We start from the raw sequence: 71,720 nt of genomic DNA on the forward strand, positions 1-71,720 counted from the left end.
CACTCTCTGGTGCTTAACGTAAATGTTTATGTTTAATTATACCCTTTCACAGTGCTTGCTTTTCTCTCCTACACACACACACACACACACACACACAAATACACAATACATTTACTTGAAATGAGTGTGTGCACCTGTGTGCGTGCATGCGTTGGAGAGGGCTTGAGGAGGAGTGAGAGACATGAAACAGACGTAAGGAAAGATGGCAGAGGTCAAAAGATAGAGGAGGGAAATAGAAGAAGTAGAAGAGAGTTGGGTAGAGGGAGGACAGACGGGATGTAAAGAGGAGACGGGGAAAAAAGAGAAATGACAGATGAAGGAGAGAGCAGAGTTGGAGAAAACGAGTAGAGAGGTGGAAGGAGTGGAGATGAATGTACAGATCACCGTGAAAGAAGAAAGCGGTTGAACAATACGTGCTTTTATGTTTTTGTTTTCCATTTGCAACCAACTTTTTATTTCACTACTTATTTGTTGACTGGGAACTTGTATTTGGGTGCCTGGTTGGGCCTCTGTCCATAATACATGTGTCTTTGGACGGCATTGGAGATTATATATTGCAATATGCATATATGTGTGTAAATACTGTATGTACCTATAATTGGATGCCCATATGGATATATTGTGTAGTGTAGTACATACTGTACTGTATAGTTCAATATGTTGCATGAATTCAGTTGTTTACAGTTGGATTTGTGTATTTATACATTTCAATGCCATAGCATGGGGCCTTTAGCAAATACAATAAGTCCTGTGTCTCTTACAGAAGAGGGTATGTTTTTGTAAGTTTCTTTAGTCATTTAATCAATTAATTTGTTAATCATCAACCTTGGCGTTTGCCCTGCATGTTTTGTCACAGCCTTAGAGCTGGGTGAGTGACAGAAGGATCGCACAATTGCAAAATGTAAACACAACTGTAGACAATCCCTGCATTCACCCTTTCTCATGCCAACCGCAACAGAGTTAGCTAATACAGAAAAGACAGTACATTAGCTGGACACTGCCCACAAATCAAAATATTCCCCCATCAATTAGCCACAACTCTACCCTGTTTCCACCAAAGGAAAAGTCAGGGTCTCTAAAATGTCTTCTAAAAAGCCTGACTCACTGCCTTGTCTCAACAGCACCTGTCTCACTGGGTCCCTTGATTAATAAGATGTGTGGAGTGTGCATGATGGGATTGATGATATGGAGGTGGATTAAAATCCACAGGGACCGTGCCTCTTCCCACGCTGACATCACTGAAACCCAGAATAAATTATCTTGCCTAGAGGAAAGTCACCGGAACAAGGCAATCAAAATCGCTGTCTTTTTCTCTACAGGTGGTCATAACCAACATTGATACAAGTTCTGGAGGATGCTTGGTTATCTTTGTACACTTCAATGGGGTCTCAAAACTTCATACTGTCCATCTAATTCAAATAGATACAGCTCGCTTTGATAGGAGCACAGGATCAACTGGCATTCATCAATACATACTCATCTTCAAAGGCAGAATAAAACTGAAAGCATTCATTTATTTATATAAATTAAAATAGTGTACAATACCACTTTGTTTGATCTTACCAGTGCATACATTGTCAGATAGTTCCAAAAATCACAATATCAAACAATAACAATACTTTTTTTTACAATTTTGTAGATTTAAAAAACATCAACAACTTGGATGGGTCAGATGGCTGAGCGGTCAGGGACTCGGGCTATTAATCAGAAGGTTGCCATTTCGATTACCGACCGTGCCAAATGATGTTGTGTCCTTGGGCAAGGCACTTCACCCTACATGCCTCGGGGAGAATGTCTCTGTACTTACTGTAAGTCGCTCTGGATAAGAGTGTCTGCTAAATGACTAAATGTAATGTAAATATGCATTACAGTAAAGGTTCTTGCAAGATCACATGTAAGTGTACCATAAATATTCTGAACAGAAAGCCAGTAAACTCCAACATGAGACCAGAAGAGCTGTCTTAAACATGGTTGGTTATCATTATATAGAATTTCACCTGTATAAAACTGCATGTTTGCATTACATGTTGGTTTTTGTACTAAAATGTGCATATTTCACTTGTATTTAGAGACAATGAATTGGTTACCATTAGCTTGCAAGCAAATGTATATTCTTTAGTAGCTATAGGTGAAATATTGTTCTGTATTCTACTGCATCTTCCACTGGTCCCATGAAATGTTTGCATTGTGGCGATGCTGTCCAAAGCATGTACAACTGTCCAAGTTTCATCACAGTGTTGTGTAGTCGATGGAATTTATCCCAGCATCCTTTGCCATTGCATAGAAATGTCCTTGCTTCTCAAAGAGGCTGGCAGGGGAATCAAACTCTACAATCTTACCCGCATCCAGCACCATCACTCTGAAAGAGAGGAGAAGAGGAGATGAGGAGGGGAAGAGAAGAGAGGAGGATTTGGAGAATGGTAGGAGTGTTGTAAAAAAAACATCACACTGCTGTAATTATGACGATGGAGAAATGGTTATGGATTATATGATTGAGGATGAACCTCTTAATCACCTTTTTACTTTTATATGCTATGTTACTGAAAACCAGATGCAAAGCTGTTGACTGATTAGTATTACCACTAAAACATAGAAGACATAGAGGCCAAATGTGGAAAACCAGATAGATAGAGTTTGAGTGCAACAGAGAGAAGTGTGTGTGTGTCAGCCTCTCCCATGAAGGACTACAAAGCCCAGATATTGAGAACTACAAGCGCCAGACATTAGGGGACAGAATTATGTCCTTAAACTCAGTATAACCTGTGCAGCTGGGCCACAAGGCCTCACATGGGCACTGGATGGGAGAAAGTTAGGGAAAGTCCAGGCTATTTAAATTCTGTGACAATGGACCAACCGAATGTGAAATGCATATATGAATCTAGGGCTGCGACTAACGATTATTTTAATAATCGATTGATCTGTCGATTCTGTTTTTCGATTAATCGATGAATCAGATTTTTTTTTAAGCATTAATTTCCAACCCTTTATTCAAAAGCAAAACTGACAGTGCAAATTTACAGCGCAGAAAATCTTCAGAATTATTAGCGTGGATTTAATGCTATTTTCCAAAATAAGCAATTTATTTGAGTTTTGTTTAAAACTGTATTGAAAATAGAAAGGTTGAGGAAGTAGGCCAGACTTTATTGAATAATCTGGTGTATATTTAAGATTTTTTGACACCATTTTGAAAAAAAAGTTACGATTTGGGAAGGTTAATGCTATTTTCAAAGAGTGATTTTCTATAATTTTATTTGAAACTAAAGGTAAAGGCGGTGGACGTATACCAGAGATTGTTGAGATACTCTGGTGTCTGTTTGAGGTTTTATGTTCCAAAAAATATTATAAAAGTCTAAATTTTTTCAAAATTGTATGGGTAGTTTTCACCCGGTCCCTAACGCGATGCTGCAAAGTTGCGTCTTCCGATTGTGAGACAAATGTCGAATATGAAACTAACAAATGTCAAAATGACAGCAGCGGTGTCTGCCTATCACAGAGTTCAGGAATTTCCCAAGGCTCGATTTTATTCAAAGAATGAGTTAATAGCAAGAGGGAAGTCTACGCCAGACTTAGATTGACTACTGCAGCCTAAGGGACAACATGTTTTGAGCGTTTCAAACGAAAAGATTGTCTATGTGGCTGTGCTAACATTCAGCGACTGTAGGCTGCTTGTACTGTTTACTGAGAGACATTTACATTTATTCATTTAGCAGACACTTTTATCCAAAGCGATAAAAGTTTGCTCTGTAGTTTTAAATACATTTTACAAATTAGTTAAAAAAAAATATGTATATTTTTTACAGCCACTAATGCCAAATTATTTAGGAGGGCTGAAGAACATTTTAGGGGGGCTTCCCCCCAATAGGCTTAACAACGTCCCTGGTAGGAGCAGAGGGTAAAATCCTAAAAGGTAAAAAGAAGATAAAATGAATCAAGTTTACATAAATTAAATGTTATGCTACATACACTGTTACCCAATACACACACACAACCATATAATTTATTTTCCAATTGCATCATTTAGACAGTTTTGTAATCCAAACCCCACCACTATCTCAGCAGCCTACCTGTTACACAGTATGTGTAGTATGGCATTATTCTGCTCTTCCAAACACCCCTATCTTTCCTTTCATCTTTATTCAAGTGCACACAAGGCCAGCTAGACTCCAACTGTCATTTCAATTCTTCAGAGAAATGGTAAAGCAGCTGCCATAAGATCCTCTGGGAGTTTCTGAGGTGGTCTCTGGCAAATGGGTTAAGCATGCACTTGGGAACCAGCACTGTGTGTTTGTGTATATGTGTGTGTTTGTGTGGGTGTGTGAATGCGAGAGAGAGAGAGAGAGAGAGAGAGAGAGAGAGAGAAATGGAGACACAGACAATGACTGAAAGAGAAGTAAAAGAGAGAAACAGATGGGGACAGAGAAAGGCAGGTCACGATTGTTTCCAACAACAGCAGCAAGAAATATCAGATTCTGTTCAAATCTAAATATATGCCATAAATCCAAACTACAAAGAGAGAGGCATTTGCCAATCCTGCTAGATTACCCTATATGAAGACTCAGTTTGCAGGCAAACATCTGCATATCAACATATCAATATCCACTCCAATGGGACAGTTTCAATTCAAGGAAACTACTCTAGTATCCAGGAATATAAAAATATGTTTAATTTGTTGAAAAACAAAGTACCAAGTAATGCAATAGATTAATCTAAAAAAGCAGAAAAATCTACCTACTGCTGGCCACAAAACAGACCCCACACCACAGACGACTTTGAGCCAGAACTGGGTATTCCTCACAAGTGCATCCCAGAGGTAGAAATGAGGACGTTATCTCCTTGTCTTGAAAAAGAGCGATGAAGAGATCTCTCAAACATATCTTTCATGAACATGACGGAGAGGTTCACCAGGATAGAAATAGAACTGTTATAGAGACAACTATTTAACACAATCCAGACATGTCAGAATGAGCACACAATGACCAGAACATTGTGCCCTTTACCAAGTCCAGAGAATCCTAGGAAGGACGGTCTCCAGAGAGAGATCTGTTCACACTAAAGGAAGTGCTAGCGGGCCCAGATGACTGTGCTGTGAGAGGAAGTTAAAAAGCTGGTGCAAGAAAGCGAGCGTCACAAGACTGAAGAGGCCCCTCCCACTGAACAGACAGGCCCTGTCCTGCAATACAACCTCCGCAACATGTAATTGACCATCCAAGTCCTCCCAAACCAATTGAACCCTTCACAACAAGTCTCACCAATCAGCGAGATGAGCAACATCCAACCAGCCCCTTATGTCATCAGTAGCCTTAAAAATTATCAACATAAATATCAGGGCTCCCACCCTCTTCAATGTCTTCATAAATGCACTGGTGAGGGAACTGAAATGGTCTACAGGACATGGTATCCCTCTACTCGACACAGAAGTAAAATGCCTTTTATTTGCAGATGATCTTGTGCTTTTATCCCCAACCAAGGAGTGACGACAGAAACAGCTAGATCTGGTGCACAGATTTAGTTAGACTTAGGCACTGATAATACATGTCAAAAATACAAAAAAAACAGATTTACACTGCAATTTAGACTTCTAAAAATGATTGAATCTGTTATAAAACCCATTGCGCCATATTGAGGAAAATGGGTCAATTGCACAAAATGTCTGTGAAGTCTGGGGCCCACACACACATTCCTGATGTGCCAAATGGGAGAAACAACCACTGGAAACCATGCAAGCTGAACTCTGTAAAACATATTAAGAGTTCCACACAAAAACAAAACCTGCAGAGCTATATTGGGAGTGAGTGCTCAATGCCCTAATATGATGAAACCAGGTGAGAGTCCTCTCAGGCAACAAGTTCTCAGGCTCTGCTCAGAGTCTTGAGACAGCAGCCACTCGATGAATCCAAAACAAAACAACAAACACAAAACGAAGGCACTCATTGGAAACGCATGGCACAAACTCAACAATGAATACTGCTATCTGGCTTTGAATCAAAAGTATAGGCAAATTACAATCAAATCAGATGAAAAGCTACAAAAAACTATATATTTTTTGTATATAGCTGTAGTATTTGCTGACTCAGTGAACAGGACCTGGGTATTGAAACTTTAAGTCACAGAGAAGTAGAAATCAAACTTCTCACAGCAAAAAAATGGTACAACAACTTTAGACAAAGCTGTTTCCTCCAAATCACAAAATTGGATGAATAATTCAAGAATGGTGTTGAAAACATGTCTTACCTAATTAGGTAAGGCCAACAAGGCCAACATGTCATGTTTTTTTGTTTGACTTCATACACACATTGTTGTTACATGATATCATGGTGCACTGTATAATATGTTCCTGTAAAATATAGAATTTCTGGAAATTAGTGTAAAGGAAGTCTGCATTCCAGATGTACTTATCTGTATCTATCCATATAGGTGTGGTGAATGATTTCAATTGTAAATGTCAATCGCAGTTGTATACTTGTGTAATGATGTTACATGTATTTACAGAATCACAGCACCTCCCTCCCTCCCCCCTCCTCCTCCTCCCTCCCTCATACCCCCCTCCTCCTCCTCCCTCATGTTTGAGTATTTTTGGTGTGTGTCTGTGTGTGTGTTTGAGTATATGTATGTGGCTGTGATTTATGCGGATAATACTTTTATAATTTTTCTGTAATCCCACTGTTGGTTTGGCAATAGGAAAATTTGTTCTTTGATGCAAAAAAGCGAATTGAACGTAAAGATGGAGAAACAGACAAGGAAAAGAAAGAGAGGGGGAGACAGAGAGAGTGACAGACAAAGGGAGCGACAGAGAGAACTGGAGAGAGAGAGCGAGAGAGAGAGAGAGAGAGAGAGAGAGAGAGAGAGAGAGAGAGAGAGAGAGAAGGATGATGATGACGATGATAAAGAAATAAGTTGTTGAGAAAAGAAACAGAAGGATCGGGAGGGCGGTGAGGCTTCTGGAGTACCTGCTGCTGTCCAGGATGCTGTGGAGGCGGTGGGCTATGGTCAGCACGGTGCAGTGGGAGAACTCCCTGCGGATGGTGGTCTGGATCAGGTCGTCTGTCTCCAGGTCCACAGCCGCTGTCGCCTCGTCCAGGATCAGGATACGACTCTTCCTCAGCAATGCCCGGGCCAAGCACAGCAGCTGTCTCTGACCAACACTGAAGGGGGGGGGGGGTAGGGTGTTGATATGAAGCAAAATTAGACGCGTATTATTGCACGTACGCACGCTCTTGGCATATCGATATATGTGGCACGCTCTGGTGAAAAGGGGCTGTTGTAAGCATTGCGTATTTTCCCCTATAATTTTTATTTTTATTTTTTTATATTCTAGCATAAGGTTGAAGTGTTATAAAAACAGGAAGCATTTTTATGTTGATGGCACACACAAAGGCACATTGCACACACTCCCACACACCCTGTACACACACACATTTCACAAAACACCCCACTGGAGATCTAGCAGCAGTAAATACGTACGTGTGAAATTTAATGTGACTATATTGATGGAACAGCATGGATATAAGGGAATCTATACACAGTGGATTCACACTAATGACAGTGTGATAATCTTTTTTATAATAATTTGCCCCTGGTGGCAGTGTGCAAGTGGATGTTCTATAGATAGGTGATAGGTGATAGAGAGATGGCAGGGGGATGGATGGATGGGGTATGGACAGATGAAAGGATGGATGGATGGGGTATGGACAGATGAAAGGATGGATGGATTGATAGTGGAGGGGAGCTGGACAGATGGATAGAGGGATGGATGGTGAAGGAGAGATGGACAGATGGATGGAGGGATAGGGGGCAGGATAGATGGAGGGATGAAAGTGGAGGGGTTGTGAAGGGATGAATGGACGCTTTTGCACATGAATGATCTCGGGACTAGCTAGAAATAAACACTAAAACAGCCCCTGTCGGCACAAATGGCTAATGAGAAAAGGTCAGACGAGAATTGATTAATTCAAATTAATTGGGTGCTTTGACAAACTCCTTGATGAAAAATAAAATGTTTTCTTCATCTTCTTAACCTTATGTAAACCGAACATTAACAGATTATCTGGACACAACGTCACACAGTGCAACAACACACAGTGCATCACAACATCTAGAATGTGCCTTGTTGTATTAACAACAGGAGCCTTTGCGATTTACAGGTTATAATTGGTCAATCCTGTGAACTTTATTGTACAATCCCACAGTTTCACTACCACAGTTCCCAACCTGGTTCAACTTGATGCTCTGTATCTGTGGCAACGCAACATGTCACTCATGGCTCCATTCTTCCTCTGGTTGGTCCATTACTATATAGAGGACATGCTAGTTCTGACCAGTACGTAATTACTTGTGTTTATGTATGAAGACAACAGGCTTGTACTAATCAGCTAATTCATGTTCCATTACCGGCATCATTCATTACTATTCTAAGCAGTTGTTTGCATTCAACTATCAAAGTAATTCACACCAACCTTTAGTCTATAGACAGCAGCTGGGGTATTCAAATGTATATATTTTTTTTTTCTTCATCAATTTACAATTGAAAACCCCAGCTGCTGTTCGTAGACTAAAGGTTGCTTGTGTTGTTTGTGTACATGTATTTCATACATGTACACAACATTTCAAAACAATTGGAGCAATGGCTGATTTTAAGGCATTTTTGAAATTATTCACAAATTGTCACTGTAGAGAAAAATCCATGCTGCTGCTATTATGGGTTCTTAGACTTTTTTTGTTCCCCATGAGCAATAAGGAAGGCAGACCAACTTTCAGACATCTTGGCCTGATGGCGTCAAAATGTCACCCTTTTGAAAGTGACAACTTTGAAGCGTGTTTTGTATGATGATTAATGTATGAGTCTCTGTGTGCGTGTGTAGAAGTGTATCCACAAAAAGAGCACACAGTAGTCAACATGAGCGATCTGTGAAAGGCTTCAGGCACCTGCATAATGGCAGCAAGTACACAAGAGGACTTTTTGTGGAGAACCCGAATGGAATCTAGCAGCAGTAAATGTACAGGAATGTAATTAGGAAAGGCTGTTCCTCCTCTCAATGCACAGCTCCTTCCACCACATCGAATATGCCACGTACATAACGACCTCAAAGGTGTCTGTCACCGACTGCACACCAACTGTCTTTACCATTTCCTTGTTTGATCCTGTTTTGGTTGCGTTTGAACTGTGTCATGTGACACCTGTTGGTGTCCTCAACACCATGTTGACACAATGAATGAACAGGACAGGTCGGCGGATGTGGATCCGTGTACGCGTGTGTGACATACTGTGCCCACATAGATGTTCAATGCTGTTCAAAGAAGACATGCTATGTCAAGTTACAAGTGACAAGTTAAATTACTTCATGCTTGGCAAACAACAACAGGCTGAATGGAATGCGTTTGCGAGGCAGCCTCTCAATTCTCCCTGCTACGCATGTACTGTACCATCACGGCCCGCATCAGGTTCAAGACCCTGGTACTGACCTTCCGAGCAGTGAACGGGACTGCACCCGACTACATCAAGTCTCTCCTGCAGCCTTACACGCCCACCCGCCACCTACGGTCTTCTTCAGACAACCGCCTGGTGGTCCCACCGCTCAAGACCGCCCGGTCCCAACACAAGCTCTTCTCCTGCCTGGCCCCCCAGTGGTGGAACCAACTACCCACCTCCATCAGAGACACAGACTGTCTCTCCACCTTCAAGAGAAGGTTTAAGACGCACTTGTTCCGGGAGTACAACGGTACTTAGGAATGGTTTGCTGAACCCGATACTGGTTTCCTTAAGGATCACAATGACTCTTGCTTAGAGACTTGTTGCTCTTGTTGGCTAGTAGTAACTGATTTAAACTGTTGTATTCGCTGCAAAATATTATATTTTAGTTAATCTTATTTTTATTGTCACTGTTGTTTGCTTTTTCTACAGGTACACTTGCACTTAAAGATTCATGTTGTTTAATTGTAACTTACTTAACTACATGCTCTTATGGTTCTTCCCTTTGGTACTTATTTTTTGGTTGTTCACAATGTGTGCTTCTTGTTTTGGCTACCCGCAATGCTTTGGGGCTAACTTGTTGTTATTATCAGTGACCTATGCACTTTGTAAAGCTCTCTCTTGGAAGTCACTTTGGATAAAAGTGTCTGCTAAATGAATACATGTAAATGTACTGTTGAGTTTTTATGAATAGAAAGGGCAGGGCAGCTTTGGTAAGCTTTGCAACAGAATTTAAGCAGCTCTAATCCATCTTTTGACATATCAAAGGGAAAATTGTGGATGGTACTTCAGAGTAATGTCTTCTTAAAGTCTGTTGGGTTTGTAAAATCATCAGTCAAAAGCATTTGCATTATTAACATAGATATTGAGGTAATGTGGACATTTGCATAAATAAACTTTATGCAGTCATTTTGTATTTCATACCTTATTCCTAATCACCTTATAGACCAATTATCACCCTACATCACACAACTGTCAAGCAGGCTCAACTGCGCATGTCGGTTGCAAAAGACTAACTTCTCCTGGGTCTATTACACTTAGAGTGTCGATCAGGTCATCATATATCTCTGGCCACTGGATTGCAGGGCTTGACATTAACTTTTTGAGGCTCTTGGCCTTTGGACAAATACATTAACATTTCACTTGTCTATGCACAAAAGTCACTTGACCCCGATACCCTTAAATAGCCTGACAAAGTGATCGGGCAAAACGAGCCAGGCAAATGGAGGTCGCTTTCTCAGGCAATTGACAAATGAAACAGGCTCGGTTAAAGAAATCCGAGATGCTGGCTATATATGTTCATCAGGCTCGTATCTACATTAGGGAGTCCTCCCTGACGTTTCTGGTGTAAAATGGAGTGAAATACAGCATTGTGAACACTGCCAGTGAGCGAGTCTGACTGAGGCTAACGTCAAAACAGTGTAACGGGGATGCAGTCTCACTCAGATTGCCAGTTTAAACAAATCAGAAAAATAATCGGACCAGCTGGCTTAAAGCAGACTTCCCATATCTCTTGAAAGCTGCCATGCTCGACTTTTTAGATGTAGAATTGACTGTAAAACTGTAAAATTATGAACTTTGTGACATGATGTGAAGACATGGTTGCCGCTCAACAATGAAGTCTGTACCCGTTGACATTCTCACTCAAATTTCAAGACTTTCGTGATCCAAACAAAATTATTATTCGACAGATCAATGGGTAATCGCTTTCTCTCTTTAATGCCGTCCTCCTCTACCTTTTTGGTCTTTTTAAATCTAATTATTTGTATTATCCGTGTGGTCCTTTTGCCATTTAAAATGCTATACTTTCCTGGTTTTCTGCAACCACATCTCGCGCGCATCCCGAATGTTTACAAACAAATAATTGGTCTATATAAAGACGTATCCTACACATGAAAAACCCTGACAAAAAGTTTTCACTGTACAGCTAAATCTATCATGGTGGACCTTATGGGTCCTTTAGGTTTTTTTGTTCCACATGAGAAATAAGGCATGTATACCAATTTTCAGGCATAATGGAGGAATGGAGTGAACACCGCGTAGACTTTGGGCGTGGCTTAAAGCGCCACCTATGGGCGTACATGGGCCATTCGTGGTCAGGGAGTAGTGAGTGATCTTCCACCCAGGAGCGTAGGTTCGTCTTCAAATATGGATGGGAGGATGTGGCTATTCAATAGAATTTTATTGTGTGTGTGGGGGAGAGAAAGCCTGGTCCTAACCAGACCCTCGTACATTTCATTTGTACAGAAGGTCTGGGATCTCTCCATGACAAACGTTAACTTCCTTGAAGGCGGGTCCTCTGTTGAAGTTTAAAACTATTGGATCCGCCCAGAGCCACGCTGATTTGCCATAACCAATCGCAAGCGTTCGCCTCAGCCAACTCCTTCACCACTACTGTAACAGAGCTAGCTGCCGTAGCTGGAAAATCAAACTTTTCCTGAACCCCGTGGGGAGGAGGGCCACAACATCATGGCCACCAACAAAACTCAGCAAGGAATGTTCTTGCTCCGGCTTTAACCTACGGATATTCGGCTCGCCTCTTTCTCCGCCGCCATTACTGAACTACTCAAACTAGTGCACAACATTAACGTCGTTCTCAGCCACCCCTTCTGTTCGCTGATTGGACCTACAAAAAAATTGTTTCTGGAATTTGACTTCAGGGCCGAGCTCCGAGACCTAGTACAGAAGCAAAATCCAAATTGAGCGGAAGTACGTAGGACGGCAGAGCCAGGCTAGGGGTGAGATTTACTGTTTTGAAAAAGTGAGTAAGACATGTCTGACCCATGTATACTGGAATCTAGCTCCTGCTTACACTTCATGCTATAAGAGGCATGAACAATCGTCCCCGCCCCCCCCCCCCCTCAATGTGTTGATGTTGACGTACCTGAGGTTCTCCCCCCCCTCTGAGACCTCATGGTACAGTCCCTCCTCCAGTGCCCCCACGTAGTCCTTCAGGTGGGACAGCTCCAGCACGCGCCAGATGTCCTCGTCACTGACGCTCTCAAACGGGTCCAGGTTCATCCTCAAGCTTCCTGAGAACAAAACTGGGTCCTACACAGGAGCATAAGCAGGTAAGTGGGTGTGTTTGTGTAGGTGCATGTTGTCATGTCTGTGCGCATGTATTTGTATGCATGTGTGTGTGGGTGGATTTAATTTTTCCCTTTTTGGCTGACTTTTTAATATGTGTGTGTATTCCCTTACAAAAAAGAAGTATATTAAAGTATACTTAAATATGGAGAGTACACTTTTAGTTCAAAACCATGAGTTAAATGACTGTTACGTTTGATCAGAAGAGCTGGATTTCTATGACATGAGTGCATACACAGTAATTAGCTTCTTTCAGCTAATAACCTGCAGTGTCCTTTCGTGTATCTGTGCTATGATGTTGTGTGTTTGTGTGTGTGTGTGTTAGTTCCCTGTGGTATGATGGTGTGTGTGTGTGTGTGTTAGTTACCTGTGGTATGATGTGAGTGTGAATGTGTGTGACTATGTGTGAATGTGTGTGTGTGTGTGACTACGTGTGTGTGTGTGTGTGTGTGCGTGTGTGACTATGTGTGTGTGTGTGACTGTGTGTGTGACTATGTGTGTGTGTGTGTGTGTGACTGTGTGTGTGTGTGTGTGTGAACCTGTGGTATGATGGTGAGTGTGAATGTGTGTGTGTGTATGAGTATGTGTGTGAGTGTGTGACTATGTGTGTGTATGTGTACCTGTGGTATGATGGTGAGTCTGCTCCTCAGGTCGTGAAGCCCCAGGGTAGAGATGTCCATGCCGTCAATGAGGATCCGTCCCTCTGCTGCCTCGATGATCCTGAACAGGCAGTTGGTGAGACTGGACTTCCCTGCTCCGGTCCGACCCACGATGCCAATCTGGGGGGGGGGGGGGGGGGAGAGTTGGAGAGCCCTCATGTAAGCATACATCTTCAGAAAACAAAAACCAACAATTTGATCCATTACATGGGGCCATCTCCATTAAATGATGGGCGAGAGCAGATTAATGATGTATCTATTTGGCAGACACTTTTTATCCAAAATTCAAACTTTCAAAACATTTTGGGGCAGAGTCTGGTGGCTGATGTTCAGGTAGACTTGGGGTGCAAGGGCTCCAGACCACAGTTGTTCTAAAACATCCAGTAGAACTCGCATACTTTTGGTCGGAGCAGTGTGTAAAATTGAATCCTGGGTACCAGGCCCACAGTTTACAGTTTACAATAGACACAGTAGTGTGACTTGTCAAAACTGTTTTGAGGCAAAATCACATGCAAATTATGTGAAATCATTAAATTAACTGAAATTAGGAGGGTCCTATTTCAAATTACATTTTTATTTGATGGATTGCCACATTTGGCATCTGATCTTGTTCTTCAAAGTATCCATCCTTCTGTCCATCTCTACAGAAATTCCATCTATCTATTCATCTCCCTCCTGTATGAGTCATTCTACAAGTCTGCCCATTCAGCAAAGGCAGACGATCTGAAGCACATGACTCCATCTTAACAGCTGATTGCACTCATAGATAGGCTTAGAGGTAAAGCTTGCTTTTACAGAACAACCTTACATCCTCTGTCAGAAGAAACTCCTGCAGTTGAAGACTCTTATTTGGACTGTTCAGGACAACAAAGGACAGTGTTGCTCCCATTTGACTGTGTAGGAAACAGATGCACACGCACATTTACACCCCCACACACACCTACCTTCTCAGTGCTGTCGATGTCACAGGTAATGCCATGCAGAACCAAGTCCAGTTCAGGTCGGTAGCGGACCTTGAAGTTCTCAAAGCGCAGCCTCCCAGCCTCAGGCCACTTCTCATCCGGTCTGATGTCTGTCACCCAGGCAGCCTACACACACACACACACACAACACACACACACAGGGAGGTCATCGAGTGAGATTCATGAGGCCGCCAGTATTGAACTTGTGACCGCGTTGGATGAGACAAGGTCTCACTTTCTCTCAGACCTGTGCACCTGTCTGTGGCAGGTGACGTAAGCTCAGATAGAACCCTGTGGAGCTCTCCCAATGTTCCACACAAACTCTGCAGGGAGTGGTGCTCACATGCAAAATATAATAATGAACCAATTCCAAATCTGTACAATGACTATCCAACCTCCATAACCTCACCCCTTGCCTTCATAACCAAGCCCCTAGCCTCCATAACCTAGCCCCAGCCCTCATTACCTAGCCTATGTAACAAAGCCGCCAGCCTCCATCTGCCAGCCTCTAACCACAAGCCTGTCAGATCTGTATATGTAGCTCCAACGCCCCAGTCCATAAACTCCAGCCTTCATCCCCAGGTCGCTACACCTGTTGCTAGGTTACAATGCCATTCCAAATAAAGAGATAAGACCCTGGTCTCTGCATTTATGACACTTGAAGTACAAACTGAGGTACAAGAATTATAGGAGAAAAATTATTCTCAAATCCTTTCCTTGAATCTGGTGAATATGAAGGTGAGATATTTTCAGAGGATGGAACGGAATACATGTTGGTCTCTTACTGGTTATCTTTGATCTACACAGCTGGTTGTACTTAGGTTTAGGCAAGAGTGTACAGTATCTCTCTCTCACTCACACACACACACCACACACACACACACACACACACCTCTGAAAATGCTTACGCTTTTTTCTTTCTCACCTCATTGTCTATCTCGGTGTACTCGCTAACTCTCTCCACAGCAACAATGTTTGTCTCCAGCTCTGAGGTCATCCTCACCAGCCAGTTCAGTGTCTGTGTCACCTGGAGGATGATGGGTCAAAGGTCATATAGTGTCATCATCATCATCATCATGTGTGTGTGTACGCAGGGTGTGTGTGTGTGTGTGTGCGCGGGGTGTGTGTGTGTACGAGGGGTGTGTGTGTGTGTGTACGCGGGGTGTGTGTGCACGCGGGGTGTGTGTGCACGCGGGGTGTGTGTGTGTACGAGGGGTGTGTGTGTGTGCGCGGGGTGTGTGTGTGTATGAGGGGTGTGTGTGTGTGTGTACGCGGGGTGTGTGTGTGTACGTGGGGTGTGTGTGTACGCGGAGTGTGTGTGTGCGTGTGCGTGTGTACGAGGGGTGTGTGTCTGTGTGTACGCGGGGTGTGTGTGTACGCGGGGTGTGTGTGCGTGTCGTGGCAGCCGGGGACAGCGCCACGAGCCAGAGCTCAAACCCCCTGTGAGAAGCAACTCTCCCAGACGTCAAGCTCCAGGGGTAATTGAGGCCCTGATTGGCTCCTTTCCTTGTCAGTCTCCTGCACAACAAAAGGCCAGCCAGGGCACGACTGGATGGAGACCAGGACGCAACCAGTCAAGCTGACAGGTCAGGTCACAGCCCGACTCCTGCTCTCCACCTAAATAGTTCTGTCATCCCCCTCACCCTGGATGACTGACACTTTGATGAAGGCCATGCTAGTTTTTACCTTCCTGAGTTTTTTTTCTGCCTTTTATGGGTCTCAGGGCCTCATTTACGAACAGGAATGTGCCCATTTCAGGGGTGAAATAGCGGGTAAAGACACAACACCGTATAAATGCATATTACCGCTGCTGGGAGGGTATAAGGGAAAGTGGGTGTGTATATTTCTAGCTCCTGTACGCTGAACTTTTTTTTTTCTTTTCCCCGAATCACCCATGGTGGCTGTAACATGCAGGCGACTTTTCCCGTCTTTTAACGGAGCGCTAATTAACACTAATGGACGCTGATTGCCCGAGGAGGATGTGGTTTGATAAATACCACGCAAAATGCAGAAATACACTGTCCGCTTTGTGCGGTTGGGCAATGGCGCAAATTAAGATGCGGTCGCAATGTTAGTAAATGAGGCCCTCAGTGAGGTTGCTCCAGTGTGTGTGTGTGTGTGTGTGTGTGTGTGTGTGATTGTATAGTCAGACTCACATTGAGAGCGTATGAGATAGAGAGGCCAACCAGACCGCTGTCCAGAGAGTCTCTGGAGATCACTGCAAACAGTGCAGAGAAGAACACCACCAGATTCCCCAGGAACTCCAGACGAATGGCCAACCACCTGGACACACACACACACACACACACACGCACAGTTATTCAATATAGGCATGGGTTACATTCTTCTCCACAATGGATGTTTGATCAGGAAAACGTCATACAGCTGCTTCTCATCAACGCATGCCCAAAAACGAAATAATTTGGGTAAATGTGTACGCTAGATTTAGCCGATGCCTTTTTTCATATTTTCATCCACATCCACAGTGATTTCCCTCTGTGGGAATATTTTCCCTGCAATTATGTATGATTTGCAAAAAATGGAAACTGTTGCGAATGTGTAGTTGAGAGAAGCAAAGTGTATGCGCGTTGTGCATACCCTACATTATGGCCAAGCATGCACCCTTAAAATAGCATCCGAATAACTGTTGGGAATGTTTGGGCAACATTGTTGTACAGTCTGAAAAGAATACTGCTGTGTATGACATTTTTGTTCTTAGGGAGAGAAGCACTGCACCTCAATATGATTAAGCGAAAGAGAGACAACCAAGGAACGTTCCTATTTGTCTTAAACTTCATGGTTTGCTAAAATGTTTAGCCAATTGCATGTAAGAAGTAGCCTGACGTTGTCATACTCATAATTCTAGTCAGAATGAGTCTGATAACTGTCCGTTGGGCTGTGACTATGGGGCGTGTTTCAACTGAACTCGTAAAACAAATGCCTCTTTGCTCAATTGAACAGACCTACAACCAATCAGAGCAACGTAATATGTTGTTTGTTGGAAACAAATTCAACCCAAGGGCTCTTTGGTGACGTGGTTGATTACGTTACTGTTGATCATCTGTCCATCATCGTAAAGCCCGCCCTGACAATTTGATTGGTCCGAACAGCTCCTGTTCAGGTATAGTTTTTACGCAACCGAGCTACCCCAGACCCAACTTCTTGACCACATTTTTTTGTGGGCGGGGCTAAATTGGGCTGTCAGCCAGGCTATGTATGAAGAGCAGGTATAGCAGTGTCATCCAAAGGTCACAGACTCTCACCTCCACATGGGGGGGCAGGAAGTCTCGTCTCCATCCTGTAACATGTTTTGAACCATGTGTATAAGAACTGCCTATTACTGTAAAGCTTTAAGCAACTCTGTATCGACACAGACTTGCTTCCTTGCAAGAAATAAACCATTGAACCTTCTTTGAACCTGACAACTCTGTGAGCTTCTTGATAAATAAATATACCTAAAAATAACGTGCCACTGACTTTAGACTTCGTTTTTCCTGGTCTGTGACGGAATTGTTTTCTGAAACTGCTAAATAGCACCAGGGAACGTTTGCGCTGGACCACACCTCCTCTTTTCGCTGAACTGCCCCCGGGAGCGCAAGTTCATTCCCTAATTTACCGACGTGCGTCTGTGGAGGGAAAAGTCTGATTTGCGTTGGGTGCAAAATAGGAATGACACATGCGTCGGTGTTCAATGTCAATTTCGCTGGCTGCAAGATAGGGCCCTAGGTCACCTAGACTTTGTATCTCCAAATTTCCCTCTCCAGTCAAACTAACCCATTAGCTCAAAAGTCATAAATAAAGGGCTTTACAAAATGCCCCCCCCCCAAGTGTCAACCTCCCCACAGGTTAGCCGATATCGCAGAACAGACAAACATCCCCCCTACACCCTTCACCACCTCTTGATCTATCTCCTTTCATGCAAGCTGGAAGCTGGTCAAAGTGTGTTCCTTTTCAATGAACAAAGGAGCTTACAATTCAACCACAGTTAAAACACATACAACCTAAAATTCTACGACACTAAGTATGTACGGTATGTGTGTGATTTTTTGTGTATATGTTTGGGCGTCTTTGGCTGTGTATGTGTGTGGTGGTAGTGTGTGGGAGTGTATGTGTTTGTGTGTTTGTGCCTGAATGTGTCTGTGCATGAGTGTGTGTGTCTGTGTGTGAGTAGGAGCGTGTGTGTGCGTGGGAGTGTGTGTGTGCGCGTGTGTTGACTCAGACCTGTTGGAGACTATCCACGGATAGACACTTTTCAGGTTCTCGTCGATGGTCTTCTCGTTGTGCTGGAGGAAGCGGTCCTGGTGTCCGTATGCCCGGATGACCGACAGGCCTGACACCGTCTCCCCGAAGTGAGAGTAGACGGGCGAGCGAGACACCGAGTCCAGACGACGCAGCTGGCGGGAGGTCGCCACGTAGAAACGCTGCAGCGAGGGGAAAAGGGAGAGGGAGGAGAAGGGGTGGAGGAGGGGCAGAGGAGAGGACAGGGGCGAAGGGGGTGGAAGACAAAGCAAAGCAGGGTTCAAAGAAGCAGGGGATGGAGGAGAGGAGGGGTGGGGGAGAAGAGGGGCGAATGGGGAGAGGGCGGGAGGAGAGGGGAAGGAGAGGAGTGGAAGAGAAGCAAGGATGGTAGGAGGACGGGATGGAGAAGAGGACAGGAGGGGTGAAGGAGAGAGGAGGAGGAGAGGAGGTGAAGAGGAGAGGAAGTGAGAACAGAAAGAGGACAGATGAGAGAGTAGAATGGAAAGAGGGCATTCGAGGGGATGGAGTGGTGAAATAAAGGGATAATGAGACAGAGGTGTTGACTCTATCAATTTTCTCTCTCACACGTGGAGACATCTGTCCAACTAACTTTGTGTTCCAACCAATTACCTCATATCTTGCCCAGTTGGTCACTTACTGTAGAACAGGCCCCAAAGTAATTTTAAATTTGAGTTTGATGGTGATTGGTTATTTAAGCAATAAGCCCCAAGAGGCCGTGGTTTACGCTGATTTTAGAACAGGTAAAGGGAGTTGTTAGGCACGACGCGAAGCAACAGGTGTGTTGGAGCAGGGAAATAAAACATGTTCAAAAACATGCAGGGCAGGGGGTCCCGAGGACCAGGATTGAGAACCACTGGTCTAGTGTATCGCCATAGTGTTTTACAATTATTGTGCGTGAATGAAAAGTGAGTATTTCTTCAATTGTATTACTTCTTGTATTGTATTTTATTGTGTTTAGGAAGTTATATATTCTTTCTTAGCGAGTTTGTAAGGTAGGAGCTCCGATACTCCTCTAGTGACAGCTGATGATATCCGACTTCCCGCACGTTAGTTTTCAGCCCTCGGCTCACCAGACCCGCGAATCTGGCATGTAGAGTGCAATGTCTACAAAGAACGGCAAAGTAATAATTGAATGTATTTAGTTATTTCTTAGTTTATGATTATTGTTTGAAGTAAGTCGATAATGCACTGCATAGTGACTGCATATGGACGTACGTGTTGTACTATTCTTCATTGTATTTTTGTTATCCTTTCTATAGGAGACCACACACACACAGACACACGTACACATGCAGTCAGATGCACACAACGAGGACGAATTAAGAAAGATAATAGTGAAGTAAACCCTCTCAGGTTGTTTTTTTTACATGCCCGGGGCACAGTGGCCTTTAGGGTGTTCTGGCTGACACACGCGGATGAACACAAAGATAATACAGAGCTAGTGCTCACCCGCTTACAACTCTCCTTCTTTCAACGTTCTCTTTCACGCAACTGTCCTTCACTCGACTGTCATTCATTCAACTCTCTCCTTCATTCAATCCTCTCCATCAGCCAACTCTCTTCTTCACTCAACTCTTATCTCTCACAAAACTCTTTCCATCACTCAACTCACAATCACTATGTGATATATAGTGTGTTTAAACAAAAATATTTGTCAATTTTCCATTTCTTTCATTCTCTCTATTTTCCTTGGCCCGTCTTCTCCGTTCTTTCTCCCCTTTACCCATTCCCTCTTCTCCTTAGTCCCCCTCTCCTCTAACCCCCCTCTTCTGTACCCCCCTGGCCCTCTCCTTCTGCTCTTCACCTCTCTTCTCCCTCTTCTTTCACTTCCCCCCCCCTTGTCTCTCACCTGCACAAAGTAGTAGACGACGGCCAAAGGGATGATGACAATGGTGAAGTAGGGCGTCGCGAGGCAGATGACAAAGAGGGTTCCGATCACGCCCAGAAGGCACAGGATCCAGGAGCGGAAGGAGTTGGGGATTGCTTCATCCACGGTGAACATGTCCTGAGCCAAACAGGACGTGATGTTATTAACAATGCTTCCCTCAGGAACAAGGCAGGTGTGGAGAGAATGGGAGATATGTCATATTCTAATTCACACCACAAAAAGATGCTCTGCTGGGAGCCAGTGATCAGCCAGTGTTACTTTAATCCCCTCGCACTGAACCAGAACAGAAGCGATGTCCCTCTGAGATCAAAATGAGCCCAAACAAAAGATCCCATTAACGTTCAATGGGTACGAAAAGCTCCTTACTTAGATGTAAGTCATAGATTAGGGCCTATTGGATGGATTTCAATAAAATAATTTCCCACTCAATGATCTTTTACTTTTTGACTGATGGGATAGCCTGTCTCAGGGGTTTAGGGTTAGCATGGATGGTGTTGTTTATGTATAATTGAGCCATATAGTTTATTAGACTCAGTTGTATCATGTTGCGGTTACATTTTTGTCAGTGCACTATTTACAATGAAGTGATGTTGGTTGTGTGCAAGGTTTGCACCGGCTGGCCGCTACCTTGGCGAAGCGGTTGACCACCCTGCCGGATGGCGTGGTGTCGAAGAAGACCATGGGCACTCGGAGGATGTTGGACAGCAGCCGGGAGTGGAGGACACGAGACGCAGAGATGGAGCCGTTGGCCAGGAGGAGGGTCCCCAGGAACACAAAACACCCTGGGGAGGGAGGGAGGGAGGGAGGGAGGGAGGGAGGGAGGGAGGGAGGGAGGGAGGGAGGGAGGGAGGGAGGGAGGGAGGGAGGGAGGGAGGGAGGGAGGGAGGGAGGGAGGGAGGGAGGGAGGGAGGGAGGGAGGGAGGGAGGGAGGGAGGGAGGGAGGGAGCCGGACAGTCAGAAGGTGAGACAGGTGAGACAGAGGTGTTGACTCTATCAATTTTCTCTCTCACACGTGGAGACATCTGTCCAACTAACTTTGTCTCCAACCAATTACCTCATATCTTGCCCAGTTGGTCACTTACTGTAGAACAGGCCCCAAAGTAATTTTAAATTTGAGTTTGATTGTGATTGGTTATTTAAGCAATAAGCCCCAAGAGGCCGTGGTTTACGCTGATTTTAGAACAGGTAAAGGGAGTTGTTAGGCACGACGCGAAGCAACAGGTGTGTTGGAGCAGGGAAATAAAACATGTTCAAAAACATGCAGGGCAGGGGGTCCCGAGGACCAGGATTGACAACCACTGGTCTAGTGTATCGCCATAGTGTTTTACAATTATTGTGCGTGAATGAAAAGTGAGTATTTCTTCAATTGTATTACTTCTTGTATTGTATTTTATTGTGTTTAGGAGGATCCTTAGTCTAACTTTATAGAGTGTACACTTTCAAACTCATCTAGGTGTAAGAGCTTTATGCTTTGAGAATGGTGTGCATCAAGTGTACCCTATTCCTACAACCCCATCACAGCCTGCTACACAGTAAGACCACAGAACACAGCTTGCAGAGCCAGCAGGATAAAGAACCAATTTAGAACAAATCAAATTTCTGTGAAGAATCAGGACATCTTTATTTATTATTCTTCTACCGACTCAGGTACTTTGGGGATGTATGACAGCTCAATATGATGCCTCACTATTTCTCTAACAGTGACTGACATTGCCAAACCCACACCTGCCCATCCAATCACAAGCCCCTCACTGTCACAACACAATCTCAGAGATGAGGGACAGGAAAGGAGTTAGAAGATTATCTTGACTCAAGTCTAGATAGGGGTGTGGTGTAAGTGACATGCTGGCATACTGTAGGTTAAGTGTTGGAAAATGATGACGTAACTGTTATCCTGTATAAGAATGATTCTGTGTTCAGTATTCCTTGGTGAAAAGCGTAACACCAAATCTGAACTCTGAGTAAACATACAAGACCCTTATCTTGGGGCTGAGGATTAAGAAGGGTTTGGTTGTTTTAAGGAGGTACTGTGTGACAAAGACTATAGGTGGAGAAGCAAGGTCTGGTGACCATTTGTTGACACCTATGTGAAGGAGCTTTTAGGACCGCTGGGGGGTATTCCAGGTAGCGGGTTTAACAAACTCTGAGATTAACCCTGAACTCTGAGTTGGGTTACTCTAACATGGGAAACTCAGAAAATTTGGTTCCAGAAAAGATGATATGAACTTGTTAACTCAACTCAGAGTAGGCAACTCTGAGTTTAGCGCGTGCATGAATACTACCAATCTATGGAGCTCCGATACTAGGATTCACCATGGCAACCCTTACAAAAAATAAGTATATTAAAGTATACTATAAGTATACTAAAATATGGTACACTTTTAGTTCACTTTTGATATACTTTTAAGAAGTATGCTTAGAAAATTGTTCACTTTTAAATACTGCAAAGTAGCCTGTGTAGTGCACTTTCAGTTCATCAAGTATACTTCCTCAAGTACTTCAAAGTGTACTTTGGAATACTCTAAAGTAACCTGTGTAGTGCACTTTGAGTTCATGAAGTATACTTCCTAAAGAACCTCTAAGTATACTTTGCAATACTTTCAAGTGCACTTTCATTTAATGTATTTACGTCAACAAGTAAACTTCCAAATGTAATTTTACTATTATTTACTAATGTATTAAAATGTTTATGGGCCCCTCAAACGCCTCAGATCTTGAGTCACTTGGTGAGAACGGGGCCCTCATAATAGTTTACTGCAGATTTGAAGCTCTTCACTACATACTCAATAAAGTACTTTTAAGAAGCATGCTTAGAAACAGAAAATTGTATACATTTTTTCTGGAGTAGGATGTACGTTTTCTATTATTATACAGCAAAAACAGTCAAAATAATTTTAAAGTACAATACAGGTTACATTTTTTAGATCCATCTCATTCTAATTATTCATGTCTATGAAATGCATTGCACATTGAATCTTTTTTTGTTACTGAAGCTGTAACCTTAATTACTGCTAAAACATTCTGAAACCCTATACTCTTATACTTAAGCAATAAGCCCCGCGAGTCCGTGGTTTACGCTGATTTTAGAACAGGTAAGGGGAGTTGTTAGAAAACCCCCTTACCTGTTCTACAATCAGCGTAAACCACGGACTCGCGGGGCTTATTGCTTTTCTAAAACTGTTACTACAAATATTTCATATGGTTTCATCAATAAAAACAATTACAAACTATATAGTTTAATAATAAACCTTCATTCTTCTGCTACCACAAAGTATAGTTCCTACATAAATCGTTGCCACGCAACAGCCAGATGGACATCTTTGCCGTCTTTTTCAATTTGAAATATTCGATGCGCAGTAATATGGAATGTTAAAGAATGTTATGAGGACAACCTGTGAGGTTATTTTAACATTAGTAATTAATAGTAAAATTACATTTAGAAGTTTACTTGTTGACGTACATACATTAAATGAAAGTGCACTTGAAAGTATTGCAAAGTATACTTTGAGGTTCTTTAGGAAGTATACTTCATGAACTCAAAGTGCACTACACAGGCTACTTTAGAGTATTCCAAAGTATACTTTGAAGTACTTGAAGAAGAATACTTGATGAACTGAAAGTGCACTACACAGGCTACTTTGCAGTATTCAAAAGTAAACCTTGAAATACACTACAAGTGTACTTTAAAGTGTATTTATGAACTAAAAAGTGGGCCAATTCAGTTTACTTAGTACAAAAAAAGTATATAAATAAGTACACTGCTAGTATACTTTAAGTAACATGATAATAGTATACTTTTTATACTAAGTATACTTACAAAATAAACTTGAAGTATACTTCTTTTTTGTAAGGGTCACCACACTTTAGATATACGTTTTATTTTGTGTTTATGGTCAATCTGAGCACATATTCCGGAAAAAAAACTACACGGCTGTAGCGGCGTATACAATTGTAGTGCCGAGTCAATGCATACATTTGAATGCAATAGCCAGTCCATACATTGAACATTTAACCCCACTGTCAGTTAATATTACAGGAGAAAAAGTGTTCATTGTTTCATTAAATGTAAAAACATACTACAAACAGGTAAAGCATATTTTGCTTAGGCTATACGCTTGTGATTGTAGCCTCGACGTCACCCTGGTTTTAATCATATTCGCCATGATACCAAGTAAATATCAATTGGTGCCTATTTCAATTTGTAGAAGCAGTTTCCATCAACAGAATGCTTTTCTTCAAAAGATGATGATTAAGATGACAAAGAGACATTGACTGCTGCCGCAGAAATGGATGCAGAGAATTTTGTATGGTAGCTACTGGTAGTTCTCTCCCCATGTACTTTTATTTACAGGCTTGTGCGGAATTATTGTGAGAATAATTCATATTAAAAAAACGATTTTCACATTCTGATCCTGTTGAACAGAGCATGGATGGATGCTGTATACAGTGAGATGTTCATTTAATGACAGGTGAATTTTGCATGTGGAACAGTGAAATGTAGCTAATGTAATCTCATGTAAACCCAGTTACAAGTAAATTAGTTGTACAAACTCCACCTCATGAAGAAAGCGCCAAAAACTGACCAATAGATGGTGTAGGCCGACTTAGGGTAGAAGAATAAAGGCTAATCTCGAAAAAGATTTACTGGAACACCAGTTACGAGAGGATGCATGGTCACAGGTGATGTTAATTGTAGGAACAATAACCTATATGAATATTGAAAGTTGAATTTGCTGAATTTCTATTTTGACCAAGAGATGGTGTACTTAGGGCAGAAGAATAAAGGCTGATCTTGTAAGGCTATCAACCTGCCCCCACCTCTCATATGGTAAAATATGGAGTTACTTGATTGAGCCTCAACTTGATGGCTGTCACTTCTCATTGTGCAACTTACTGTAGCATTGCTAGTCATAATGATAAGTAAGGGTCAAGATTCTGGTGTAATTGTAGTTGTTCTTAAGGAATTGTGAAGCATTGTTCTGTGGAATTGTTTTCCTGAAACCTCTCATCAGCTCTAGCTTGTTCTATTCCTTCTTCCTCACCTCTTGCTTCCTATCTCTGGTTTACAATAATCATGGTACAGTAGGCATAAGAGTCAACCTTCATTGATATCATTCATTTGCAATATGATACAATGATAAAAAAAATATTTAACCTCAATTTGACCATTCTTGCTCTGATTTAACCCAAAAATCAAAATAGTCAAATAACTGTAGGTATTGGCATTATTTGGTTAATGTTAATACACTGTTCAGTTTCCCATCTTCCTTCAAACCATAGGGGAATTAGTTGTTTGGCCACCCCCTACAATGGTGAAATTGATTTGCTTAGCCTTACCATCCCAGCTTCCACCTCAGTTGGAAGCTTTGAAAACAAAGAAAAGTAGCGGCTCATCTGACATTTGCGAGAGCAAATTTCTAATATCCCACTGCAAGTGAATGCAGCACTACTTTAACCCCCCTCCCCACTCCGCCGAGTCGGACATTTGCGAGAGCAAATTTCTAATATGCAAGCCTAAATATATATAAATATACAAACTAAATCTGCGGATTTTTTTCACATTTTCTGTGGTTATTATGACTGAAAATTTATAGAATTCCGATAGCCTTCCTGTTCTTGTGTCGGAGCGACCAAACATATGATGACATATGATGATATGGAAGGACACCCAATGCTTAAACAGGAAGTGTTGATCACCGCAGGTGGAGCCCAGTGTAGAAGAAGGTTAGTGCTAGGTGCTCTAGAGTGAGTGTCGCCCTCTAGAGGGCTGGCGCGAATGTGACAGTTCCACAACAGATTGACGCCGAAAATGGTTGATTGAATGTTGACAGACTTTGCAGAACAGTATTGATCCATCCTCGTAAAGATTGCCTGAAAACTCCCTGGCCCTGTCTATTCCTGTAATTTTGGTTGAAGTGTTTCTGTGTATTGGCTACACTAACGTGAACATCAGTTTCAGGTTGACAGACTTGCTTTGATTGCTATCACAGACCTACTACGTAGACTGGTTGCAATGGGCTCTGTTTAAAGGTTAATTATTTCAAAAGAATTGAGATGTAATATGAGTTGACAAGATTATTACAATTTTACCTCAGACCAATGCATTCTATTTGAAATTCCGCGGGTTTTGGTCAGAATTCTGCTCTTGCGAATTACATTTGGGCCTGCTGATATCCCAATGCAAGTGAATCCAGCACTAGACGACTCCAACCACCTTCCCCACTGCGCCGAGACTGAGGTGAAATCAGTTTTATATTCGAGATTTAACAGACATTCCTATTCGTACCTCAGTTCAGGCTTAGCGTCATATTTAGCGACCGGGGTAAAAGAATAGACAGGCTGAATGCCGAAAAACCTAGCAGACATTTGAATACAGAATTTTCAGTGTTTCTTCAATATCTTCAAAATCGACCATACGAAGTTCAAACTTGTTGCACATTCTTCTATTACTAGCTCAACTTTTCTAGTTCCGCCCCTGCACTGTATCCATGTCACATTCTCATTGGGGGATGAGCCCCCCTAAAGGTCTGATCCTAGAAACGCCTCTGGATACTAGCTAGTGGACCATAGCTTGTCAAGGCTGATAGACGCTAGATAGCAAATGGACCAGAGCTTCTCAGGAAACCAATGCTGTTTAGCCAACTATAAGTTCTCCATAACTAAGGAAAACAGACGCTAGTTTGCCGACCATAGGTTCTGTGAGGTTGGATGAAATACTGAGGGTTCAAGTGATCAGTCAAACTGAAAAATATAACAGCAACTAGAGCAAAGCAAGCAAGCATTGATGACAAGAGCAGTGGGTGGAAACCATGGTTACCTTGGGCCACGCCCAGCACTCCGAATACGCCCACTCTGGTGTCCCTCTTCCAGGTGGGGTAGGTCATGTTGAAGTACACCACCGCATCATTGGTCCAATCGCTGAGCCACAGGTTCTGGCCAATGAAAGCAATGTTCTGGATGAAGTAGACCAGGAAAACCATGGAGGAGTAGATCCAGCCCATGGCACTCAGGTATTGGATATAGAGTGAGAACTTCACCTGGACAAGAGAGGGGATGGTTAGGGTGGGTGGGTGGGTGGGCGAGTGAACTAGCAAGCGTGTGAGTGTGTGTGTGAGAGAGAGTGTGTGAAAAACTTACCTGACCAGTTTCCATGGTTTCCTTCTCAATGAGCCTCTGTCCTTTCTTGGTCTCATCAGAGTCTTTTGGTTTGTATATGGAGCTGTTCTTCCTCAACCTGACACTGTACACACACGCGCACACACACAATGCACACACACACGCCCACACAAACACAATTAGAAACGCACACACAATTAGAAACACACTCAATAATCATAGAATTATTGACACACACACACACCACAAACACATACCTTTACACACGCCACACACACAATTTAAATGAGTAATCATGAACCATTTAAGGCCATTTTTGTACAAGTCAATTTTGTAGTACATTTTGATTAAATTAAATTCTGTCATTCAAGCTAGTAAAAGTAATCCTATCCTTCCTAAAACACATCCCTCCTTCCAGTGTTCCCTCTCCTCAGTGCTTGGATGATGGGGAAGGATATTAATCGGAGTGTGTGCTGCCTGGATGCACACTGTAGTGAGACTTTTAACGATGAATGGAAAGATAATCTGCATCCGAATATGCAAATGATTCATTCAAATTGTAGCTGTCAAAACGTGTGTCTGGCTGTGTGGCACACAAAAATGTGTGGGTGTGTGAAATTAAGCTTGCCCGGCTTAATTTGTGATAATGTGTAATGAGCATTCATGATTAGATATTTGAGGACCTCATTAAAAATAATATTTAGCAATGGGGGACCCTGTAGACTTGATCTGTCTGTGCTCTGACCCAAGACAACTCTCTTCCTGACACACACACACACACACACATTGGCAGCATGCAGGGCATGGTATTGCACACAGTACTTATTTGTTAGTGTATAGCTGCTGTGTGAAACCCCCATACCTTCCTAACTGCAGTACCTAGCTAACTTCGTACCTACAGTACCTACCTACCTACCTACAGTACCTACCTACCTACCAACCTACCTACCTACTTGCAGTACCTACCAACCTGCCTACCTATCTACCTACTTACGTACAGGACCTACCAACCTACTGACCTACTTTCCTACTAACAGTACCTACCTACCGTCCTACCTACAGTACCTGCCTTCCTTCTTACCTTCAGTACCTACTCACCTACCTACCTTACCTACCTTACCTACCTACTTACTTACCTACCTTCTTTCCTACCTACAGTACCTACCTAGCTACCTACCTACAGTACCTACAGTACCTACCTACAGTACTTACAGTACCTACCTACAGTACCTACAGTACCTACCTACAGTACCTACAGTACCTACAGTACCTACAGTACCTACCCACACATATGCGCACGCGGACCTACCTGCCATTGCGCTGACTGCGTCGGATACTGCTCCCCCTCTTCAGAGAGGTGGAGACAACATCCTCCAGAGGAGAGTCAGCCCCAGCCTCGTGTATCTCCGGCTCCAGCTCCACCTGCTGTGTCTCTGCCTCTGGGGCTGCACACACACACACACACACACACGCACAGAGTTAGACTCGCACACAACCACCAAAGTGTACACAAAGACCACAAAGACCTAAGACACACCCACACCAGAAGGAGTTAGACACACAGCAGGAGTTAGACACACAGGGAGAGTTAGACACACAGCAGGAGTTAGACACACAGGGAGAGTTAGACACACAGCAGGAGTTAGACACACAGCAGGAGTTAGACACACAGCAGGAGTTAGACACACAGGGAGAGTTAGACACACAGCAGGAGTTAGACACACAGGGAGAGTTAGACACACAGGGAGAGTTAGACACACAGCAGGAGTTAGACACACAGCAGGAGTTAGACACACAGCAGGAGTTAGACACACAGCAGGAGTTAGACACACAGGGAGAGTTAGACACACAGCAGGAGTTAGACACACAGCAGGAGTTAGACACACAACAGGAGTTAGACACACAGGGAGAGTTAGACACACAGGGAGAGTTAGACACACAGGGAGAGTTAGACACACAGCAGGAGTTAGACACACAGCAGGAGTTAGACACACAACAGGAGTTAGACACACAACAGGAGTTAGACACACAACAGGAGTTAGACACACAGCAGGAGTTAGACACACAGCAGGAGTTAGACACACAGGGAGAGTTAGACACACAGCAGGAGTTAGACACACAGGGAGAGTTAGACACACAGCAGGAGTTAGACACACAGCAGGAGTTAGACACACAGCAGGAGTTAGACACACAGCAGGAGTTAGACACACAGGGAGAGTTAGACACACAGCAGGAGTTAGACACACAGCAGGAGTTAGACACACAACAGGAGTTAGACACACAGGGAGAGTTAGACACACAGCAGGAGTTAGACACACAGCAGGAGTTAGACACACAGCAGGAGTTAGACACACAACAGGAGTTAGACACACAGCAGGAGTTAGACACACAACAGGAGTTAGACACACAGCAGGAGTTAGACACACAGGGAGAGTTAGACACACAGGGAGAGTTAGACACACAGCAGGAGTTAGACACACAGCAGGAGTTAGACACACAACAGGAGTTAGACACACAACAGGAGTTAGACACACAGCAGGAGTTAGACACACAGGGAGAGTTAGACACACAGGGAGAGTTAGACACACAGCAGGAGTTAGACACACAAGGAGAGTTAGACACACAGCAGGAGTTAGACACACAACAGGAGTTAGACACACAGGGAGAGTTAGACACACAGGGAGAGTTAGACACACAGCAGGAGTTAGACACACAGCAGGAGTTAGACACACAACAGGAGTTAGACACACAGCAGGAGTTAGACACACAGGGAGAGTTAGACACACAGGGAGAGTTAGACACACAGCAGGAGTTAGACACACAAGGAGAGTTAGACACACAGCAGGAGTTAGACACACAGCAGGAGTTAGACACACAGTAGGAGTTAGACACACAACGCCAAATGACGTTGTGTCCTTGGGCAAGGCACTTCACCCTATTTGCCTCGGGGGAATGTCCCTGTACGCTCTGGATAAGAGCGTCTGCTAAATGACTAAATGTAAATGTAAATGTAGACACACAGCAGGAGTTAGACACACAGCAGGAGTTAGACACATACCTGTGTGTGTGGGAGCCTTGCTGCTCTCTTCCTTGGCGTATGTGTCCAGGAAGTCAGCGAAGGCCCCCCTGATAGCCCTCAGGTGGGAGTAGGAGCCCACCTCCGACACCACCCCGTTCACCAGAACCACTATGTCATCCACATAGGGCAGGAAGCTCACGCCGTGTGTCACCAGGATACGGGTCTGTACTCACACACACACACACACACACAAAGACACAAAAACACACATGGGCATCCACACATGCACATAGACACACACATTCATGAGTGCACATGCGCACACACACCTTCATTGAACTGGTTCAACGAGACAATCAGGAGATCTTGTATAATTTGTGTTAAGGCCCACATATACTTCACGCTAAGTATGTGTACGCAATACGCATAATGGCTGCAGCAGGTGTCCTGTGTTGTTCTGGTGCATATTTTGTGCACGTCTCTCTCGGGATAACAGTTAATAAAAAAAAAATTCTTACATGCATTGGTCAACACAGAGGACCCAATTATCAAAACTCTTCACAGTCTGCATTACATGTCTGTCTTGGGTCATGAACAAGGATGTCTCCATGGCAATACTCTCTGCAAACTGAAAATCTGACTGATTGTGGCCTAGGCGAATGCACCAACCCATGTACACTCATACACACCCCTTCCCTCATCCAACACCTTCGCCAGCTTGTTCCCACGGTGTGGCTGGAGGGTCTGTGACTAGCGCCTAGTATGGCTGCAGGTCCAGATGCTGCTTGTCCATACCCCTCCCCCCCTCCCCGTTGCAAGTCATGTGGTTCAGTAACGTTGTACAATATATGTGCTTGTGTGCTGAGGTGTTTTGTGCCTGTTCCCACACTGTACTCCTCTAGGAGCATAGTCTGGGGTTGCCTTTTTTCTCCTCTCTCTCCTCATGTTATGCTGAATATTTCTTTCCGTCCTGTCTACCCCCGTGTCATGTTTGTGTATTAGAAACTGCAAGTGGCAGCTCGGATCTAAGACAGATTCGAGAGACCGCAGATAGAGTGCGGCTAGTTAGATCTACACTTGTATTATTGTTTTTGTTCATTTCATGTAAAGCACTTTGAGCTGCAATTCTTGTATGAAAAGTGCTATATAAATAAAGTCTTACTTACTTTTGACCCCGTTTTCCTTGTTCTTTGTTGACAGTACTAAGTTGTGATGGTTACTGTAATATTTTCTTTATTGCTAAATGCATTTACTGTGTATTCATAAACACATTTGTCTTTACATGTAAACACGTGCCCTAGATGCTGTGCTCTCCATATTTTTGTGTTCCGTCTAATGATTGCTCCATAGTGTTTATATATTGATTTGCTGTGTTTATGCTCTGACAGCATTGTTTGATTTTGAGCACAGGTTAATTGGTTTAGGGGCGATTGTTTGATTATGCCAGAAGAGTCAGTGGTTTCGTAGTTGTAGTACTGTTGGGAAAATTGAAGATGTAGCACATTTATCCTGTATAAGAATGATTCTGTGTTCAGCATTCCTTGTGTGTAGAGAGAGGCCTACCCCCAAATCTGAACATTGGGGAACACGAGGCATATGTAAACAAGGTGACCTGGGCTGACCACTCTCTCTTACTGGAGAGGCCATAAAAGATGTCTGGCCTTATCTGTGTTGGGTGAATCATGTGGTCAAGCTTACAGGGGTCAAAAGGCACACACACTCAAACACGCACGCACACACTCCTGCGCCAGGTCTATGCAAGGAGCCAATGAAGAAGAGCAATGGAACATTTGCATGCCTTTGTCTTAACCAATGACTGTAAAGAGCGGTTCTGCTTAAATAGCTAGCTAGCACAACATGCTAGCGGACAAACTTTGTATTGCGATCAGACTTTGTCTCCTTGCTGGCAAGCATTAAACTATTGTACTTTCTTTGAATCCGACGACTCTGTGCATTACTTGAGAAATTATCCTAACAAGTACACAATGGAGGTTGATTGATCGTACCAAACTGGAGCATACCGAGGTCTCCTCATCTACTCTGCGTGTGTGCGTGTGTACGTGTATGCGCTTGCGTGTGTGTGCGCGGGCATGCTTGTGTGTGACACTGACCTTGTTGCGCAGCAGTCCGTTGGGTCCTATCACCTGCTCAAACAGGTGCTTCCCGACATGGGAGTCCACAGCAGAGAGAGGGTCGTCCAGCAGGTACACATCAGCCTGGCTGTAGGCCGCCCTGGCCAGGCTCACACGCTGCTTCTGGCCCCCAGACAGGTTGATACCCTGCAGGAGGAACACCAGGGGAGGGAAGGACCAGGGGGTGGGGGGGGGGGGGGGCACCAGGGGGAGACCAGGGGAGAGGTGGGGGGTAAAATGAGGAGACCGGGGAGAGATGGGGAGGCACCATAGGGGGAGATGTGAAGGAAAGTTTGGGTTTCAGTCCAATAATTTCTCAGTCACTTTATCATAATTGTCAGTCTTTATCAGAGAGGATGTGTTCTGTGGATGTGTTAGGGGTATTGGCACTGACCATTGAAAATTGTTTAATTTGTACCTCTCTAAAGTGATTATATTCAGCTGAATTTAATAATGAAATCTGGACCCAGACTGTGGAGGGGGCCCGGTGGGGAGAACAGAGTATTTTAGTTGAGTATAACCCTAACCCTATGACACATCCTCCTCAACTTATTATTCTACGTTGGCATTTAAATTAGCTGAATTGATTGGAATGATCTGTGTTATCTGTGTGTGTATGTGTGTGTGTGTTGCAGTGAGTGTGTGTCTCTTATGTGCGTGTGTGTGAGTTTGTTTCTCAATATATGTGTGTTTCTCTGGATGTGCGTAAATGTGTGTATATGTGTGTGGGTGTGTGTGATGTGTGTTTCTCTGTATGTGTGTGTGTGTGTGTAGGTGTTCATGTGAGTATGTCACCCCGTTACCTAGCAGCATAGAGCAAGGAATCTACATCAGGGGAGTTCCCTGGCTTCATTGGGTTCGATCAGGACCTGTCTGTCACTCTGTCAAGCCCTTATTTCAGTCAATATAACTCTGACTTTTTCACTTGAAGCAGTTCCACCCCCCTCCCCAGACACACACAGACTTCATTAACTGTGTATGTGCACATGTGTGTGCATGTGTGTGTGTGTAGTCCATTTTTCTTCTCTGGAAAGACGTTGCCCCGAGGCACATACTTCTAACATTCAAGTATAGTGCATCGCAAAATCTTTTGGGGTTTCATTCCAGCCCTTCCCCAGCAGAGCCCCATGCCATTTTCTCCCACCTTCTCCCCGATCTCGGTGAGGTCTCCCCCGGGCAGGAGCTGCAGGTCAGGAGCCAGGGCGCAGGCGTCCACCACCCTCTGGAAGCGCTTCTCCTCCACCGGAGACCCAAACAGGACGTTGTCCCTCAGAGTGGCATTCTGGATCCAGGCCTGCTGGGGAACGTAGGCTACAGAGCCCTGGAGGGAGGGAGGGAGGGAGGGAGGGAGGGAGGGATATGGGGGGAGGAGATGGGGGGAGAAGGGATGGATTGAGAGGAAGGCAAGGACGAAAAAGTCGGAGGGAATCAGGGATGTGGGGAGAAAGGAAGAGGAGAGGTGGGAGGTAGAGAATATAGAACGAGGGATGGAGGGGAAAGAAGGACAGAGGGAACGATGGGGAGCAAAAAAAAGGTCAAGGGGAGGGATCTTGTTTTCGTATCTTTTTATAGTCGCCTAAGCAACACAGTTCCTTATCTCCTCTCAGGAAGACCTCAAGCAAGCTCAAAGCTCTCGTGATTGTCTCCCCATTGTGTGTTTGAACTGTACAGCTTCTGAGGGCCAGTGTGTCTAATTTAAGTGGCCTTGGATTGAGAAGTATAGATGGTTGCATTTATTCTCTGTTTGGTGCAGTCACTCAAACATAAGGCTTGCCCACTTTCACAGAGAATCTTTCATCATGACCCACTTGAATTAACTAGCCCAGTGGAACTACCATGAGCAGTTGTGGCCATCGACTGCCGTCTAATTAGGGCGCCAACCCTTAAGACTCCCTACCTGGATGTTGACAAAGCCTTTGATGCTGTGCATCTCCCCTAGCAACGCTGACATCAGTGAGGACTTTCCGGAACCCACTGCTCCCACCACAGCCACCAGGCGGCCTGGTTTGATCTCCAGTGACACACTGGAAACGCAAACACACACATCACACACGTGCATGCAAACATACAGTACGCCAACAGGTAAGTATACGGGTGCACATACAGGCACACATACAAGCATACACACCACACACATGAAGATGAAATGTTCCAAACATATTTATAGATACTGTGGCAACCCGGGAGCTAGGGGACGCCACAAGACTCCGGGATCAGTCACGACCGGTTCCTCAGTGAGCCAATGAGGGACACAGCTACAGCTGCACCTCATTGGATGATTGAGAAGCACCACCAGATAAAGGCAGCCCTGTCAAGGACCCAGGGGGAGAAGAAAGAGGAGAGGTCACCCAATACAAGGGAGCCTTTAGCCACTGTCAGTACAGAGGACGCCCTCGTTGGAGGGCAGGTGTTTTCAACACTTCTTGTGCACTTGGACGGTTTTGTTGGATAAATGCCCTTTCACGGGCTTACCCTGACCCTGGTAGTGCGAGGTCAAACCCCACGGACCGCTCCTTGGTTGCCACAATACACCATCCTGGGATGTTAGAAGCAGCAACTTCTTCCCAAAGACACACACACGCACACACACACAGACACACACACACAGACATGAAGGTGCACACACCACACGCAAAGATCAAATCTTCTACACCTATACATACACTGGAAACATGTGCATCGAGGTAACTTCTTCCCAGAAGAGAACTGCTGCACGCACCCACACATAAAGGCACACACACACACACACACACACACACACACACACGCTTACCTCTTGAGAGTAGGCTCAGAATCTCTCTCCCAGGCAAAGGTGCCATCACACACACTCACGGCTGTGTCTGTGGAATACACACACACGGACACACAAAGGCTCCATCACTATCTGCAGTCTGAAGCGTAATGCATCAGCTTTAATCGTTTTTTTTTATACTTCGATAGGCTTGTAATGCAATGTGGGGGAGCCAAGCCAATATTGAGAACAGAGCTGATCCTGGTTGGCAGGCAGGAGTGCTGAGTGGCAGGCTGGATGACCTACTGAAACTGGGGTCATGGCGCACGATGTTCATGTCCAGGTCGTCTCCTCCCAGAAACTTCTCAAGACGTTGCTTGGACACCGTTGTCTGGACACGGGATCAGGACGAGGGGATTACTGTGTATTTTTCAGCGAACTGTTGCGAGAATGAGCATGTGTGTGTGTGTGTGTGCGCGGTGTGTGCTTGCGTGCGTGTCCTCACCTGCACCATTGCAGCAATGAGCATGGGCAGCATGGCGAGAGGAAAGCGCAGGATGTTGAAGAGAGAGATGGAGGTGAAGGCTTTCCCAGCATCCAGAACATTCTCTGAGCTCACCCCAACGAAGGTAGCAAAGGTTGCGAGGGACACCTGGACACAGGAACAGGTTAGAAGGAACCTCTCTCTACCTCTCTTTTTCTACCTCTCTCTCTCTCTTTGTCTCTATCATTCTCTAATCCTCCCACTAGCTCTCATTTTCATTCTCCCACCCTCTCTATCAGTCTCTTTCTCTATCAACATTTATCTCTACCAATCTCTACCAGTTTCATTTTCTCCCTCACATTCCCCCCCCCTCCCCCTCCCTCTCCCTCTCCCTCCCTCCCCCTCTCCCTCCCTCCCTCCCTCCCTCCCTCTCTCCCTCTCTCTCTCTCTCTCTCTCTCTCTCCCCCTCTCTCCCCCTCTCTCTCCCTCTCACTCTCCCCCTCTCCCCCTCTCTCTCTCCCTCTCTCCCTCTCTCCCTCTCTCTCTCTCCCCCTCTCTCTCTCCCTCTCTCCCTCTCTCTCTCCCTCTCACTCTCCCCCTCTCCCCCTCTCTCCCTCCCTCCCTCCCTCCCTCCCTCCCCCTCTCTCTCTCTCTCTCTCTCTCTCTCTCTCTCTCCCTCTCTCTCTCTCTCTCTCTCTCTCTCTGTCTCTCTCTCTCTCTCCCTCTCCCTCTCCCTCTCACTCTCCCCCCCTCTCTCTCCCTCTCTCTCTCTCTCTCTCTCTCTCTCTCTCTCTCTCTCTCTCTCTCTCTCTCTCTCTCTCTCTCTCCCCCTCTCTCTCCCTCTCCCCCTCTCTCTCTCTCTCTCTCTCTCTCTCTCTCTCTCTCCTGTCCGTCCGTCCCCCTTCCCCACCCTGAGGACTCACCAGGGCGGGAGCGCAGGAGAAGATGAAGGTGGAGACCGAGGAGAGGTAGGCAAACTTCTTCATGACTTGCAGCTCCTGTTCTCGGATCCCCTCCACCTGGGTCTGGAAAGAAGGCTCCCACGCATACAGCTTCAGAATCTACAAACAGGGTAGGCGATCGAAAGAGAGAGGAGAGAGAGAGATTTGTCAGGGAGCCCAGGGTGTTTCATCAGCACAGAAGGGCACCTCTTCAATTTGATGTTTATTATGAGCCTGGAAGGACCTACAGACCCCCACATCAACCGCTCCCCCCCCTCCCTCATTCTCCCTCAACCCCCTAGTCATACAGCCAGACCCCCCCACCACCACCACCACCACCATAAATAAGGTATATTCCACATGAACACATGAATACAAAACAATCTTGATGAAGGAATGCCTACCTTGATACCATTGAGGATCTCATTCATGATCTTCATACGTTTATCTTTAAACTTCATGTTCTCAATCTGCCACCACAGAGACAGACAATCACAAGTCAGCTGTTAAACAGTCCTCATGCTGAATGCAACTGGAGATAGATGTGCAAACAGGATGGACTCAAGATTGACAGTGTCACTAGATCCACTATGACAGTGTCACTAGATCCAGTATTGACAGTGTCACTGTATTGTGTCACTAGATCCACTATGACAGTGTCACTAGATCCACTATTGACAGTGTCACTGTATTGTGTCACTATCATCCACTATGACAGTGTCACTAGATCCAGTATTGACAGTGTCACTGTATTGTGTCACTAGATCCACTATGACAGTGTCACTAGATCCACTATTGACAGTGTCACTGTATTGTGTCACTAGATCCACTATGACAGTGTCACTAGATCCAGTATTGACAGTGTCACTGTATTGTGTCACTAGATCCACTATGACAGTGTCACTAGATCCACTATTGACAGTGTCACTGTATTGTGTCACTAGATCCACTATGACAGTGTCACTAGATCCAGTATTGACAGTGTCACTGTATTGTGTCACTAGATCCACTATGACAGTGTCACTAGATCCACTATTGACAGTGTCACTGTATTGTGTCACTAGATCCACTATGACAGTGTCACTAGATCCACTAGATCAGTGTCAGTAGATCCACTATTGACAGTGTCACTGTATTGTGTCACTAGATTCACTATGACAGTGTCACTAGATCCACTATTGACAGTGTCAGTAGATCCAGTATTGACAGTGTCACTAGATCCACTATATTGATGTTGATTTGATGTCCACCTTTTTGAAGCCTGGAGAACCCTCCATGTTAAAGTTAATCAGAATCACAATGAGACTGTGAGATGAGATCATAAATCGCCATGGTTTGGTCACTTCTTTAAGAGCTTCGAATGCTCAGTAGACATATTATAGAGACTGGGGGCCTCATTTACTGACATGATTGCACCCATTTCAGGCGTGTAATAACCGAGGTGAAATCAGTTTCATATTCGAGATTCAACAGACATTCATATTCGTATCATATTTAGGGACCGGGGTAAAAGAGTTGACAATCCGAATGTTTCTTCAATATCTTTGTCGAAATCGACCATACAAACTTCAAACTTGTTGCACATTCTTCTAATACTGACTGACCAGTTTTTACAACCTTTGGATTGGTGATAAACTTGATTATTGATTTACCCATAGCCAATAAATCAACAAAACACCAATATTTCAGTATTTCCTCAATATCTTTGTCAATAATGACCAGAGAACCTTCAGACCTGTTTTAAATTATTCTACTACTAGCTGACCAAGTTGTCCAAGCGTTGGTTTGGTGATAAAGTTGATTATTGATTAACCAATAGCCAATAAATCAATAAAAACACACATTTTCCAGTATTTCCTCAATATCTTTGTCAATAATGACCACAGAACCATCAGACCTGTTTAACATTATTCTGCTACTAGCTGACCAAGTTGTCCAAGCTTTGATTTGGTGATAAAGTTGATTATTGATTAACCCAAAGCCAATAAATCAACAAAAACACCAATATTTCAGTGTTTCCTCAATAACTTTGTCAGAAATGAACATAGAAACTTCAGACCTGTTTCACATTCTTCTACTACTAGCTGAACAAGTTTTCCAAGCTTTGGTTTGGTGATAAAGTTGATTATTAATTAACCAATAGCCAATAAATCAATAACAACACAAATATTTCAGTGTTTCCTCAATAACTTTGTCAAAAAGGAACATAGAAACTTCAGACCTGTTTCACGTTATTCTACTACTAGCTGAACAAGTTGTCCAAGCTTTGGTTTGGTGATAAAGTTGATTATTGATTAATCCATAGCCAATAAGTCAATAAAAATACCAATACTTCAGTATTTCATCAATATTGTGGTAATATGTGAGTATACCCTGTATGGCAACCCCGACTATTCTACATAAAGCTACAGCTTGTTATCCTTCTTGGACAACTTGGTCAGCTAGGAGTAGAATAATGTGAAACAGGTCTGAAGTTTCTATGTTCATTTTTGACAAAGTTATTGAGGAAACACTGAAATATTGGTGTTTTTCTTGATTTATTGGCTATTGGTTAATCAATAATCAACTTTATCACCAAACTAAAGCTTGGACAACTTGGTCAGCTAGGAGTAGAATAATGTGAAACAGGTCTGAAGTTTCTTTGGTCATTTTTGACTAAGCTATTGAGGAAATACTGAAATATTGGTGTTTTTGTTGATTTATTGGCTATTGGTTAATCAATAATCAACTTTATCACCAAACCAAAGCTTGGACAACTTGGTCAGTCAGTAGTAAAAGAATGTGGTACAAATTTGAAGTTGCTATGGTGGATTTTGACAAAGATATTGAAAAAACATTCGGACTGTCAACTCTTTTACCCCGGTCCCTAAATATGACGCGGAGGTACGAATATGAATGTCTGTTGAATCTCGAATATGAAACTGATTTCACCTCGGTCGTGTAATATCGGGTAAAGACGAAACACTGTATTTACGAAGGCAGCGCACTTGAGTAAAAACGCAGATTACCGCTGCTGGGAGAGTGGGTGGGTATATTTCTAGCTCCTTTTCGCTGCATTTTTTTTATATTTTCCATGGTGGCAGTAACATGCAGGAAATGTTTCCTTCTTTTAACGGCGCGCCAATTAACACTTATGGGCGCTGATTGCCTGACGAGGATCTGGTTTGATAAATACCATGCAAAATGCGAAAATACACCGTGCGCTATATTTGCGGTTGGGCAAAGGTAGATTAAGCTGCGGTCGCAATGTTAGTAAATGAGGCCCTGGATGTTTAACTAACTAAACGACACGTTTAGTTAGTTAAACACGTCTACATCTCTGTGTACAGTAAATGGTATCCTCTGGCATACGTGCTAAACCTGTTTGCAATGCAAGCATATGTTGAAAAAACACTGTGTAAGTAACAATTTTCAAAACACAGCTGTCGTAAAGAATCACTAATGTAGTTCTTAGCAGGAAATTAGGCATATATATTATTATTACTTGCACAGGTACGTGTATACTTATATTTACTGTGTCTAATTGTGTATTATTATTTTGGGCTGTTCTATATACGATGGATGTCTGCAGAACCTGAAACTCTGTAAATGCACGTTTTATTGTTAATATAAATTGTATGGTACTATGCTTTCCAAAACATTCAATAAAAAATGTAAATGAAAAAATCCCCAATGTGCCATGTAGTACACCATGCCAAAACTCGTCCCACCCACAATTTGGCTCGATGTATATACCTAGACAAACCTCGACAACCTTTCAATCCAGGCATTCCCCTCCACCCCTCTCTCCTTCCCTCCTTTCCTCCTTCCCTCCCACCCCCCATCCCTCTCTCCTTCCCTCCCAGCCCTCCATCCCGCAGACTGTACACACGATCCATCTATCTTCATCCAGTCATGTAAGATGACAACTAAAAACATTTCAGCTGTTGGTGTGGTGTTCTCTTTTCCTCCCTCCTTTCCTTCTCATCTTTCTCCAACCCTACCTTCCTCTCTCCTCCTGCCTTCCCCGCCATTCCTCAATTCCTCCCTTTTTCCTCACCTCCTTCCATCCTTCCCTCTCTTTCTCCCTCCATCTTTTTGTAAAACTGTCCCTCCCTCCCTCCGTGTGTCTGTGTCCTCATGTTGTCAAGGCGTACCTGGAAGTTTCTGGACTTGGAGGCCAGCAGGCCGTTAATGGGGACCATGAGCACCATGACGGCCAAGCCAGCGAGCACCGAAGGGCCCAGCTCCAGCCACAGGAAGGCGATGGCAAGGGCGATCTGCAGGGGGCACGACCACAGCAGGTGGATGAAGTTGGTGACGTCGTTGAAGCGCTGCGCGTCGGCGGACATGAGGTTCACCGTCTCGCCGACCGTCGACTCCTTGCGGACGTCGTTGGACACCACCAGCGCCTGTGGGGGAGGGCGGGGGAGGAGGGGAGGGGAGGAGGGGAGGGGAGGAGGGGAGGGGAGGAGGGGAGGGGAGGGTGGGGGAGGAGGGGAGGGGAGGAGGGGAGGGCGGGGGAGGAGGGGAGGGGAGGGTGGGGGAGGAGGGGAGGGGAGGAGGGGAGGAGGGGAGGGGGGAGGAGGGGAGGGGAGGAGGGGAGGGGAGGAGGGGAGGGGGGGGGTGGAGGGGAGGGGAGGAGGGGAGGGGAGGAGGGGAGGGGGGAGGAGGGGGGGGGGGAGGGGAGGGCGGGGGAGGAGGGGAGGGGAGGGTGGGGGAGGAGGGGAGGGGAGGAGGGGGAGGGGGGAGGAGGGGAGGGCGGGGGAGGAGGGGAGGGGAGGGTGGGGGAGGAGGGGAGGGCGGGGGAGGAGGGGAGGGGAGGGGAGGAGGGGAGGGCGGGGGTGGAGGGGAGGGCGGGGGAGGAGGGGAGGGGAAGGCGGGGGAGGAGGGGAGGGGAGGGCGGGGGAGGAGGGGAGGGGAGGGCGGGGGAGGAGGGGAGGGCGGGGGAGGAGGGGAGGGGAGGGCGGGGGAGGAGGGGAGGGCGGGGGAGGAGGGGAGGTAAAGGTGGTTGAGGAGGAGAGAGACAGAAAGAGAAAAATAAGAAAACATAGAGTTGAGTGAAGAGAGGGAGGGTAAGAGAAAGGAGAGAGAGATTAAGTGTACAATTGCACTTCCAGGTAATACCACAATATTTTTTTCTCAGTCAGAGTTAAACCTTGGTAGGAAAACATCAACCAGTGAGTGAAATATGATGCACAAACCTTAAACCCACACACACATTGTATGTTTTTGTGTGCGTGTATTTGTGGTGTGTGTTTGTGAGTGTGCGCTGTGTGTGCGTGTGTGTGTGTGTGAGTTCTGTAAGTGTGTGGAGCCATGCTTTGCACAGCTTACCTTCTTGTACACGGCGGCCATGATGGCGGTCCGCACTTGCATACCGAGCACGAAGCAGCGTTGGAAGTACTGCTGAAGCAACAGAGACTGCAGGATAGCCACCAGGAGCAGGGCCACCGCATACAGATACCCCTGCCAGGCATACATGGATGTGTCCTGAGTGAAGGAGATCATCAGTCTGGAACAAACCACAATGGAAGTTAGGGGGGGGGCTAAATATGATGATTGAAATGACAATTAAGTAACGCCCAGCTCCACGAAGCTATACCAGCCAGAAGGCTGCTCCACATCATGCAGTACTTATCCTGCAGTACAAGGGTCTGTGTGCCAACTTGGAGTAGCAGTGACACCTGTCTTGTTAATTTGTTTGAAGTGCTGTCACAGTGTCTCGTTTGGTTTGTATTAAGGTCCCTGTTTTTTGTTCAGTTTATTGTCGAGTGTTGATGTTGTAACATTGAGAGTGATTTGGGAGTCGATGTTAGCTCTGTTCGAGTCATAGTCTGTAGTCATCGTAATCAAACTTGTGTCACCATCTCAGTCCTTTACAGCCAGTCGTGTCTTCACTTTGCAATAAAGGAACCTCTGCTCCCTGCCTGCATCAGTCTGCACGCATAATCACTGGGACAGACAAAAAGCTGTTCATGGATGCTCAAGGAAAAATCACATCCTGTCTATTTTCTTCTGACATTTCTCATTTACTGAGAAAGGAAATGGCATTTTTCCTCATTTTTTTCTTTGTCTTGAAAATGTTAATGTTACAAAAAGCACACATCATAGATGAACACCTCATATCTGACCTGTGATGTCATAACGAGGGTACTTCTCAGCACCAGCCACTCAAACATTGATTAAATATGATTGACTGTGAGTCACAGTGACCTAGTTTGAACACGTCAAAAATTATACGTGTCCAATTTAAATACAAACCGGAGCATGGTCAGTATCAACAATTATGGTTTCATTGTTTTAGGACTTGCTGCTTGTAGCTATTTGTATTTACTTGACATGCTTGTTTTACTGAGTTGAGTAACGTAGGTGTCAGTGTGACAGCGCTGAATGACAGGGGAAAGACAAAGCCCCAGCAGGCCCTGGGACTCACTTGAGCAGCTGGGGACTGGCGAAGGCCAGCAGGTCCTGGAATAGTTTAAAGAAGGCAGACTCTATCAGACACCCTTTGAAAGTCTTCAAGATGGTTGAAATCAGCCAAGACTTGGGGTAGTCCCCGTCCTCCTTTTTCGTTTTTTTCTTCTCTTCCTTTTTCTCCCTTTTCTCATCTTTTCCAGCCCCCTTTTCTTCCTGAGATGAAAAAAACCCCAAACACGTCAAATATCTGTCACATATTACATGTCAACAGGAACTGTTCGGAAAAAGAAAATGACCATGTAACCATGACAATATAAGTGGAAACAAGAAAAGTGCAAAGCGACAACATAGTCAGAAATAGGAAATGACCATACAGTCTCCATAACATCAGTTGAAAACAAGAACCGACTCGAGCAATGATGCAGGGTTGCCATCAAACCACCCAGGAGAAAAGCGTACAAAGCTTTGTTCTGAGACCATTTAGAATCACTAACACATCAGGACGTAATAACATAGGAAGGAGCCAACGAAGGAAGCAGGCTATAATTACTGTGTGTGTGGTGGGTACCATAGGTGTGTACTGTTTGTTGTGTATAATTTGCTTCCTAAACTCAAACGCTTTGTACAGTAATGTTACATAAACATTTATATATACAAAATATTGTATATATAAGTATTTTAGATACTCTACTGTATAAGGTACTCTGTGAACTTACTTTGTGATTGATTGTACAATGTCTGGTTCTGCGGTTAATAAGTAGCTTGGATGTTTTGTGTCTCTATTGATAACGTGATTGATCGATCGATCGATCATCCCCATCGCCCTTCTCTTTCTGGTTGTCTCACCATGACCAGTGCGTCCCGGCTGACGCCCTTTCCCAGCCCATTCTGGAGGTTGTCTGCCGGGTCACGGCTGTGGAGCTTGTCCTTCTTCTTCGGGGACTTCTTCCGGAGGCGGGCCCTCGCGGCTCCCAGCTCAACCTGATTGGATGCCAAAACCAGTTTTTTCTTCAGTGACCACTATTCCCGTTTGTTTGTCTGTTTTTGGCAGGTCAGATACAGATACAGAACACATTCGGACAAAACCAGAACACAGTGACAGATGGTTTCTGGAGCTGGCTTGAAATGGCATCATAGGTCTTGGGGTGTCGTGAAGGTGGATGGTGGGGGGTACTGGGTGTCTGGTATCACTGATTGCACAGGACCCGTCAACATCAACCCCCAAACCTCTGAACACCGGTCCTCAGCATCTCACCTGCATGTTGTCCTGGAAGCTCTGGCTGATGCAGAGGGTGGAGTCCTTCTTGTTCAGATCCCACATGTCTTCCTGGACCAGAGGCCGCTTGTAGCCATTGACAACCATACTGGGGGGTCATTGGGGGGGGGGGGGGGGGGGATTAGACATGATGGTCACACAGCAGACACGAGGATGTTGGAGCTTACCTGTGGAACCTTCGTGGCTTACCTGTGGATCCAGTTGAATGTGATCCTGTTGAGGAAGGCAGCCCCCGCCTCTGGGTTCTACAAAGAGAACAGCAGAACATTTGACACTGATAGCCCTGGGTTCTACAGAGAGAACAGCAGAACATGTGACACTGATAGCCCTGGGTTCTACAGAGAGAACAGCAGAACATGTGACACTGATAGCCCTGGGTTCTACAGAGAGAACAGCAGAACATGTGACACTGATAGCCCTGGGTTCTACAGAGAGAACAGCAGAACATGTGACACTGATAGCCCTGGGTTCTACAGAGAGAACAGCAGAACATGTGACACTGATAGCCCGGGGTTCTACAGAGAGAACAGCAGAACATGTGACACTGATAGCCCTGGGTTCTACAGAGAGAACAGCAGAACATGTGACACTGATAGCCCTGGGTTCTACAGAGAGAACAGCAGAACATGTGACACTGATAGCCCTGGGTTCTACAGAGAGAACAGCAGAAGGTGAGGAACAAACATCACTACAGAGGACTCCACGTTATCAACAACATGTTATCTCCACAGGCACTGTAGATGATCTACAGACAATGAATCAACAAACCATCAGCAACAACTACCACAGAGCTGGGGTTACGGTTAAGGCTAGGGACTATGGTTAGAGCTAGGAGGTCAGGCCTAAGACTAGGGCTAGGTTTGTTTCATTTAGGATCAGGGCTGCAGGCTAGAGCTAGATTATGGGGGTAAGGTTGGGAATCAAGGATCTAGTTTGGTTTGTGTGTTGACTATAGATTGTTTGTGTGTGTTTGTGTTCGAGATTACCTTCTTAACCAGATCTTCTAACTCAGGAGGAACATCAGCGATGGCGGAAAAAACCAGGGCCAGCAGCTCCAGCCCAAAGGATATGAAGAAGAGACAGAACCGGGGGAGGTCTGTCACCGTTTCCTGGGGCGGGAAAAAGAGGAGGGAGGGAGGGAGGGAGGGAGGGAGGGAGGGAGGGAGGGAGGGAGGGAGGGAGGGAGGGAGGGAGGGAGGGAGGGAGGGAGGGAGGGAGGGAGGGAGGGAGGGAGGGAGGGAGGGAGGGAGGGAGGGAGGGAGGGAGGGAGGGAGGGAGGTGATGAGAATGAGAGGAGGAGTGAGAAGGAGGCGGGGAGAGAGAGAACAGTAGACAGAGAGAAATAGACAAACAGATTGAGAGGGAGAGAGAAAGAGTGAGACAGACAAACAGAGAGAGAGGAGGAAAGAGACCGTGAGCAGAAGTAAGGAGAGCCGGACGTGAAGGGATTCAACAGTGGTGTGTGGCGAGTCAGTGAGGAGATGATATCCAGCAAAATAAAAAGGTGAGGGAGAGATTGACACGAGAAAGAAACAGAGGGATAGCGATAGAGTGAGACAGAAGTAGAGAGAGAGGGTGAGGGTCAGAAAAGAGTGATGCAAGATTTGTGGTGTGCAAGGTGTGCAAACAAAGGGACATGTTTTGAAGATGAAAGAGACGGAGAGAATGGCAGGGAAGGAACTTTGGGATCCGAGGAAATAATGCATTGTGTTTTTCCTCTCCTTTAAGGTGAACAACTATCCCCACACAGCATCAGAACCCACTCACCCTCCTTCCCTCCACAATCTCCCTTTCCTCCCTCCCCTACTTAGTTATCTCTCACCCTTGTCACATTTCTGTGAGCCCCTTCCCATCATACCCGACTATTTCCCTCCACACCCCTCTTCTCTCCCACAATCTCCCTCCCTACCTCCACCCCCACCCCTAATCCCTCTCTCGTATCCCCCCTCCAGTCTATCAGACGGAACCTACCGGCCTGAGGGCCTGCCGCGTGAGTGTCTGGAAGGGGAAGATCTCACAGACGACCAGCAGCAGCCAGAAGAGGAAGAGGGCGGCTGAGTCGACCGCCCCCTTCCTCCGCCTCAGCCCCTCCTGACACAGCAACATCAGCACCTGGTGGGGGCACGGGGGGGGGGTGGGGGGGTGGGGGGGGGCAGTCCCATGTAGAGACAGATGTTACATTTGTGAGTGGTTTGGTTCAAGGGAAAGAGTGACACATTCAGTGTGAAAATGACTTTCTGTGACTGACTGGTGTGATTCACCAGCAGAGTGACTTTATGAACCCATGTAATGTGACCACATAAACAGTCTATCTATATGCTGCTTCCATTTTCTGTGTGCGTGTGTTTGGGTGGGGGTGTGTGTGTGTCTGTGTTGCGTGTGTTGAGTGTGTGTGTGTGCCTGTGTGTGGGTATATCTGTGTGTGTGTGTGTTGTGTGGGTGGGGGTGTGTGTCTGTGTTAAGTGTGTGTGTGCCTGTGTGTGGGTATATCTGTGTGTTGTGTGGGTGTGTGTGTGTGTTGAGTGTGTATGTGTGAGTGAGTGTTACCCAGGAGGCAGCAAAGAGAGCAGGGTTGGTGTAGTACACAGCCGGGTTCTTGTGCTCCTGACTCCCTGGACCATAGTCCTCTCCCAACGTCAGGGCCAAGCCTGCCACCGCTGTCAGGAATAACAACCCCACTATGACCTGGAGGACAGAGAGAGGGAGAGAGAGATGGAGGAGAGGAAGAGACAGAGAGAGAGACAGAGGACAGAGGACAGAGAGAGAGAGAGAGAGAGAGAGAGAGAGAGAGAGAGAGAGAGAGAGAGATAGAGAGAGATAGACAGAGAGAGACAGAGAGAGACAGAGAGAGAGAGAGAGACAGAGAGAGACAGAGAGAGAGACAGAGAGAGAGAGAGATGGAGCAGGCAGAAACACAGACAGACATGAGCAACGTGCAGTGTACCTCGCCATTTGAAATGGGATGTTCGAAAAATGCTGGTATATGTGTGACAGCGAATGTTTGTGTGCGTTGCTGAGCATCTGTGCGTGGGTGTGTGTGCGTGACAATGAGTGTGTGTGTGGGTGTGTGTGGTGGGGAGCATCCCTGGGCGGGTGAGCGTGTGTGCCAGTCCGTCCCACCTGTTTGCAGAGGTAGAGGTTGGACAGGTGTTTGCTGGCTGCTGCCCTGCAGAGGGCAGCCAGGTTGTAGGGGGCGCAGAGCCAGAGCAGGGCCAGCGGCGCCCACACCAGCAGGGTCTGCTCCAGACACACGGGCAGGTCTGGGTCCTCGCGCTCCAGGAACGACGCGTTCTGAACATGGAGCCAATAGACGTTAGCTTTATTACACACACAGCCCTCTGCTTTGATGCATGCACAGGTCCCCAATTCGAAATGTTATGACATTGCTCAAGAGGAAGCATCTGGTGTGTGTGAGAGTGTGTGCCTACCCTCCCTCCTTTTTTACATTGTTCACCTTCTCTATTCCCACTTCCCACCTGGTGTGTGTGTTTGTGTGTGTGTGTCACTTGAGGTCAATCCAAGGGCTTACATCAAAGCATCATGGGAAATGAAGACTAGAAAGCCTCTGACAGTGGCTCAGTCATGACAGACGTGTGAACAGGTGTTTGTTCAGAGGGCCGGGGACCTACATAATACATCTAATATTGTCCCCTGACACACACACACACACCCTACATCTTGTGAATACCAAGAAAGTCACCCGACAATATCAAATCATTTTTGTTTCCTTATTCTTGAGGTAACCTTTGGTCCCCACTATAATGAAACAATTCCACACACACCAACACACACACACACACACACATAGACAGGCACGCTCATGTACATACAGACACTCACACATGCATCCACTCATCCAACACACACATACTGCCATGTAGATAATAATAACAACAGTAACCAATAAAGGATAGGAGTCTGACAGGATGGTTTCCTGGCGTTGGTGTGGTGATTAACCTAGCCGCTGAATTTTGAAGTATTTAGGGATTGTTTACGGGAAAGGCTTGAGACGAGGGAAGTGCTGTTGTGGGTGGACTGGGTGTGTCCCTGCCCCCACCTCTCATAGGCTCAAATCTGCCAATCTGGAGTTGCTGGACAGGGTCTCTGCTTGATGGCTCTCACACCCTATTGTGTAACTTACTGTAGCAGTGCCAGTCATATGTCATATGATAATTGTAATACGGGTAGATGAAATCAAGCATTCTGATTGGTTGTCAGTGAGCCCCGGGGTGTGCTTTATTTAAGCAATAAGGTACTTGAGGCAGTACTGTAACGTCAATGGAGTACGTGTTCAAGGGTTGGCGCTGCGCGTCGGGCCTAACAACACCCTTGAAGACGTACTTTACACGTACTCCTTCCCCTTGCTCACCTCTTGCTGTCTCTCTGGTTTACAATAATCATGGTAGCGTAGATAAGAGTTAACCCTCATTTTGTAACATGTGCACCTTGTTATTGATTTCATTCATTTAAAATGTTGTTAAATGCATTTCATTTAATCTAACTTTGACCATTCTTGATCTAATTTAACCAAATCAAATAACTGTCATTCCATTGGTATTGGCGTTATGTGGTTCATGCTAATACGTGGTTCAGTTTCCCATCCTCCTTTAAACCATAAGGGAAATAGTTTGGGTTGTTTGGCCAATATGTAACCCCATACACTGTCATCAACATGGTAAGGGATGAGGGATGGACCAGTGTTTCAACTGTGGCAGCCCCAAAAAGTTATGTTCAAAACTATAAACCCTGGTCTGTAATGTATCTTTACTACTGTATAACCCAGTACATAAAAGTACGATGTTTAGGATTAAAGTGTCAATAAAATGTAATTGCGTGTAATCTAGACCTGGGGCCTGTTCCATAAAGGCCGCTCCAAAAAACGGGGAAACTGGGAATTAAACAAGTCAGTTGGGGCTAAAGCAGTGCCATAAAGGCCAATTTTAGTTCATGCAATCAGACCATTTCAAGTCAAGAAGTCAAGATAATTGCGGGTGGATCCTATTTTTATAACAGCCCGAGAGGTAGAACATGGATCATATCGATCCACCACGGCAAAAAGCAATGCACATGGCCTTGTGACTTCTTACCAAAGAACGTTCTCTTTAAGCTGTGTACTATGACAGCTCATCCACCACTTAATTAAAATAAAATGACACGCCATGATTAACATGAACTATAGGCTTCATGGGTCAAGGTCCTCTTTTATGGACCTTTACTTCATTGATTAAAAAAAACATACACCCTCTAAACACATGTAAGTTGACTTTTTTTGACATTGTTTTAAATAAATACTACAAACCAATACAATCTTTTACAAGCTTAATATGGCTTTTGTGTTGGGAAAATGGAGGATAGATGTATGGATTTAGGTTTGTTTGCAATTGTAGACTACTGTTTACTATTATGTAGCTCTGATAATTATACTGGGATCATTTAGACTGAGATATCATCAGCCAACACGTGTTTCCCGTTGGGTCAGTGTAACAGGAATGTCTGGCTAACGCTAAAGCCTGACAGTTAGCTTGCCCCGCACCAGGTTGGTTATGCAAAATAAGTTGACACAGTAACTGAGTTTGAACTACGTGGAGCTAGCTTTATGGAACCGAATGAACAGGAAATTAGTCTGACTAACTGACATAAGCCTGGCTTATTCGGTAAACATTGGACAGTAAATGTACATTACAATTCAAGAGTGGAAGCCCTTTTCCTTTTATGGTGATTGTGAGGTGTTTATGCAGTGCATGTGGCAAGAATAGCTGAGTCACTTCTCCCTTAACAGATTTAGTAAAGATGGTCACGTTTTCCCGCTCTGCGATAAGACTTTGTCCTGACAACTTGACAAACAAACAGTCCTAATTAAAAGACCTCAATAAAACAAAGAAAACATTCACCCAACCTCCCAACCTTCCTAACATCCCTAACCTCTCTAGCCTCCCTAACCTCTCTAGCCTCCCTGCCTCCCTAACTTAAATGCTCCCCAGCCTCCAAACCTATAGCCTTCTAGCACCCCAGCTTCCGAGTCTCCCTAGCCTCCCCAGCCTCCTAGTCTCCCCAGCCTCCCCAGCCTCCTAGTCTCCCCAGCCTCCTAGTCTCCCCAGACTCCCCAGGCCCCGAGCCTCCCCAGCCTCCCCAGCCTCTGAGTCTCCCCAGCCTCCCCAGCCTCCGAGTCTCCCCAGCCTCCTAGCCTCCCCAGCCTCCGAGTCTCCCCAGCCTCCTAGCCTCCCCAGCCTCCGAGCCTCCCCAGCCTCCCCAGCCTCCCCAGCCTCCTAGTCTCCCCAGCCTCCCCAGCCTCCTAGTCTCCCCAGCCTCCCCAGCCTCCTATTCTCCCCAGACTCCCCAGCCTCCTAGTCTCCCCAGCCTCCTAGTCTCCCCAGCCTCCCCAGCCTCCGAGCCTCCCCAGCCTCCCCAGCCTCCTAGTCTCCCCAGCCTCCCCAGCCTCCTAGTCTCCCCAGCCTCCCCAGCCTCCCTGGACTCACCCAGAAGGTGGATCCACAGTACTTATCCAGTGCTGGGACAGCCATAGTCAGCTCCACAGAGGACCAGATGTGAGGAGGATCTCTCGACCCTCTGTTCTCTCAGCAGCTTTGGTCCCTCAACTTCAGAACATACACACACACACACTCTGTCCCAAGACGATTGCCGGACGTGATTGCAGAGCTTTGAGCTTTGAGTTACATGGCTCCCTGGCTCCTCACAGACACTGAAGTGCGTGGACGCAGTGTTTGTGCCCAATCGAGTGGAGTTAATTCTTAACTGGTCCAGAATGAAAAAGTCATCTCCTTTAGAGTCTTCCAGTCTCCAGGGCCCTCCCACATCAACCACAATAAAGATATCTGTAACTATCTTACCTCATCCAACACATACACACACACACACACGCACACGTCATCTCCTTCTGAGGGCTGTGTGTACAATCTCCCACACTTGCAGCTCATTGATCAGCTCCCAATCACAGTCCACACCCTCCTAGTACAGAGGGATATCCAGCCCCCTCCCTATCCCAGCGCCTGTCCTGGCCTTTCGTAACAGAGCTGTCTAAAGTCCGCGTACGAGGACTGAAACGTTTGTTTGTGAAAGAGCGAGGGAGAGAGAACGGGCCGTAGTGGAGAGGGGAAGAGGCCGTGTGTGTGACAGCAAGGGAGGAGTGAATGGGGATGGCGGAGACAGTGAGTAGGAGGGTCGAGAGAGAGAGAGAGAGAGAGAGAGAGAGAGAGAGAGAGAGAGAGAGAGAGAGAGAGAGAGAGAGAGAGAGAGAGAGAGAGAGTGAAAGAGAAAGAGAGAGTGAGAGAGAGAGAGAAAGAGAGAGAGAGAGAGAGAGAGAGAGAGAGAAGTTATACAAGTGTTGAGCCCGCCCCTCTTCCTGCCTGACTTCATTGTTAGTGTTGGTGGCGTGTGAGCAGCCGCGGAGGGGCCCTGACAGGAAACAGGACAGGAGGGGTGCAGGAGGGAAAGGAAAAACAGAAGGAAAAAAAATGGCCATGATAGGAATACAAAAATAAGAGGGAAATGGCATGAAAAAGGGGGATGAAAGGAGAGAAGGGAAGAAAAAATGGGGTGGAGGAAAGAGGGGGAGGAGAAGGGGTGGTCTAATGAAGTCCTTCTGCGCCTACCCTCCTCGCCGCTTGCTCTGCCTCTCGCTCTCTCCCTCTCTACCCTCTCTCCCCTCTCTCCCCTCTCTCCCCTCTCTCCCCTCTCTCCCCTCTTTCCCAGGTCTGCTCTAAGTGTTCCAGTCCAATCCAGTGAACATCAGGGTGGCAGCTGCTTGTTAGGCTGGCACAGAGGAGGAAATGAAAGGCAGCCAAATCAGTGTTGTTAGGGAGCAGTCTGGTTGAGTCTGAACTACACAGAGGGGCTAGGAAAGGGAGACATTGATTGCTGGCCAGCTGGGAATTATGATAGACATACACACACATTTGCATACAGACATACACACACTGGCATAAAGACGTGCTATACACACAATCATTGAAGGCCACACATACCCTCACACATAAAGAACATCTCATTCTCATTTCAGCCACATTCATCCCACTGTTAACAGAAAATGACTGCTAGCTTCTCACATTTACATTTAATTCACACCACGGTCCCATTTACATTTAGTCATTTAGCAGACGCTCTTATCCAGAGCGACTTACAGTTAGTACAGGGACATTCCCCCCGAGGCAAGTAGGCTGAAGTGCCTTGCCCAAGGACACAACATCATTTAGCATTGCGGGAAATCGAACCGGCAACCTTCTGATTACTAGCCCGACTCCCTCACCGCTCAGCCATCTGACCCCCCTTTAAACACAATGATTAAGCGGTTGAAGGGAATGGATGGTTGTGATGATAAGAAAGTCACATTTGTATTCTTCAGCAGGTGCTTTTATCCAAAGCGTCCAAGTAGAACGTACATCAGAACATCAAGGATCAGAAGTGCCCAGTTCAAACAGTATTTTGGTGGTTAGAGTCAAGCAAGGGTCTGTATTTCCCCAAAAGTGGCAAAGGAACCATACTATCTCAGATACCAGTTATGGTGGATGATGTAGCAGAGAGTCAAACCGCCAACACAACCATTTCTGATCCCCTCAGTAAGACCCAGTACTGATCACCAAGGACGACTGATTGCATTATATGACGTCTCATACAATGCCACTATCTTCTGGATAAGCCTCAAAGGGGCTGATGCCATACCTGGTGTTCCCCTCCCCGAGGGGGGAAGAGCCAGACAACGGCCCACCTTTCTCAACCTCCCTACTCCAGAAACTCTGAATTATAAAGGATTTATCCCAAAACAGACATTTAATGGTTTACAAACATCTCTCAACAACAATACTGCTTGTGGACACTAGAAGAACTATTTGAATTTGTGTGACAATTTATGCTTTACCTTTAAAAGCTGTGTTGATGTAATTTTATGTTTTAGTGAAACTTCCTTTCCTGTTATAACAAGTCAGTCAATCTTGATATCAAAATTATTGTATCATACTAACAAAACTATTTCTAAACTAAGCATTCCATGGACATTTGAAATATTGACTTCAATCTACCGACCACTTCACATCCATGTTATCTCAGGACAACGCCCAGTCAGGTAAACTGACCAATGAAAAGTTCAACCTTTAAAAAGGGAAGTCACATTTCTTGGATTATAAAAACCCAAGATGAACAATCACACCCTGCTTGTTTGTAGGAATTAAACGGAAGTGAATGCGTCATTTCTAAATTATTCCTCTCAACCTGCAAATTCACTGAGCGTCCGGAACATTGACGAAAGATTCCGTTGTTCTATTTTCGTTGGACGATAAGGAAACTGTTGACTGTACCCTTCTTCAAGCCGACCAAAGTAACTGCGATTTGCTATATTTTTAACTTGTGAACATTGGCATATTGTGGTTGAATTTGTTACGTTTGATTTTAGTTTGCAAATTATTGAACCTAGCTCTTGTTAGGATTATCCTACCATCGCATAATCTGTCCAGTTGTCTCTTGAGGCCTATCTCTCTCTCTCTCCTAACCTTTCCCCTCTCCATGTGCTCTCCCATTGTTTATGCCGCTTACATAACGGTATAGGACCTACTGTCTCAGCCAAACTAACCCAAAACGTATCTGATATTTGTTCATCCCAATTACATTTGCTTAAAATAAATCATTGTGTATAATATTTGCGTATCCCTCCTGTTATCTGATCTGCTCTACCTTCATAGAATCCACTACTTAAGATTAGACTGATTATTACGAGTGCTATCATTCAATATTATTTGTACAGCTGTCTTGTTGGCCACAGCTTGGGTGAGACTCAGGGCTGATCCTGATCCAACCAACCAGCAGCCAGCAAGCTTAGCAGGGGAGTTGTGTGTGAGTACTTGTGGAGGTTGAATATTAGGGGGGTGGATGCATTGCAGATGATCTTCAGATCACATGCCGGTAGCCCAGCGAACACGGAGTCAGAGCAGACACATTGGGGAGGTGAAGTAGCCTGGACGAACAGCTGCATGGAGCACTCTTGATGTTGTGTGGAGAACACCGGCAAGTCGAAGTATGTCTCTTGAAATCCAGGTTGTCGCCTTGGTTTCTCGCCGAGCGAGAGGCAGTCGCAGAAAGGATGTGGCCGGGAAGAAAAGCAGCTCCCTCTTGTCGGGATTCTGTTTCGGGTAGTGAGAGGACCCTCCTCGAGGACCTGTGCACCAGACAAGCCTGGATTATTTTGTTGATTCGGAGAGGCAGAGGGCCGGAAACAGCTGTGTGTCCACAGAGTAGCAGTGGTAAAAGAGAAGCCTCTGGATTTGAAAGACCAAGCCAAGTGATCTGGTGTAGGTGGAGAAGAGAAGGGGTGCTAGCTCAGGTCCTTGTGGGACTTGAAGAACCAGGGGTCGGGGTGGTGAAGTGGATACCTTCCAGAGGACAAAGCTTCAAAACTTGAACCAGGAGAGAGCCGTACCAGTGATACTCATATTCAGCCAGTGTGAAATGAGCAGCCAGGGGTAAACAAATCTGGAAATAATTTATATTATACATGTCAATAAAATATACTGCATCAAGTTGAGCCCGCTGGTAGTCTTCTCTTAGTGCTTGACAAAACAATGATTCGGTGTAAACAATGATTCGGCCACGTGATGAAACTGCCAACTTCTACTGGACCTGGCAAAACTTGAATGCAAGCAAATTGTCTCTCCTACAATGGGAAGTAAGTGGAAAGCAAACAATTGTCATTCACAGAGCAATATGTTGTGTCAGCTGGAATGCTGCTAAGTATCGTAACATGGTTAGACACAACAGGATGTGTTAGAACAACACAGCCATTACCTGCTTATAAACCCATGATGAACTTCCAAGTCTTTAATTAGCCTTCAAAGGACAAAATTGACCATAATTCTAATTATGACTCCTTGTTTCAACAAAGCATCGATAACAGGGAAAGTATTGATAAAGAAAGTGTTTTGTCCATCTCTTCATAAACGGAGTGACTAAGTTCAGTTGAGTTCTGGATTTTAATAAGTATTTATCACTCGCAGATTGGGAGAGAAAACCAGACCTCTGACAACCCCAGTCTTAGGTCTCAATCATGTCTCTCTCCGCTCTGAAGGACAGAGGACCATCTTTTATAGGGCACAAGAATGTAAACATAGATTGTGACAGTCAGGAAGTTTTAATGTTACAACAGTCTCAGAGAAAGAGATTCACAGCTCCCAACACATGACAACTCTCTGACCAGAGAGTTCATACTTGGAGCTCTCCTTGTGTATGTTGTTTGAATGTTGACAGGTTAGGCGGCTGTGACTTTTCCTTCTTTCTTTCTTTTTATTGGAGAGAAGGTGAAAGCTGTTGCACTTAATTCCGAATGTTTTCATTTTGCACTGTCAGTGTTGTCGAGTGACCCATTGTAAAATTATATTACATCATTCATTGGATTGCTGTGCTGGCTATGCAGTGTCAGTCCTAGCACCTTCCCACCCCCCCCCCCCCTCCCCATTTCCCGAGTGCAATTGTATGCACTCGGGAAATTGCCAACCCACCCTTCATGCTGCCCTAGACGGCTGCCTATGTCGCCTGTAGGAAGGACTGGCCCTGTTGCTATGTACTACATGACACAATTACAAGGCAGAGCATGAGTGTGTGGGGGGATCAGGTAGGGCTTGGGCCCCCTCCGAACCAGCCAGCAGGCCTACTACCAATTTAAGTGAGCAAACATTTCGTCCCTCTAATAATTCACATGCACTTGCTTCAATCAATCACCAAAAAAAACATTTGGATGGGGACCGAGGTTGTGTCAATCAGAGAAATCCCTTCATGGTTCCTCCAGAACCTCCAGACTGATTGAACAGACTTCTCAGAACACCCGTCGTCTATTGACAAGGGGTAATTCAGCGAGGCAAGTGTGTGTGTGTGTGCAGAGAGGTTAAACACACAGGCTAGAGCTACACAGAACTCCCAGCAACATCGACACAACAGGCACAGTATAAACCCAAAACGGTGGTCCCTGAACGGTCAATTGTACAGGAACCCCTGCTTAACTGATTCTGTTTGGGATGTGAGTGATACTGGGGGAGATGTGTGTGTGTTTGTGTGTGTGTGTGTGTCTCAGGTGGGGGTTGGCTTCATCAGAGCCGGGCTATTGCATTCTCCAGCCTCCTAGCCATGAAGCAAACACAGTCTCTGCAGCCACCTAAAGCTGTTACAGACCCATGGCTTTGGAAGGCTTTGGCAGTCTTTAAACAGCATGAGGACTTCAGTTTGAGGGTCACCCATCTTTTAGAATGGATCAAGTAGCCCTCTCAATTGCTTTCTTAAGTAGGCACACATCACTAGCACTGCAGTAGAATGTTGTTTTTTTCAGTGTCTATATTTCTGAAAAGACGCGCTGAGATGACAATGGACGGTGAAGCTTTGCCAGTCCCTAGGACAACCTAATAAGAGCCTGATAAGGTTTTCAGGCAGACAAGAGGAAGGGCAAGACAACAATATATAGTCCATGAAAGGCTTGTAAAACATGCTGGGAACATTATGTGCAGAATCGAACAAAGTACTTTCATACCATCAAAAACGTCTGTCTCAATTCTGTGCAGCCCTGCTTTGAGTGTGTAATACCTCTGGATGTCATAATTTATATATTTGACAATTTGATTGCAATTATTAACTTGAATTTGAGTTCAACGCTTTTGAGTAGGCCTTGAAGAGGTATGTCACTAACCACTAATCAATTAACAAAAGTTGAAGATTACAACTAATGATTACTTTTGAATGTTCTCGATATGATAAATTGTGTTTGATCTATACCCTGCTATATTAGCTCATGAGAATAGGACCCTTTGTCATGTCCAGGAGAGAAATTCTATATACCGGTATGTATTATGTTGCTTGTAGCATTGAAAAACTGTCATTATACTGTTTGCTAAAGCTTACTTATGCCTGCATAGCCATAAGTTAATCATTTGCAAGATGTGTGTAGGTAGTGTAGGTCCGAGGTCACAATGTTACCAAAGTGTATAATGCCATGAAACTTTGAATGAGGAAAATAGGAGGAATGTCGAGGCTATCTCGGAGCCTATCTAAAGACTAAACAAAAGCTATCTAGCATCATGAATGAGGCGTCTTCTTTCAGTGCTTGCAAAGCCATGTTGACTCTCCCATATTGTGATACCATTTAACTGCCCTTCATTCCTGTATTCATTGTCCAGTCCTCTGAGATGCTCATCTGGCATGTATCAGACACCTGCACCTTACAGATCTGTAATACATACTTTGATTTTGCCTTGAACTCGTATTTACCAATTGACTTCATTCTTTCACAACAATAGGGCAGACAAGAGACTACTTCAGCCTGTAATCACTCAGCAGCCTGAGAGGGCTTGTTTCCAACATCACGATGACAGTGTGGATATCCTGATGAGTGAGTGACCCTCTCCCTACAGGCAGTGTCAGCTGGCTAATCATTACACCACCAGGCTGTATAACTACACACATGGAATCCTGCTGACTCCTGGAGAGCTGACTCAGCAATAAAAACAAGGCCATTCAGACACACAGGAGTTCAGCTGGCTTCAGAATCAGAAGGGATTTTGGTCGCCATGAATGTTTGCACAAACAAGGAATTTACTTTGGCAGGGAGGTGCATACATTAAACATATAGGAATATTGAAACTTAAATATGTGGACTAACTATACAAAAGGAGCAAAGTCTAACTAATACTAAGGGGGGTCTAGCAAATACTAAGGGGAATAAAAAAAAATATATACAAATAGTCATAATTTACAATCTAACCTAAAAAAAAATTTAAAAAAAACTGGGACCCAGCAATAAGTCCTTTAACTGGGACCCAATCAGGAATAAGGCCAATCAGGAAGTTACTGTACAGCAGAGATTAAGTAGGAAATCAGATAGCCTATGCTTGGAGGTCAGGTTTTCTATAAGAAAGCGAACTAAGAAGTTAGCTAATCTGCTAAAATGGTAACACAGTTAGTGTGACACAGTGGCACAGGGCTTTCGCACTGCTAGGTTTGATTCCCATGTGTGGTAGTGATGGTACTGTTCTCCCCAAGCTCAGGTGGGCTTGTCTGAGTGGAGTGTTCATTGATTGATACATTGACATTCAGTCTCCGGCTGTCTCACAAGGTTACTGGCCCCCTAGGGTGCAAAATGTCAGGGGGCGCTCTGCAATAACTTGCACCCCCTCGTGGCATCGACAGAGCTGTGTTGCTTTTTCTTTTATCGTGCAGCGGAATATGCCAGATTATTATTTGCTTGTGCAGTGCCCATTTGAATTGAATACTTTGTCATCTGGCAAACCGGGTGGGTCTTTGGGGATATCCTGCCACGCGGAATATACCATATTGCTCACCTGACCTCGAGCTCTGAACGGTAAGAGAACGCCCCTTCTACCTTCCTTGGGAAGTGAGCGATAATCACAGCAGTCTACATTCTCCCTCCAGACGGATCAAAGCGCTGGAGAACATTTACGAGGCCATGAGCTCATGCTCACACTGAGGCAGTGTCCTCTGTGATTGGCCAGTTCAATGGGGCCCAAATGAGGAAAGGTTTTCCTGAATATCACCAGCACATTAACTTTCCTACCCCATGGTGATCAAACTACCAGCCATTGTCACACTCATCTAAGGGACAGCTATAACAAAGGGCGGCCCTGCTCCACCCTGCCTTTGGTAAGGCAGATCACGCATTCCATTCTTCTCCTCCCAACTTACAGACAAGATCTAAAAGATATTGGTTCTGCGTACGGTCCAATGCTGGAGTGATGATTCAATTGCTGCTCTCCACAACTGTTTTGAAACCACCGAATGGCAAATGTCCGGTGTTGTAGCTGACGATGATAGTTCATCATCAATGTGTTTCATTGAGGAAGTCCAGATAGGGCTGACGGAAAAGCCATCAGAGATGCCAACAAAGCCTAGAGAGACAAGCTGGAGTCAGTCCCAGCTCTGACACCACACATGTGGTGTGGACAGCGCTCCATCACAGACTACAAAGGGAGAAATTGCTGTGATGCCCAGACCTCTATTACTACGAGCTCTACTTGAGCGTACGCTCCACACACAGTTTGAGGTGAGCAGCACTACTTGTCGGTAAGACCAATTGAGAAGGATGACAGCACTCTGTCCCCATCCACAGCTGACGTGAGAAGAGCTCTGAGAAGTGTCAATCCTTGGACGTCCTCAGGACAGATGGCATTCTAGGCCGTGTCCCCGGGGCGTGCGGCGGTAGCAGATTCAACCTCTCCCTGAACTAGTCTGCAGTCCATATCTGCATCAAACAGACGATTGTCCCCTTACTGCAGGAACCTTCCATCACCTGCTTGGACCTCCCTGTAGCACTGACCTCCATCATAATGAAGTGCTTAGAGCTGCTAATCTGATCCCACATCTGCTACTCCTTTCTTAACACCCTGGACCCCTTGTCATTCGCATTCCACCCCAACAGATCTACGGACGATGTCATCAACCTGGCAGCACACACCGCCGTCTCCCACCTGGATAAGGGCGACACATACGTGAAAAGGATGCTTATGCATTACAGCTCAGCATTACATACAATGGTGCCCCGCTAAAGTCATCCCCATTCCCCAAGCTCAGGATCCCGGGTCTCACCTCAGGATCCTGGGTCTCACCTCAGGATCCTGGGTCTCAAATCAGGATCCTCGGTCTCACCTCAGGATCCTGGGTCTCCGCTTAGGATCCTGGGTCTCACCTCAGGATCCTGGGTCTCACGTCAGGATCCTGGGTCTCCGCTCAGGATCCTGGGTCTCACCTCAGGATCCTGGGTCTCACGTCAGGATCCTGGGTCTCCGCTCAGGATCCTGGGTCTCACCTCAAGATCCTGGGTCTCCGCTCAAGATCCTGGGTCTCCGCTCAGGATCCTGGGTCTCCGCTCAGGATCCTGGGTTTCACCTCAGGATCTTGGGTCTCCGCTCAGGATCCTGGGTCTTACCTCAGGATCTTGGGTCTCCGCTCAGGATCCTGGGTCTCACCTCAGGATCCTGGGTCTCACGTCAGGATCCTGGGGGTCCGCTCAGGATCCTGGGTCTCACCTCAGGATCTTGGGTCTCCGCTCAGGATCCTGGGTCTCACCTCCTCCCTTTGCAACTGGATCCTGGACTTCCTGACTGTAGACGGGTGGGGGTGGGGAATCTAAAATGAATCCTAGGGCTCCAAGTCTGTGAGGGCCGGCCCGGGGAGTTTGAATGTTCTTTCTGGACATACCTACATTTACATTTAGTCATTTAACAGACACTCTTATCCAGAGCGACTTACAGTAAGTACAGGGACATTCTCCCTGAGGCAAGTATATAGCACTTTTCATACAAGAATTGCAGCTCAAAGTGCTTTACATAAAATCAACAAAAACAATAATACAAGTGTAGATCTAACTGGCCGCACTCTATCTGCGGTCTTTCGAATATGTCTTAGATCCGAGCTGCCACTTGCAGTTTCTAATACACAAACATGACAAGGGGGTAGACAGGACGGGAATACATTTTCAGCATAACATGAGGAGAGAGAGGAGAAAAAAGGCAACCCCAGACTATGCTCCTAGAGGAGTACAGTGTGGGAACAGGCACAAAACACCTCAGCACATAAGCACATATATTGTACAACGTTACTGAACCACATGACTTGCAACGGGGAGGGGGGGAGGGGTATGGACAAGCAGCATCTGGACCTGCAGCCATACTAGGCGCTGGTCACAGACCCTCCAGCCACACCGGGGGAACAAGCAGGCAAAGGCATTGGATGGGGGAAGGGGTGTGTGTGAGTGTGCCTGGGTTGGCGCCTTCGCCTAGGCCACAATCAGTCAGAGTCTCAGTTCGCAGATAGTATTGCCATGGAGACATCCTTGGTCATGACCCAAGACAAAGACGCAATCCACAGGTGAAAGTTAGTGTATGAGTAGGTCTGGGTTGTCACCATCGCCTAGGCCACAATTAAACAGTTCTCAGTTGGCAGATTGTATAGCCATGGAGACAGCATTGATCAGGTCCCAGACAGAGACAACAATCCTCAGGTGTCTGTTGGAAGGGGGTAGGGAATGCAAGAGAAGTCTCGCTGCAGCGCTCTTCAGGGGAGTTGTTGTTTCAGCAAAGGCCTTGGCCAAGGCCTGTGCTGGTTAGGGTGCCGAAAGCAGATAAGATTGGGGTTGTTTGGTCGAGTAGCCACATTACAATTTGCATGTCTACTCTTTTTTCCGCCGGTCTCCATCGGTCCAATCATTTCGGCCAGCCTTAGGGGGCTTTTTTTTTTTTACAGCTGTAGCCGTTTCCTCAATTTTTCGATATCAGGGCAGCGCCTAATCCAATCAGCAAAAGCCTGTAATCGTGGATCCAAATAGGTAGATGTCTTCAATGTCCTCCACAGAAAGCACCGCTGGACACCCGACGCATCCATCGAGTAGACAGCTGTGAACGTCCCGTCAGGACAGTCAGGTTCCCCCGAACCCAAGTTGGTGTCAATTGTATTAAGAGACCAGCTGATCAAATCCATGATTTTTAGTTCGGAGAGCGGTGCGGAGAGAGTCTCTCAGTATAAGACACAAGACACAGGACTAGACAATACGATAGAAGCCAAGCAGGGAAGGTCAGGGGAGGAGAGGGAGAAAATGCGACCGCCTTCGTCGAGAGCCAAAGAAGAGAGGTGAAGTGCCTTGCCCTAGCAACCTTCTGATTAATAGCCCGATTGTCTAACTGCTCAGCCATCCGACTCCCACTGTGTTCTCAGTGTGGTCGCTCCGGCACACGTGTGTTATGCTGTTAGACTATTAAACATTTCTTATTCAAGTTAGGTAGCCCGTTACAGTAAAAGGCAAACTAGGAAGTTAGATAGACTGCTAAGACACTAACTAAGACAGTTGTGGGAACCACAGATTCATCAGTCGGCCAATTCACTACTAATCTATGAACTTTAACTGGCTTGTGTTTATGTGAATATCACTCTTGTTCCTGATGTTCACCCCTGTACAATATCACAGCAAAAAATAATAATAATCCAACCAATTGACTTGGCCTATCTGGCGCACGAGCCTTACTGATGCCTTAAAACCACCTTCCAGACACTATACAACCTGGCCACAAAGGCCTGACCCCCTCTCAGTGGTCCTCTTCACATAGAGAAGAATACCCCAGATATCAGGGGATGTGAGAGATAGAAATCCTATCATAATTCCCCTGGAGATTCTCCTTCCAGATCAATAGAATGCTTGAGAGGACAATCATTTGATGATAGGAATGGGGATTTTGCTCACAACACACGCACGCACACACACACACATGCTCTTTTCATTTTAAAATGAAAAGAACATGAAAAAAATAGACAAAACCCATCCTGTCCAGGCAGTTTTTGCAGATCGATAGAATGCTTTTTGAGCACCGGCAATTCCAATGCCTCAGGAACTGTGTGTACGACAACCGGGTGTGAGACTAACAGAAGTGGGTGACTACCTGTGTGTGTGATCACACGTGTGTAACTACATTTGTGTGTGACAACCTATGTGTATGTATGTGATTACATGTGGGCGTGTTAACACCTATATGACGTGTGACGTGTGTATGACTAGCTGTGTGTCTCACTACGTGGGTGAGTACCCGTGCATGGGATTATCTTGGTGTGTGACTATCTGTGTGTGATTACCATGTGTATTTAGGATAATCTGTGTGCATCGTGGCATCCCCATAGTATAGATCCTCCCCAGTGCTTTTAGCTGCATGTACACCAGCAACACCAAGTGGGTAGCTAGCGACACCAGCCGCCTCACGGCCGGGTCATGGGCTGGCTTTGTCTGTGTTCTTTTGCCTCCTCGTCTCCTAAACTGTGTGAATCTCAACCCAGTGTATACCACAGTGGGGTGCTGTACAACGTGTGTGTGTGACTATAAATCCATTTCCCTACCTGCTCAAACAAGATGGGACCCGGTCGAGGGCTGGAGCTTCCACTGACTCATACAGGACCCAGGAGTCCTTTTACCTCAGTAATTCACTCAAAGTATTGTACAGAACCTTTCAAATGACAGGGTACCATTTCTATAGATGTATATGTAACATACCCAGTCAATGAAAACACTCTCCCAATGATCCAAACTCTAAGATTTATTGAAAACATTGATTACATTGATACCACATTTAGGAAACGCCAGCCTTCCTACAGTTGTCAGGGTAAGGAAACAGGAAATAAACATCTGGTACCATGATGGGTATCTGAATGCTAAACCCACACACAAACTATTCAAATGTAATTATTCCTACCAATGTCATTGTAATCTGCATACTTGAGCATTTAAGACATACACACATACATATTCTTCTGAGGCAGTTTCCTGGCTTCGACATATGTGGGTTCGGGTTGAGTATGGTACAGCATTCAGTTGTTGTTTTTTAAACCCTGATAACAATAAAGTTGCTCCATGGAAGTTACGCTCACGATGAGAGTACGCAAAACTTTCATTTGTTGTTGTCTATAGTGCAGTCATTTTTTGCAACGTGTCAAGGCATTCGCATGTCTAAGCCTCTAAACATACAAAAAGAAGTGATTTGATTTGATGTTTTCATTTTACGGACTTTCTGTCCTGGAGGGCAAACAGACTTAATTCATAAGTCGATGATTGGCTGGACATGATTGGCTACTTCACTCCCTACAATGTATTCTTGGCGATGGCATTGAGATTGCGGACTTTGTTCACATCTGCCACCTTCAGGCCATACTCAGGTGCCGCAAGAGAGGCTCCCATATTAACGCAAGAGTTCCTGGAAGAACACGGACAAAGACACGGACAAACACACATTCAGTACTTGCCAACAAAAATACATCAGAAGTCTTGCCAGCATATTGTTACTAAAGATAGATGTCTAGTAGCTGCGTCAGACTGCAGAATAAAACTTGGTATGAACTGGAAGAAGGAACCTACCGGAATTTCATTGCTGAGTCTTGACTGGAGCGGGCTGAGCAGTGGAACTCCTGAGCTCCAGAACCTTCTAGAATCCTCTGAAGGTTCCGTTCAGTGATACCACCTCCTGGTCTCACACAAACACACCCACCAGCATATTGACACACAGTCATAAAACACTTTTGCTATTGCAATTAGTATATCAAAACTCGAAACTTGTATATTTATTCAAACATCTCATTGTATGTTTCCAAGTCCACTTCATTACAGTTTATTAACACGGTACTAACCTGGCATTATAACTATTCTGTCTTTCGCCTGTTGGATGAAAAAAAAAGTGTTTTATCATATATACATACATACATACACACACATTATATATATATCCTACAGAATGGCTTCTCACACACACACTAACACATTTGCGTACACACACCCATGATGTTTACACACGCACCTGTTCCACCAGCCGCTTAATAAGAGACAGACCTTCCAGAGCAGAGCTGTCACAGCCACTCGTTAGCACGCGCTCAAACCCTAGTGATATCAGGGTCTCCAAGGCAATCACAGGATCGTGAACCATGTCAAACGCTGCAAAAATGAGGACAGAAGGTCACGTGAGTGATGAATAGAAGGACAGAGTCACAAAGAGTACATCACTGAAAGAGAGTAGATATATATATGCCAATCAGTGTCTGCGCTTTAACTAATCAAACAAGCCTGAGATGAGTCAAATCAATGTTGGTATATTAAATCAATCTCCATTCCTGAGAGAAAGAATTCTGCCCTGCATCTTTAAATGCCAATTCATCTAATTAGACTTGTACAGGGAGTAATGTTTGAATGAGTTGAATATATACATTTCAGGATGAACCGTTACACAATAGCTAGTCCAAACTCGAGACAACGAGCATACACATCTCCTTGGCTGCTTGTTAAACGTGTCAATTTGCGCTATGCTAATGACTGTGTTGCTCAGAAACCAAACAAAAACATCAATCTCTTCAATAGAATATCTGAATTCCGTGTCCTTTTACCTCTGTGAAAAGTGACGGGCAGGGGTCGAACAGCAGCTGTTGAAGAGAGATTGGAAATGAGAAAAACACATTGGACATGCAAAGGAAGATGCAAAGGCTCCCTCCAGACCGACGTGACTGATTTTAATGAGGCCACCTCGAAGACACCAAATCCCAGAGGGGCCATAAGGCCCAACGGTGCCTTTGTAGCCGTCCGCGTACCTTTTTTCCCAAAGCATAAACCAACCTGGGCTTTGAGATAGGCCCATTTTAGAAAGGGAAACACAAACACAAACCTACCCAGCAGCTCCATGCAGAGCTCGGTGTCCACCCTGCCGTCCTCAGTCAGCGCTCCCAGAACCAGGCCGTCAGCTCCGTGGCTCTTCACCATCTCGATGTCCCTCCTCATCACCTCCACCTCGCGGTCCGAGTACAGGAAGTCCCCCCCGCGGGGCCGGATCATGACGAACACGGGGATTCTCACGTTCTGCTTCACCACCTGCAGCAGGCCTGATCGGAGGTCAAACCCTTTCCGCTGGCTTACCGCGTAGACCACTTGAACGGGTTACACTTCACTACCAAGCAATAATGGGCTTGTGCCGGACACGTGCGTTCGGGGGACCCAAGATTGAACTTCGGAGTGGGTAAGTGAGGGAGGAGGGAATACTGGCGAGTGACAAGGTGATCATACCTTTGACAAGTGCATGGGAGGAAAAAACTCTCTGCGGTACTTCTACAATCTGACTACGTTAAAGGAAAACAAGATTGATAAACCCTAAACAGTGCTTTTCTGCTTGGTTTGTATAATTATAAGGTCTATAGCAGGTGCTTCAGCACACCCAAGACAGACCAAAGCACCCCAATAGCATTCCCAAAAATATTGCACATTTATTAATAGTATTTATATATCATATACACCTCCTAGCACCTGCATTAAAAATGATCTGGCACCGCCCCTGCCTGCCTTTGATGTAGACTTCTATTCATTTACACAACTTGAGCTAAGTAAGGATGGCACAGAGTCTCGCCAATACGTTCGTGGGAATGAAGAAAAAAGTATTTTATTAGAGCAGCATTATCAATAAAGACCCTTGACAAATCGATGAAAGGCAACTCAGTTCCGAGATGTGGGTGTGTGGGCTTACCTATGCTAGGCGTGATCCCCCCTTCTAGAAGACTGGAGCACAGTTCAAGGCGACTGGCACCTGAAACAGAAAGTAGGCTGGAGTATAAGTAAACAGTTAACTCCAGCAAGAACTCTGTCTAGTACGGCCATGGCCATACACTTACAGGGCTGCCAACTTTTTCAAAAACCTTGGCGTGAGATTTGGTGCGAGGGGCGAGCTTTACCACCGTCCCCCCTCAATGTAACTCTCGCCATGGAGTGGAGGGAGAGGAAAGGCAAGTGTACACGGCTGTTTGCGTGTCAATGTTGCTTCACTCCGTTAACCTGCGCGTCTTCCGTTAATGTTTACAACGTTAGATTGGCTACTTGTTTGGCGTTGCCTTTTGAACGTGAGATATACAAGGTGTGGCGTGAGAGCATGACAAATGGTTGAAATGCGTGTGTCACACGGCGAAACCGTGAGAGTTGGCAACTCTGCTCTTACCTCCTCTCTCTGCATTGACGGCTGATTCAACCGAATCCACACACACCTCCATCAAGAAGCTTTCTGCCATCTACACACGCACACACAGTGTGGGAAATACAGAAGGGAAATGTACATGCAATAGATTGTTCATACAGTGTTCTCAGTTGTCAGATTAGGTAAACTATATACCATTCAGTCTGGTAACCTTTGAATGGTGGGTTGAGCTAGCTAAGGCGGGAAGTGAAAACTCTCACTCGAAATGTAGCTCCTCCACGAGACTAACTTTAGTGGCACCGACCAGCGTGTGGCTAGTTGCCAGACTTAACTCACGCTTAAATGTAAAGTTAAAGCGATTGGAAAACCAGTTGTCTGGCTCTCTACCTTTCAGACGGTCAAAACGTCGACTGTTTCAACATAAATTCTTCGGCTGACATCGCGTTCCATTAGCTATGCCTGGTCGATTATCTATATTGAATTGTGCGGTCCTTCTCGTAAACATGTGCAAAGGAATCAAACTAGCTGACTAGCTACATTAAATAACGAAAATATACAATTAGTTATTCTAACGTAGTATAATAATCAAACTATGTAATATAACATGGTTTAAATTATGTCATTTTGTTTTCTATGAGACCGTCATAGGTCAAAGTTGAATCGTTGCATGACCGATACACATCATGCTTGTGTAAGGAGAGATCACTGCAAATAATTTCCAACAAATAGCGTGAAGTAGTTAGTGAGTTGGATTGAAAGAAAGAATGCTGCTGTCTTCGTTACGGACTGTGGCACTGCGTGGCTGCAAAAATGCTGGGAAAGGATTCCAACACAGCAATGTAGGTGCATTTTTCTTACAGATATCTGCATTACCTAAAGTAAGCTAGGTAGCTAACGTTAGCTCTAGATAGCTAGCTCTATAGCTATCTTACTCAGCTGAGAGTGAGCTGGAAGGTTTATATTGCCGAATGTTTTTTAATATATATATATTTTTTTCCTATTTTGCCTATTTGCTGATCATTTGTGATCCAAATTTTGGCAAGTTGATTGTTGTCACTGTAGTTGATTATCAAACGCTAGCTTATTAGCTTCCCAGCTAACTTACCCCAGCCAGTCTGCCTAAGAAGGTCAGATGATTTAGCTGGTTAGCCTAGCTGGGCTAACGTTTGCTAGCTAATCAGTACTGTATAGTGTAACGTTAGCTACATGGTCAGGGTCACGTAGTCACTAAGTCGTACCAAAATAAGTTTGATGATAGCTTGCTAACTTTCTACTATATTGTGTGTGAAATCACTACTGGCCAAGGTTTTCACTAGCTTTTTGAAACTAGCTGATTGTAATGAGTGAGGCAGTGTAGCATCCTTGAGTTGATCATCATTCTCACTCTGTGATGACAACAGAGGATCCCCCCGATGCGACAATGGTTGATGAGGAGAGGACAGAGCACCATCACAGCCGAGGTGGGGGCGACCCCGGCGACAGCGGCAACTACAGTGCCCAATGCAGCTACAAACAGGATCCTCGGCCGGTGGTTGCTCGGTTGTAGCGGACTGGTAGTCGGGGCGGTGGTGTTGGGCGGTGTCACAAGGTAAACACCTTGCCTTCGGCGAGCACAAACCATTGTTATCTCACATATTTCAGGTTTGAGCTTGCATGTCTAAACTGTTTTTGCTGTGTCAGGTTGACTGAGTCAGGTCTGTCCATGGTTGACTGGCACCTGGTGAAAGAGATGAAGCCTCCACAGACGCAGGCGGAGTGGGAGGCAGAGTTTGCTAAGTACCAGCAATTCCCGGAGTTTAAGATGTGAGTCCGCTCTTGTAATGTTGACTTCTTGCTTGTCCAGAAACCAACAGCCCTTCGATACGCTCACCAATTCAGATATTGACAAGCTAGAATGGATATCTGACAATAACCCTTACACATCCTAACAGACGGTTGCATGAATGATAATCATTTATTGACCTTATAAGACATGCACTTTGCCTATTCTGTTTCTGCATGAATCGTGACACAGTGCTGTTTCTGTGTCTCATGGCGCCCTTGTCTGTTGGCAGAATGAACCACAACATGACACTGCCAGAGTTCAAGTTCATCTTCTTCATGGAGTGGGGCCACAGGATGTGGGGGCGTATGGTGGGCCTGGCCTACGTCCTGCCCACCATCTACTTCTGGAGGAAAGGCTACCTCAACAGGTCCATGAAGGGACGTGTGGTGGGCCTCTGTGGCTTTGTCTTCTTCCAGGTGAGGAGGAGGGGGCGGGAGACAGTGAGAGACGGCTGGAGAGAGGAGAGGAGGGGAGAGGAGGGGACGTGAGACAGTGAGAGACGGCTGGAGAGAGGAGGGAGCGTGAGACAGTGAGAGACGGCTGGAAAGAGGAGAAGAGAGCAGGGAGCGTGAGACAGTGAGAGACGGCTAGAGAGAGGAGAGGAGGGGGCGTGAGACAGTGAGAGACTGCTGGAGAGAGGAGAGGAGGGGGCGTGAGACACTGAGGGACCGCTGGAATAGAGGAGAGAAGGGGGCGTGAGACAGTGAGAGACGGCTGGAGAGAGGAGAGGAGAGGAGGGAGCGTGAGACAGTGAGAGACGGCTGGAGAGAGGAGGGAGCGTGAGACAGTGAGAGACGGCTGGAGAGAGGAGAGGAGGGGGCGTGAGACAGTGAGGGACGGCTGGAGAGAGGAGAGGAGGGGGCGTGAGACAGTGAGGGACGGCTGGAAGAGAGGGGGGAGGAGACATGGCGAGACAGTGAGAGACGATGAAAAGGATGTGAGCAATGAAAGAGAGCGAGTTACATGTTAGAGAAGTGCCTGTTGTCCTCTCATGTTGAGATGTGTGAGATGGAAGAGAAAGAGAGGCTTGCGTGGAGAATGGCCCCGTTCTGAAGGCTTTGTGTGCCGGGCTCCAGGGTCTCCTAGGATGGTACATGGTGAAAAGCGGCCTGGAGGAGAAGCCAGAGTCGTATGACATCCCGAGGGTCAGTCAGTACCGCCTGTCAGCCCACCTGGGCTCGGCTCTGCTGTTGTACTGTGCCAGCCTCTGGACCGGACTGACTCTGCTGCTGCCTGCTCACAAGGTACCCGCTACCGCATACACAAACACACACACACAAACACACACAGACAACGTATAACAGACACGCACATGTGCATTGTATAACACACAAGTGCACACACAAACATATATTTAAAATTTTAGACACACGCATTGACCATATGAACACACACATACCCATGAATAAGGTTGGGTACCGAAACCCAGTTCCACTATGGAACCGGTTCCTACGCAACCGGAAGCAATCGGACCAGATAAGAATGCAAATTTCGGTTCCTCATTTCAATTCCACTTAATGTGTCGACTGGAATATTTTCTGTCTGTCGCTACGAAACGGACGTAGAAATCTCACACTTTCTATGTAGTCTACCGTTAGCTAGCTACCGTAAATGTAGGCTATTTTTAAAATGCCATATTTTCCCTCTGGGCTCACCAAAACGGATGTAAAAGCATAATAACCATTCACCGGACGTGATCGCTTGTAAACATATTACACTTGCTCTGCTAGTCTATCGTTAGCTAGCTAGCTAGATTTTTGTGCATCTAAAAAGCCTAAAGCGAAGCGGTCGAAAGTGTGACTATTTCATAGCCAAGGAATCCGACATTGCAAAATGCAACAAATGTTTCAAAACGATTATGTGCAAAGGGGGAAGCATGTCGAACTTATTGAAACATGCGGCGACACACGGGATACACAGAGGGATGCACCGTGTTCGACAGCTTGCGGACATCAGTCCCTGGTCCCGGGACAGCCTCCAATACCTGTGTTTACAGGCCTCTTCAACACCATCTGAGAGAGTTTTCTCCTGTGAAGGACATGCCATTTGTCAGGAGAGGTTTCGTATCTTGCCAGAGAAGGCAAATATGGTAATTGTTCTGCAAAAGAACTGCTAAAGTTTGAAGCTGGTTTAGTTAGCATACAAACTCAACATTTATTTTGTTGTTACTTGTTAATAGTGCAACACATTTATTGTTAAATTATTGTAGTTGTATGTTAGGTGACTTAGGTTTACTTATTTTATATTTAAGTAGGCTACTTCAAAACTTTAATATATTGTTACATTTAAATAATACAAATAAAAAACTATAATAGAGCCTTTCTTTTGTGTCTTAATACCGTTTTTTCAAGAATCTGAATCATTTTAAAAGTAACGGTTCGGCATCGGAATCGTAAAAATCCAATCGATACCCTACACATGAAGATAAAGCACATCACACATGTACACACACACACTTTATAAAAGATGTACACACATGCCATGAACATGTATACACACACTCACGCTATATAACAGTCACACGCACACATGACTATGTATTACAGTACAATAACTATCCCTTTTTAATGACCCTCTCTGTGTCCCCACCACTTTCTATGATTCTTTCTGTCTCTTTTCCCCCATCTGTTTCACACCCACACTTTCTTTCCATCTCTCTCTCTCTCTCTCTCTCTCTCTCTCTCTCTCCATGCTTCTCTCTTTCTGTCTCTCTCCCTTCAACACTCCCTGTCTCTCTCACTCCCACATTCTCTCTCTTTCTTGGTCTCTTTCTCAGCTGGCTAACACCCAACGTTTGACTCAGCTAAGAAGGTTTGCCAAGGGAACGGGTGGACTTGTATTCCTCACTGCTCTCTCAGGTTAGCTGTGTGTGTGTTTGTGTGTGTTTCCTGATGCTGCGGAGGTAAGGTGGAGGGGGGAGGTTGCTATGAAATCCTAGGGCTGACCCTGTGCTGGTGTCTAGGTGCGTTTGTGGCGGGGCTGGATGCAGGGCTGGTCTACAACTCCTTC

General features: G+C 45.4%; 3 protein-coding genes across 5 annotated transcripts in view; 1 reads left to right on the forward strand and 2 right to left on the reverse strand.

Moving 5' to 3' along the window:
• Positions 1-1,494: 1,494 nt before the first annotated feature.
• abcc2 (ATP binding cassette subfamily C member 2) lies at positions 1,495-51,448 on the reverse strand. Its single transcript, XM_084708923.1, has 33 exons — positions 50,897-51,448; positions 47,541-47,711; positions 46,968-47,105; positions 46,392-46,532; positions 45,407-45,529; positions 44,610-44,665; positions 44,400-44,508; positions 43,991-44,125; positions 43,161-43,357; positions 42,062-42,239; positions 40,882-41,136; positions 37,150-37,215; positions 36,728-36,865; positions 35,826-35,972; positions 35,627-35,711; positions 35,363-35,429; positions 34,487-34,613; positions 33,734-33,910; positions 32,569-32,736; positions 30,497-30,680; positions 28,748-28,883; positions 27,460-27,562; positions 27,140-27,359; positions 20,950-21,104; positions 20,284-20,439; positions 18,396-18,595; positions 16,331-16,457; positions 15,100-15,201; positions 14,157-14,300; positions 13,174-13,332; positions 12,351-12,517; positions 6,948-7,142; positions 1,495-2,359 (listed from the first exon to the last, which is right to left on the reverse strand). The coding sequence occupies exons 1-33, from the start codon at positions 50,939-50,941 to the stop codon at positions 2,230-2,232; spliced, it is 4,701 nt and encodes a 1,566-aa protein (XP_084565049.1). The 5' UTR covers positions 50,942-51,448; the 3' UTR covers positions 1,495-2,229.
• Positions 51,449-63,472: 12,024 nt separating this feature from the next.
• On the reverse strand, positions 63,473-67,412 carry cutc (cutC copper transporter homolog (E. coli)). 3 transcript variants are annotated; one of them, XM_084709818.1, is made up of 9 exons: positions 67,274-67,412; positions 66,911-66,980; positions 66,446-66,505; positions 65,601-65,810; positions 65,322-65,357; positions 64,742-64,875; positions 64,575-64,602; positions 64,306-64,411; positions 63,473-64,144 (listed from the first exon to the last, which is right to left on the reverse strand). In XM_084709818.1, the coding sequence occupies exons 2-9, from the start codon at positions 66,978-66,980 to the stop codon at positions 64,033-64,035; spliced, it is 756 nt and encodes a 251-aa protein (XP_084565944.1). In that variant the 5' UTR covers positions 67,274-67,412; the 3' UTR covers positions 63,473-64,032. The 3 variants fall into 3 exon arrangements, with proteins under 3 accessions (XP_084565944.1, XP_084565945.1, XP_084565942.1); XM_084709819.1 differs by having other exon boundaries at positions 67,147-67,280; XM_084709816.1 differs by lacking the exon at positions 67,274-67,412 and adding an exon at positions 67,082-67,207.
• A 171-nt stretch (positions 67,413-67,583) lies between these two features.
• cox15 (cytochrome c oxidase assembly factor COX15) overlaps positions 67,584-71,720 on the forward strand; it is an 8,451-nt gene continuing 4,314 nt past the window's right edge. Inside the window, exons 1-7 of the mRNA XM_084709815.1 lie at positions 67,584-67,725; positions 68,287-68,474; positions 68,567-68,689; positions 68,941-69,127; positions 69,788-69,955; positions 71,488-71,569; positions 71,674-71,720. The exon at positions 71,674-71,720 is cut by the window's right edge and continues 108 nt beyond it. Coding sequence (XP_084565941.1) covers positions 67,651-67,725; positions 68,287-68,474; positions 68,567-68,689; positions 68,941-69,127; positions 69,788-69,955; positions 71,488-71,569; positions 71,674-71,720 — 870 coding nt within the window. The 5' untranslated portion in view covers positions 67,584-67,650. The remainder of the gene's footprint in view (positions 67,726-68,286; positions 68,475-68,566; positions 68,690-68,940; positions 69,128-69,787; positions 69,956-71,487; positions 71,570-71,673) is intronic.

This window comes from Hypomesus nipponensis, chromosome 11 (genome assembly GCF_054491055.1).
Source record: "Hypomesus nipponensis isolate SF chromosome 11, ASM5449105v1, whole genome shotgun sequence".
NCBI classification, from domain to species: domain Eukaryota; kingdom Metazoa; phylum Chordata; class Actinopteri; order Osmeriformes; family Osmeridae; genus Hypomesus; species Hypomesus nipponensis.

Bases quoted from the DNA above. Each gene is read 5' to 3' on its own strand.
- abcc2 (XM_084708923.1), bottom strand. From the start codon at position 50,941: ATGGCTGTCCCAGCACTGGATAAGTACTGTGGATCCACCTTCTGG. The intron at 41,137-42,061 runs GTAAGCTGTGCA...CCTCCCCCACAG, and splicing joins TGGCCGCCGTGTACAAGAAG to GCGCTGGTGGTGTCCAACGA. The intron at 27,360-27,459 runs GTAAGTTTTTCA...TCTCTTGTCCAG, and splicing joins AAACCATGGAAACTGGTCAG to GTGAAGTTCTCACTCTATAT.
- cutc (XM_084709816.1), bottom strand. The intron at 65,811-66,445 runs GTAAGCCCACAC...ACCTCCGATCAG, and splicing joins GGGGATCACGCCTAGCATAG to GCCTGCTGCAGGTGGTGAAG. The intron at 64,145-64,305 runs GTAGGTTCCTTC...GTGTTCTTCCAG, and splicing joins GACTCAGCAATGAAATTCCG to GAACTCTTGCGTTAATATGG.